The sequence below is a fragment of the Salarias fasciatus genome (genome assembly GCF_902148845.1).
Source record: "Salarias fasciatus chromosome 7 unlocalized genomic scaffold, fSalaFa1.1 super_scaffold_4, whole genome shotgun sequence".
NCBI classification, from domain to species: domain Eukaryota; kingdom Metazoa; phylum Chordata; class Actinopteri; order Blenniiformes; family Blenniidae; genus Salarias; species Salarias fasciatus.
Genome location: NW_021941229.1, coordinates 13043060 through 13101286, shown reverse-complemented (window position 1 = coordinate 13101286; position 58227 = coordinate 13043060). Strand labels below are relative to the sequence as shown.

General features: G+C 42.9%; 1 protein-coding gene across 2 annotated transcripts; it reads left to right on the top strand.

Moving 5' to 3' along the window:
• The first annotated feature begins 763 nt into the window (after positions 1–763).
• trabd2a (TraB domain containing 2A) lies at positions 764–54978 on the top strand. Of its 2 annotated transcripts, XM_030085661.1 has the most exons (8): positions 764–993; positions 1480–1898; positions 2941–3501; positions 30073–30219; positions 30600–30774; positions 48187–48277; positions 49806–50063; positions 53451–54978. In XM_030085661.1, exons 2-8 carry the CDS (start codon positions 1794–1796, stop codon positions 53653–53655), a joined length of 1542 nt encoding a protein of 513 aa, XP_029941521.1. In that variant the 5' UTR covers positions 764–993; positions 1480–1793; the 3' UTR covers positions 53656–54978. The 2 variants fall into 2 exon arrangements, with proteins under 2 accessions (XP_029941521.1, XP_029941520.1); XM_030085660.1 differs by lacking the exon at positions 764–993 and having other exon boundaries at positions 1187–1898.
• The last annotated feature ends 3249 nt before the right edge of the window (positions 54979–58227 follow it).

Below are 58227 nucleotides of genomic sequence, written 5' to 3'. Positions count from 1 at the left end.
CCGACAGAGAGAGTCATGGTTTTTTTTAAAGAGTTGTTTTATACAGTAAACTCGAGACAGGACATGTAATCAATAGATGGATAGAAGGCTTCTTTCTCAAGCCGTCCCGACTGAGGACTCACATCTGGTACAAATAGTTGTATCCACTAGGAGGAGCTTCACCAAACCTCTGCAAACTTTAGGACCATGCTCCACACAGAAAGACTGCAGAATGAATCTGGGAGCAAATGTAGCCTGTATGTGCAGTGATGTGCAATCATGCATTTAATTTTATATGCTTCTATCAATCTATCCTTTTTAACCAGAGAAAGTATGAATTCATCTGCTCGACTAAATAATGTCAAATCCAAGCTGTCAGTGGTTATTATTGTAGCAATCAGTCACTTTTCAGATGATCTTAGGACTGAAGCCACTTACAGAAGCAGACAGGACTGATTTTCTTTCATCATTTTTTCCTATTTGTCTGCAAACAGGCACAGTGACGAAAAAATAAGCCCCGAAGTGGCTGTTCTTGTCAACAGAGCGTTTTGTATTTACTCAGACGTCTGACAGCATCAACATGTGTCCGCTGCCCCCGTGTGAACCAGCACGTTTGACCGGGCGGCGCATAGAGCTGCATCACACAGATCCGGACGAACACGGACAGCAACACTTAGGAGCTTCAGTCTTGTCTGCACAATGCGCGTTTCTACACGCTTCTAAAACTTTTTCAAAGTTGCTTAAACTTCTTTTCGATGCATGATTAGCATCAGGAAGTATTTTTTTCCAGGGGGAAAGTGGAGTTCTGTGGTTTCTACGTCTGTGTTCAGACGTAACTCAGTGTAAAACTGTTATTGCAGGTTTTCTCATGTTAATGTCTCCAGTTTGTAAAGCATTAGGTAGGAAGGCGTGATAATCTACCCGCGGGATCTCCTCTGGCATCCCCTCATTACCTTTTGGTCTCCTGCAAGGACGACAAGAAGACACCTGGTGACTTCAAACTGAAACAAACAGGTAAGAACAGTGCTGATTCGGAATAAATACAGAATATTGTAGGATCTGATTTTTGGTCTCGAGGATGGAGTGGAGTGGGGGTGGCGTTTAATCAGATTACTGAAGAGTGCGGGAGAGAAAGAGGTGGATGATGGGGTGTTTGAGGGGGGTGGAGAGGCTGGAGATGCGCACACGCTCACACCGGAGGGGGACAGACGGACGGACAGACGGACGGGGGGCTGAGCGGCTCAGACGGAGCGGACTCTGCCGCGTGCACACAACTTTCCTTTGCATTTTGAAACTTCTTTCAACTCCACCGGTGCAGTTTGCTCTCTCTCCCTCTCTCTCTCTCTCTCTCTCCATCCCCGCATTTTACTTCTACTTTTTCTTCTTCTCTGTTTTCACCCTCCTCCAGGTGCGCACGCGACTTGGACCTGTTGGTGAAACAACTTTCGGATAAACTTCCTCGGATTTTTCTTTTTTTTTTTTTTTCTTTTTTTTTTGCAGAAAACGATGACGTGACCCCCCCTCAGACGACCACCTCGTTGTTAAAAAAAAACAAAGTCTCGCGCTCGCACGTGAAAGTGAGCGGACGGCGCTGCGCCCCGCGGGCTCCACTCCGGTCAACATGACTCTGTCCGGCGGGCCGTCGGATCCTTGTCAGCTCGCCCTGCGTGACCGCACGGAGCTGCGGGAGTAGGACTCGGCGCACGCATGCTGCTTTCTGCGGGACTGGAGTAGTTGCTGCAACACGTTGCGGTGAAGCGAAGACGGGCTGCGGTTTGGAGAGAGAGAGAGAGAGAGGGAGAGGGAGAGCGACGATGCGGGGCACTGTGGGCGCTTTCATCCAGTCCTGCCTCGTCCTGCTGGTCCGGGCAGACCAGTGGAGGCTGCAGGACTCCGCCAACTGCGAGTTGCACAGGAAAGTAAGTTATATATGGAATGACACGGGAATCAATGCCCCCGCTTAAAAGCCGCAAAATTGGCATTTAGTGGTGTATAAGCCCACAGTATGTTTTATCTGGAGTTTGGGGGCAGTGGAGGGGCTCATAGTGCCATTTGCCCTCTTTCATTTCTTGCACACCTTTTCTTAATCAGAGATCCAACAACTAAAGTAACTCTGACTTGACACTATCGTATCTGTAGGTTAAACACTGATTCCTTTGGGGTTTTGTCATCATTTTTGGATTCCTCTGTTAATGTGTGATAATGATCAATATAGGTCAAGTAAAGTTCATGAGCTCCTCATACAGGCAATTTAAAATACACTTTCTCATCAGACCCTTGATGCATTAAGATAAAAACATAAATATACATTTCCCTTCAAGTTAAAAATGAGGAATCTGAGAGATCTATTGCAAATTTCCAAAGTGAATAAAATACCAATAATATTTGTATTTTTTTGTTTTGTTTTGTTTATTGGCTAATTTCATTGCATCAGCTCTAATCTTGTGTATTGACAAGGTGTCATATGCATGTTTTACATAAGGTGCATGCCACATTTGTGTATTTGACAGAAAACACTGAAGATGCACTTTGTCTACCAAAGAATAAGAACAAGTTTGCAAATCTTAATCATCTTTCAGGTTCTTTTCCTTTAGTTTCATGTGAATTTGTCCCTCCTGATCCAGCTGCAGCCTCACACACTCTACCAGCCACCAACATGCGTATTGTTTGTTTGGCACGAGGGTTCTAAGTGGCCTGTTAATAAGTCATTATCAGTCTGTTAGCAGTCTATCTAATAAACAACCTCCTGCAGACAAAGAGGTGTTTGGTGTCAGACGGACACAGCTGGTTGTAATGTAAAGTTACAGCCATGAAACAACTGTAATGTCACCCTGTGGACTTTTTGCTTTCAGGCCTTCGACACCTCTCCGTCTTTGTATGATCAGTCAATACACTGTCTTGATTTCCAAAGATTTTTTTTTCTTTAGTCACAGCTTAACTTTGTTATTTCTTTCCCTACAGCAAACTGACCTGAACTCCTTCTTGTGGACCATCAAGCGTGACCCCCCTTCGTATTTCTATGGCACAATCCACGTTCCGTACACCCGCGTCTGGGACTTCATCCCTGAGAACTCCAAGCAGGCCTTCCAGGAGAGCAACATCGTCTACTTTGAGCTGGACCTGACGGACCCTTACACCATCTCCGCCCTGACCAGCTGTCAGCTGCTCCCTCAGGGCGAGAACCTCCAGGACGTCCTTCCCAGAGACATCTACAGAAGACTTAAGAGACACCTCGAGTATGTGAAACTCATGATGCCCTCCTGGATGACCCCGGATCAGAGGGGCAAGGGGCTCTACGCCGACTACCTCTTTAACGCCATCGCCGGTAACTGGGAGAGGAAGAGACCGGTGTGGGTGATGCTGATGGTGAACTCGCTGACGGAGGCAGATATTAAGACTCGAGGTGTTCCGGTGTTGGACCTGTACTTGGCCCAGGAGGCGGAGAGGATGAGGAAGAGAACGGGAGCTGTCGAGAAGGTGGAGGAACAATGCCATCCGCTCAACGGGCTCAACTTCTCACAGGTGAGTCTCACACATTTCCCACTGGAGCTTCGACTTCAGTTTTATGTCTTACTGGTTTTCTCTCACTGTTTCATGCATTGAATGAATTTATTCAGTTTGATGTTCTGCTGCGAGAGTGAAAAAGCTTAAAAATAATGACTCGAGAAAACAAAGACAATTCATATTCAACAGTGTTCAGAAGGTTTTCTTGAAAGCATGTTGGAAGATCCGCATTATTCAAAAAGTTGTTTTTGTCAGGATTGTAAAGGAAAGATTCAGTGTATAGTAGTGCAGTGGTCGAGTTTTAGTGTTATTTCCAATTTAGAACTTCTGGTAGTGTGTTCATTTTCCCTCTGTGGATGTGTTAATTGGTGATGCTAAATTAACCCAGTGCATGTGGAGATTGTCTGACTGTCTTAGCCCGCCCAGTGCATCCCCTTCTTTGTGCATTTTGTTTGTTGATTTGTTCGATGCTTCCTGCGACCCGGGGCTGGATAGGGTTTGTATCAAAGCTGGATGAATGAAGCATTTGTGGTTGCAGAGAAGACAGTGAGTAAATCACTGAGTCCAGTGTAATAATTAGAAGGCCTGTATCTGTCCCCACGCACCAGCAGCAGTCCCAGATCAGGGACTGGAGAATACCCAGCAGTCTGTTTGCTATTACAAGGTTAGCATCATTAAAATGTGATACTTTCTAAACTTTTAGCTTGAATCAAAAAAATCACACAGTCCTGAATGTCTTTAGAGATGAGAAAAAAAAAACAAAACATCTTAGACTGTGTTTAGTCTTGCGGCGCAGTTCCTTTTGCAAACCACATTTTTGGAAAAAAAAGAAAAACAGGCTGCACTTGGGGCTGCTGTGACATTTATCCTCCAACTTAACTTCCACAGCAATACTGTGCTGCACCAGGGACGATATTGTCTGTTGTCTGCATCGGTTATGACAAACTGCGAAGAGTTCTCGTACAACTGACCGCGTCTCAGCGGAGTACATCTGCAGGCGTGCTGAACCTTCAGACGTCCTCACTCGGCTTGTTGGGGTTCCCCAGTCGGTGAGTGGCAGGGTTCACACTTACACATATGGACCGCACTAACGCCGCAGGTTCAGCTGGGTCTGTTTCACTGGGACCGAACGCGACTGCGTGGAAATAACTGGTAATAAATCTTAATAGCTGCTACGTTCAAGGATAACATATTTGAAATTTGGGAAAGGTTACGTTTCTAGAGATAATCTCTCAATAGTGATTTTGATTGACATCATTTCTATACGTTGAAAACACCAAAACATGAATAAGATCAATTATGAAAAAAGAACAGCTGGTGTCAGAAATGAAGCTACAGAACTTTGTGACAAAAAACAATTGAAAAGATTAAAAACCTAAAATGATTTATCTTAACTTTTTCTTCTCATTAAATGACTTGATGCAATAGTTTCTAAACTGCTTTCTAACATTCGATCAGTCAGTGAACCAAGTGATTCTTCACCCGTCTTCTAAACTCACTGTTTTCACACGGGTGAAGTCATGACTGCAGTTCTGTTGGTACGAGAATCAGTAGCAGGAGAAAATATTTTGGATTTCCTATGATGAACAGCCTGAAGCCACACAAGCGGGCAGTGTACCCCGGCCGCCTCTGGAACGATGAGCTGCTGCAGTGACGCAACCCCTGGATTCACCTTTCACATATTTTAACTTCTCTTCCAGCAAACTGTCATTTCCTCTGCTGCAAACTATTCATTTATCCTAAAATACCTTACAATGTGCTTTTCAAACGCACAGGCCAGAGGTGTGTAGTCATATTTTACCTTCTTTTGCAACAGAGGCCTCTTTTCCTCTCTTTCCCACAACTTTAGTCAAGTGGAGAAAGGTGTGGCGTTAATAATCAGCTGTATAAACATTCAGCCGCTCGCTTCTCCACATCCTTTGTTATTAAAGAAAAATGGATCTAATGACTTGAGATTGCCAGAAAAAGGAACCTTGTTCCTCAGAGCGGCGCGCTTAAGTTTCCCCCCAGTCTGCCCGCCTGCCCGGCTGCCGGTGCCCCTCGGCGACCTTTCCAGCATCACAAACATGTCTGAAAGGCAGCAGTCACTATGAAATCATGTCGCATATTATTGAGGAATTTCTGCTCACGCTGGTTGGGAGTTAAAGGGATTACATTTGACCATTTAGCCTAACACCCAGAAGCTTAAAGTGTTGTTATTTTAAAGCCGGCCTATTTGGCCCTTCAAACTGTAAGACAGGACACGCCACCCGGCTGCACCTTTTTTAGCCTCCCTCACGGGATGAACGGCCGCACTGCACGTATAATCAGCCCGATGGAAAATTACTAAAGGTTTTTGTCATTTGTTTGCTTTGGTTGTTAACCTCATTTTTTTTTATTTCCAGTTCAAAAAAAAAAGGGACAAATCCACTTAGTAGCTGCAGCAACAACGCTGTTAGTTCTAAAGCAGCAGCGCTGGGGCTGAAGGACTCCTGCGTATAGTGGGGTAGTGGTTTGCTGCTTGCCTCACAGTAAGAAGATCCCTTGTTTGAGTTTCAGTGTGGAGTTTTCTAATATAGCCTAAATGTTCTTTCTACTCTCATATTATAGTTATTATTATTGTAATTATAATTATTGTGTCATTAAACACAATAAGATATGAAATTCTTGTCATATGGGACCACCTTTTCATCATTGAAAGGGTCAAAGGTCATCGCAGATATGTTCTTGGACAAGGAAGGGGTTAAGCAGCAGTTATTAGGTTATTTAATTTTATATGTAGAGTAACAGTATTTGTAAGTGATCTCAGGTTTTTGTCCCCTGTATGTTATGTTAGTGGTACGATAGTTGGAGTTGCGTTTACCTTTTCTCAGATAGTAGAATTTCTTAAAATCTGCACGAGGGTGTGTGACGACCCTTCAGCCAGCACGCAGTTGTCTTCTTGTGGTTGCTTGACTGATTCCCGAACAGAAGCAAAGACTGAGATCCAGTCTTGGTGTTCCTCTGTTAAGTTTCCAGAGCTTCCAGGATGTGGTTGACTGTAACCAAAGTTGTCAAAAGTCCTCACAATGTACTCCAGTAGAAATAAATATACCACTGAAAAGAAGACTGGTAAATGTGGGGGTAATGATTCGTTACATTCAGTCAAGTAAAAGTGTGAAAGTGCCAGTTCTCATCTGGATTTATCAAAACCATCTTCCTGTTTTCAACCTCGCCAAACTACAGATATTTGTTTTTATTTCTAGGGTATAAAAGTAAGGAGTCATCAGAAAAACAATTAATACATTTAAGTATGCTTTTTGTGTTTTATTTGAAAAAGCATTTTGTATTTATTTAGTGTCTTTTGCAGTTTGCGCGCCGTCCTCTCAAAGCCTCAAGGTGACATATCTCATTAATTGTTTATGCAACTGTTGCTTTGTTTCCCCCCCAGTGAATTTGATAAATTGCTTTTGTCATGCTGTTTAGACACGCAGAGCCGTTTTGTGGGTGGCTGATATTCAGTTTGTCAACAGATCTGTAATGAGAGCAAACCTCCCAACAGCTTTCATTGAATTGGGTCCACAAAGGCTCCAGGAGGCTCGACAATGAACCCGGAGTGTCCCTGAAACAACCCCGATCCTGACACTGCACCGGGCCTGCGCGCCGCTTGGCACTCCATAATTTCCACACTCAGTTTCAATCTAATCAACAGCAGCTCCTCGGACGCCTTGGGCCCGCCTGATATTTCAGTGAACCCTTATTTCACAGCTTTTGCCTTTTAGTCGAAAAGCGCGGCTCCATTTAAAGCCTTTTAACTCAACTGGAGTGTTAAGACCGTCCAGACAGCGCGATGAGTGAGAGCCGCGCTTGGCGAAACAATACGGCCGCCTCGGCCGCCATTTTTTCGACTGAGAGATGTTTAATTGGGCAACAAATAGAAGGTCTTCGCGATGGGGCTGTGATCGTCTCTGTAATGTTGTCACTGGCTCGAAACTCGTCGTAAAGTGAAATGGTTTCTGTAGGGAGCTGCTCGCCACTCCTGTGTTCGTCTGGGGGAAACCCAGAGCGACATCCAGCCCGCTTCCAGCTCCTTAGATGTTCGAACTGAGCCGGGATACAGATTGATTTTCGGGGGGGATTTCTAGCCAGACCGTCTCTTCTTCAGCGAAACATCAACACCGATGCTCTCTGCGGCTGACTGGATGAGCGCGCCCCGGGCTGGGTCCTGCTCTTTGTTGCTGATTTCCACACTGGAAAATCGCGGCGGCTTTTCTGGAAATGTATCGAAATCCGTTCCCACTGAAGTGGGAGACGAAAAGGCCTTGCAATCATGTTTCATTTTATTTCATCTCCGGCTCGCAGTTGATGAGAGTTTGGAGGCTTTGGAAAGGTGGTGAATCACACCATCATCTACCGTCCTTGGCAGTTTAGGTTTCATAATAACAACTCGTCCTCCAATCAACCGAGTCCTCTTTGAGAATTATTTCTCACAACAAACCAGTTAAAAAAAGAGTAAAATATGTGAATTTATCAGATTTGATGGACCCATATCAAACACTAACATTGGCAGGAAGTCGATGAAACATAATGCTCTTTTAAATATGGAAATAATGATCAACCTGTTTGGACAATCCTCAGCCTTTGAATTTTGACAGTCTATATGCAGTTTGGGTGTTGCATGCACTCATCAGTGTGGATGTTGAAAAAGTTGGTCGAATGACTGAACTTTATGCTGTCATGGTAATATATATGCAGAATAACAGAAATAAGTGAAGAAAATGTTCAATAATGTATTTCATAGAGCTAAAGAAATGGAATTTGTTCAAACTTGTAAAGTCTAAATCGGACCTCTCCTTTGTCTTCATGGTTTGATTGACAGTGTTCCCAAACAAGTCTCCGTTAAAGAGAAAATGCCCCAAACTATGGGCACTTGGCTTTGTGCGGCTGTATTAAATTGCCTTAAATCTGCAAAGCTCAATGCTTTCAAAAGATCAGCAGCTTTTTTTTTTTTTTTCCACACAAACAAAGTGTCCATTTTTGAGTGGGCCTGTCAATATGAATTAAGCCCATTTAGCTCATTATTTCAAACCACAATGAATTATACGTCCTTTTGTCAGATCTCTAATCTGGCTAAGCATGACTGCTCTTATTCTTGCGCGGTGCCCCTCGCCTTTTGAAGAGCAGGCTCAGCCTTGCCCATTACACTAAATGAGCTTGTTGAGGACAACAATAGCCGCATGAAGGCCGGGTTTTTCTCCCGTCACTGTTGTTGGAAAACCCACGGGGACATTCCACACCTCAGTGGAGCAGACCTGCTAATGAAAGTGTTGTTTCTTTTCCTCCCATCACTGGGAGTAATGGTGCATGGAGAGGTGATGAATGCAGGTCTCAGTGTACGTCTACGGGAGCAGAGAAGGAATGTTTGAAGCTTGTTTGGTTCATTCATGACCGAGAGAACAAGGGGAAGCTGAGATGCAGACTGATATTAGTGGAGGAGCCGTGAAGGAAGCAGGGCGTGACTCGCTCTCCGCTGAAGACATCATGGTGATACGTCTGACAGTCTTTTAACTGTAGGTTTGCTCTTATAAGCAAAAGGAGCATCCGCCATAAGAGTGAGCCAAAAAATTGACATAATGAAGTCATTTTACCCTTAATTATTTATTACATCTTTCCTATTTAGACTCCCATGGTTACGGTTTGCTGTAAACTGTCACCTCCCACAGTTTTCATCATCTGGATCTACAACCAAGAGAAAATTTCTCCGCACAAAGATCAGAGTCTGGTTTCAATTACGCCATGAAATTCAAAACTCCCGTGATGAGAGTTTCTTAAATCTTAACACTGAATAATCCTGAATACGGTTTGTTTTTGGATCAGTGGTTTTGTGGGAAGACGTCTGGGATTATCGTTCAGATCGGGGAGATTACGTACGAGCCAGATCAAAATCTGAATTTAGCGGACGGAGCTCCGTCATAACGAATCAGCATCTCAACACTCATACACCACAGTGATACCCTGATCTGAAGGAGCTCCAGAACTGGCTGCTACGGCTGTAGGAAGTGTAAATACACAATGCAGATCACGTCCTTGTTTCCTTCCAGAGCATGGGCATCGCTTTGGGCAAATTGCCGCTGATTTCCAGAGTTTTCCCACAGAGGAAAATCTACTAAACCTCTCTATAACAACATCAGATGGCAAAATTAAAAATATCTTACATATGTTTGTGTGAGTGCACATGCTCCAGTTTCCCCTCACAGTCCAAGTGAGTTTGACTGCCGACCCCAAACTGCCTGTAGGTGTGATTGTGAGTTTTCTGCCTGTGTGAGTTTGCTCTGACGACCAGCTTCACGCATAGTCAGCTGGGATTCCTCCAGCTGGATGCAGCACTACGGAGGATGGATGGAGTGATATGATTAGACAGACTTGTCTGAAACTTGCTTTTGCAGCCAAAAGGAGACGAATTTGGAAACGTTTTCCTTCCCTTACCAATAACATGTCTTACAATTCCAACAAACCTTTGGCAAGAAATCAAATGAATATCAAAGAAAACACACAGTTTTATTTCTGAATATGACTCCTTGTGTGTGTGTGTGTGAGTGGGGGGTGAGCACATATGCTGGCGTAATGACAGTATTACACAGCAACAAGCAGGCGGCGAATCTGATTAGATCTCATTTGTCCCGCCGGAAAGAAGTGTAGCTCTCCGCTCCATTGAATCAGTGAGCGTCGGAGCACAATGGCCTTTCTGCCTCATAGGGGTACGTAAACCAATATGATCCGCCCAGCAGCAATAAATCTCAACCTGCGCTGGAATCTATTAGGCTCATTAAGGTGTTTTTGAAGCGGGAGATTAATTCTCTGCCAGGTAATCAGGTCGGATCAAAGGCGATTCATTTGTTACTTGGATATAAAATGTTTTGCCCATATGCTGCTGAATGAGTCACACTAATAAAACGTAATCATAGGAGATGAATTTTACATTCTTGTTTTAGCGGAAAATCATGGAAAGGAAAAAAGGAACACATCTTCTAATGTTGATAACAGATGATGGCGTAATATAAGCTCCAGGGAAGTGGAACAGGTATGATCGCTGCAGAGCTGGATAAAATCACCTGCCTACCTGCCTTCCACTACTTTTTTGACTCTTTTCTTTTCGACTTGGCAGCTCTGATTTACTTGTATGTTAAAATACCATGGTATTTGATGTTTTTTTTTCCTCCAATCTGATGATTTAGATTTTATTGCCCAACCAATTGTTCCCACTAAACACAGACTCCAGTTGCTTATTTATTCTCGTACTGTAATAACTGGTTTGTACTCACGCTGACAGTATTCACTGGTGATTTTCGGTTCTAGATAGCTCATAGAATAATTTATTATCTTGCCACGCTCTGCTTTGATCACAGGGAGTAAACGCTCCGTGTTTAATTACAGTGTTGGGTGTATCTGGCCGCTGTGTATTTGCTCGTGTAATTGCTCTCGTCTGTTTATTTCTCTCCGCGTGTTTGACTGTTTCCGTGCACATGTGCACTCCTGCACTGCACTTGTTTGTGAGGGTTCATTTTAGGGTATAGCGGAGGATTTGCGCACAGATGCGTGCGTGCGTATGCAGTTCTACGGTCAGATTTCCCACACTTCCTCGCAGCCTCTTTTCGAGTGGCTGGTTTCATGTCGCAGTGAGGTGCTTGATTTCCTCCCCGCTGTTGACCAAACAGTCCCGTATACGACGTCTGGCGTTTCTTCAGACGTTATCTGTCCATCTGCCCGGATACATGACACCGGAGACAAAGACGAGGAGTTGGAGTCGCTCTCAAAAACACTTTTTTTTCATCCACAACAGATGCTACTGAGAAAAAAAAATGCATTGTGATACTCCTAAGTTGTTTTTTCGATAAATAAAAATGGGTTTATGTTGATTGCTCCAATTTTCCAAGCAATAAAGAAATAAAACAAAACCGATACGAGTGTAATGCAGAGATTTTGCCGTAATTGCAGCAGATGAGGAGGTGAATGTGAAACAGCTGCTTGGATCAGCGCTGTAATCTTCTGCACATGCAGACTGAAGATACTGAAATTCAAATGATTGAGGTGATGGAAGAGCCAGATTTCACGTGAATGGTGCAGATAACAAATACATCTCAATTAGAAAACCGATGCTTGCTAATAGGAGATACTTTGCATTCTTCCTTAAATATTTTTGTTAATTGAACCTATTTTAAAACACAGAAAAAAAAAAAAATATATATATATACAAAAGTAATGCATATGCTGGTATCTATATTATTCTATATGCTTTGAAAGGGTATTCCGAACCAACTCTTTGATGCAGAGTTTTTGCATGACCCTCGGAAAACTCTGCTCTGTGCTGCTGTCACATCATGGAAGAGCAATTTTACCGAATTAGATTTTCCATTTCTGCAAACCTCCATCCATTTGCATTGTTTAGTTTTTCTGATTGAAAGCGAATCGCATGCAGCCGGATGGTGCCAACGGTGTGCCAAGAAGAAAAAAAAGCTCAGATCCCTCAAAGTATCGCCATACAGTCCCGCCGAGCGGAGTTCGACTCGCCGAGCTTGCCGCAGGCTTTTCCTGGTTGTGTAACACAAGCTTCTGCAGCTCAAATGGGGATTTAATAGCTTGTCTTTCTGACTTAACACCAGGTCGGGGAAATTATGTGCTGGCTCAGGAGGCTCCAAGTATCAACATTGTGCTGCACTGGTACAGATGCTGGAAATAATACACGCTGTTGACTGCAGAAAGCTTTTCACAACACAAACTCCTAGGGAAATATACAAAAAATAAGCATAATGTGAACAAAAACACTGAAAGAGGCTTAAAAATGGCAATCAACCAACACAATTTTAAATATTTTCTAACTTGTATCAAATGAAGGGTGTCAAACATACAGTGTGTGGACCAAAGCCGGCCATCAATTAGAAATCATAAAGTTCAGGTTTACTGGAGCTCTGCGACTGAATTAACACAACAATGAGACATAAAACCTTGACGTTTGAGAAAGAGCATTTGAATTTGTGAAGATGTTCACTCTAAAGGCTGCAGAGATGTGGCCAAAGAAAGCTTTGGCAAAACTGGAGTGGAGCTCTGGTCGATCGAATTTCAGAATTTTTCCAAAGAGTTATTCTAGTTCATTAATGTAAACAGTTTGGAAATGCTCTCATAATTGTGTTTACTTCTACTTTAACCTTTAACTGTTACCTGCCCTTTGATTAATTACAGGAATCTTTTAAAATGGAAGCATCGCAGCTTTTCAATGGAATTCAATCATCAGATCTTGAGGTACTCGCTTCAAGCAATCTCTCACAGTTTCCACGTAATTATAATGTTTTTTCAAAATGGAGACAACAGCTCGGCGCAGATGTTGACGAAACATGTAACAGCCGGTCACAATGTTGAGCAATTACACTATTAGTGAATTGCATTTCGTGTTTTGATAGGATTCGGTGTTAAAGTGAAAACACAAAACACGCCTCGGAGCCGTGCTTAACTTGGCCGAAGGCTCCAAGGTAACACTCCACTTCTGCACGCTTCATTACCAATAATTAATCACTGACTCGATCTGCCGCGAGGATTAATGTGTAATAACTCAAATGAGACAAGTAAAAATAACTCTGAGCGTAATTGCAGATGAATCGGCAGATATCTCTGTCGCAGCTTATTTTCGCGGGCGGTTTTCCATCCAGCCTTCCAGCGTCGGATCCTGAAGCGAAGGAGCTGAGTGACGACGTACTGGCTCCCCGGCCGTCTCACAGCCTCGTTTCAATACGAACAGCTCAGCATCTACAAATGACTTTAACACCAACTAACAGTGGCCGTCCCGTAATTAAAGCTAATGTAGATTATAGGTAAGAGCCGCAGGAGTCATTATGATGCTAACGGCGGTTTGTTTGCAGCTCATCATTCCCTCCTTTGTCGTGCAGGTTTGGGGTTTTTTGTCGCAGGACGACTGCGGCCGAGCCCTCAGGGCCTTTGTTTTTACAAATCTATGGCCAATTAGCCCCCAATTAGCATGAGACTGAGTCCACCGCAGTAAATCTGATCCAGATACTCCTTAAGTTTTGTTTTCATAACCATTTAGTCATTTTGAAGTTTAGCTGACTTTGTTAAGAAATGCAAAAAAAAGTGACAAAAATCCTGAAGTAGTTTTTTTTTAAATATATCCAATACCTGACATTTAAATCAGTTGAAGTAATTACTTTTCCCCCTAAAGAACACATTGTTTTTCTGTTATCCTGATTTTGATGTTATTTTTTACTTGTGTTTGCAGGTTTAAATCAAAACACTCAGTTTTACAGCTTCGGTGAAATACACTTTATCTACATATATATAAAACTTCGTAATATAAAACAGTTAGAAGACATGTTAACAGCAGAAAATAGTAAATGAGTAAATTAGAAGTGGTAAAATATCAGCCAGCAGCGGCTCTCTCCTATGTGTGCAGCTGACATGTCTTCTGACACTCGTTCACTTTGCACATTAACCCACTTGCTGTAATTTTGCTGTCAAACTATCGCCACAGCATTTCCATCCAGCCGCATAATGTGAATTAAGTGTTACAGATATCCATGTCTCTGACACACTATGGCCTTCCGCTCGCTGTAACGCCTGATGTCAGTGTGTTATTTGTGCCTCTGGACTGGTTTCATGCTATTAAAACAGTGTTACGGTGGGTTCTGTGTGTGGTAGGAAACTCGGCAGCCGCATTCCGGCGCAGCCCCGACGTCCATCAGATAAAGACTGAATAATGAGTTTGTTTACATGCAGCTGCATATCTGCAGCGAACGGCTTTATGCTTCTGTTTTAAGAATTTACCATGAAATTAATCAGACTGTGATTTTATCATTGGTGACCTCTGGAGTAGGAACATAGTTTGAGGCGAAAGCCACAAAAAAAATGTGTTTTGCTTAAATGTGGTTGGCTTTTAATTCCAAAATGTATGAATCCCAACTTCTAACCTCTCCTGAAAACAGCTGAAGAGCACTTCATCTGATCTCTCACAGCAATACAGATTCCAAACTATCTCAAATAAGATGGAGAATTAGAGGGAATTTTTTTTTGTGTGTGCAAAGAAATTATGAAGTAAATCCACTCGTTTTTCAAAGCAGTCACCGCAAGATTTGAGCAGCTTTTCCAACACTGTAAGACATAATATAAATCAGGGCTGTGGGATTTTTCGTCATTGTGAATGCCACGAAAACTTTTTCCTTACTTCCAGAGGGGAAAAAATTTAAATTGGTTGAGTTTTTTTCTGTTTGTGAAAAAAAAAAGATTAGGGTATTAGTTAAAAATTGTGATGAAATGGGATTCATCAAATCAATGTCCAATCACTGTCGAACTAGTATAAAAGGAATGAAAAAAGACGTTTTGCACTGGAACAAACCATTTCTGATGGAATATGAGTCATACCAACAAAATAACATCTCAAAGCGATGTAAAAATCTAATATATTTTTTTTGTTTGGCTATAAGTTTGGTTTTAAATGACCGTTCACCTTTTGCTGTTTCACATAAATTGCACCTTGTACGCTGAGGTTTGTGAGCGCTGGTGAGGTCTGCGGCTGCTCTGGACTGATTCCAGGGTCTCCTCCGAGCCAACCCTGACTGGACCGCCGCCGGGCGACACGGGGCCAGAGCTGTCCGCAAGCTGCACACACACACACACACACACACACACACACACACACACACACCATTAATAGTCCATGTCATCGTGCTGTGTGTCACCTGGAGGCTGCTGAAAAGTTTGTGTTAATTCAGCAACTTGTTTTCGCTGCGTGTTTATTGCTTTTCATGTTTTTCTTGACTTTGCTTTAATCAGTCGGAGTCAGTTAGCAGCTATTTAACTTAAACCTTGATACACACTTTATCCAGATACTGATAGAATTGAACTTTTTTCCAAACTTGAGCTATGAAACCGCATCATTTACGCGCTAATGTGACCATAAATCCACTTGTGTCTCTCTGGCTCGGCTCCACATTTCTGTGGCTTGGGTGGAATTTGGCAGGTGAGCGCCACACAGGAGGGTTTTCTGGGACTTTACTGTTGACCGCAGAGGTTTCGACCCGACTTCAGACTCAGACAGGCCAACGTCTTCACACTGGTACATTTCTCCTGGTGTAACAGGAGCGTAATGAATAGTTGCCTTAAACATCAACAAGATTTTTTTTTTCTTCTCTCTCTCTCTCTCTTCTGGGTGAGGATTTTCAACCTGCACTGAAAATTTGCTCGCTGACATTTGAGGCCTGTAGCTTGTTTTTGCTGTTTACATGTAAGAGATCGGTTTCTACATCTCTATTGCTGCTAAATAAAATTCCCCGTCACTAATAACGATAGAATCTCCACAAGCAGAACAGACAAAACACAAAATACTTCAATCGTATTTTAAGTACATTTATTTCTGTACATTTAATGGTTGATCATTGCATTAACCTTTGATTTCAGTTTTAAAAATGTGATTTCTGAAACAATGGAACTTCCATGACCCCAGACACACTCGCCTGCAGTCAGGTACTTACCCCAAGGTTTGCTACACTGCTGACAGACTTACTGCGTGATATAAAATAACATATAATCAGTGACAAAAGCAAGATGTAGAGAGAAAACCTTGTTTACTCGAGATCGCAATTGTTTGTGGCGATGTGTGACAGGAGATACAGTACATATAGACCTCAAGACCCAAAATTGTCTTTACAGTGCAAAAATATTTTGAAAAAAAGGAAAAATGACCCCGTATTTCATATGACACGCAAAGCCACTACACCCTAAACTAAGGTTGCGAGGAGCTGGAGCTTTTCCCAGCCAATATCATGTGAGACGCAAGATACACACTCGGCTGACCCGAGCCGGGACTCGGCGGCCGCCGAGGTGGGCTATTATCATGTAACCTCAAAGAAATGAGCATGGGAAGCCGTCTCGCTCGGGAATACAACCGTCTCTCGTGTCTTTGGCCTCACCTCCGGCCCGGTTTTGCTTTTTCCTCAACACAAAGTGGAAGATCGTGATCGGAGTTGGCACCCAGCTGGCACTTTAAGCGCAAAATCATTAAATTTTCTTGACTGAAATTGCTCACAATCAGTCACACACCGCGTTGTACTTGATCAATACAATTAAGTAACGTCATTTACTGTTAATTCACAATTTTCTTTACAGATTTTCTGTCTCTGATGACAGAGGAAAACGTCCATCTGTAGTTGTAGCATGGAAAAAAAAAAAAAAAAAAAAAAGCGCTCTGGCCCTGCAGCACTTAATCTAATTGGAGATTTGAGCTACGCGGAGTCTACAGTTTCCCCGGCGTGTGTGAAAAATCAAGGTAGAAACAGTAGTGCTAAATCTAACAGCCTGCAGTTGCGGAGGACGATAAGATCTTTTCGGTTTGTGCGCTCCGTTTTGATTAATAGCCGTTGCGTCTTGGCCGGCTGACAGATATCGGGTCTGAACACAACTGGAAATGTGATGGTCTGCTGCTCCGGCTTGTTTTGAATCCATAAAGGAGAAGGAGGCAGAGATGTTGTATAAACCTGCGGTGTGTGGTTATGTTTGTGTGTGTGTGTGCGGTGGATTTCTGTTTGCATGTTTGACCATCTCCCGGGTAATGCTTGTGTGTTTAAATGACTCGTCACACACACACACACACAAAAGCAGCTAATATGTTTCTCACTCCTCAGAAAGACACCTCTGATTCTTTGATCGTCTTTTTTTTACATTTATCTAATCTGACTGCCTGTAAATAAGCAAATCTATGAGTCAGTTACAAAGAAATTGTGGTGTTTAGTGAAACGCCACTCTGACACTTCAGTCTGAGCAGTCAAAACACGAGACGCAAACACGCCTACGGAGACCAAAGAGGCGCGTACGGGAAGTATCGGATGCCCATGTGGTTCGCAGCGTTCGTGCAAGCAGCCGTCCACGTTGGACCAACGCAGGCAGTAAACACGTGGATCAGGTGTCTCCTCGCAGAGTCGGTTTCCGTCTGAGGACGAAGCCGTTCTGGCTCGTTTTTGTCTAAACAGAGCTACAGGTTTGAGGATTGTCTGTCTGTGGTACTTGAGGTCATGAAAGCCTCAAAAGCTTAATATCAAAGACGCCGGTTTAACCTCCCGCCTCGCTGTGGAGGGTCTGTTTGTCCGGATTATGAAGAGGAGGCTTTAGATGCAACATTGGAGTCACTCTGAAGGATTTGACATCAATATAAACTTGTTCGGAATCTGTGAGGAGTCGCAAGTGAAGGTTAGAAATCAAAACGTATTGAACACATTCATCAGAAAGAATTTCCATTTACTCAACAGAACAGAAAACTTTTGAAGGAATTCCATCGGGTGTGGCACGTGTTCACACAAAACTTGACACAATGTGCACGTGTGAAACTGATATGATACCAACGGAAAGCAGAGAGTATCACATCACACAGAAACACACACTCAATTTAGCACATCTGCTTCAATGAATATAGAATATTGGACGTGTGTTTAAGATTGTACTAAAACACTGGCAGGGATGTTTGCTAATGTATTCATGTGCAATGAACAATGCGTTTTAATAAGTCTGAAAAACGTTCGTCATGTTTATGATTATGTCTGTTTTGGCATCAAAGGCCAGAAAATCTACCCAGCTTTCATCATCTGTTGTTAAACTCAGAGGCTTTTCCTCCGATCGCTCCACATGACTCTCATTTGCAGATTTTATAACATATTAGCTTCAGTGTCGTGTTCTTTTGTGTTTTTATTCATTATATTTTAGCACTCCATCCAATCACTCCATGGTGAATTCAAGCAAAACAAAATGGAAAAGACGCGGTTTATGATTAAGTTGAAAAAGCGGATATATCCGTCATTGCCTGCTTCTCCTTTTTTTACATGTTATTTGCTGTTTGTCTGATTTCTGTTCTTATTTGGCTGTAAACTGAGAAAAACAAGTAATTTACAAATGTCTAATTAACTGTTCATTTCAGTTTTTACATCTAAATAACAGAACCCCCTCTCTTCATTTCCCTCCATCCCTCAGTCTTTCCACGTCTCGTCTCCCGCTGGTCTCTAGTGATTCACAGTCTATTTTGCTGTCCTTCATGTCGTTTTCCGCCGCTTTGACAGCAGTTATTTTGGTGGCTTGTGTTTCCCATCCGCCATGTTTTGTATGTTTGGATGCTTTTCATATTTTGTTGCCTGTTTATAAGTCTGTGGTCGTGCGGCTGTGGGTCACAGCAGACGTCTGCACAACAACAACAACAGCCGTTGCTGTTTTTCACATTTTCCATCTGTCCACCTTTATCACAGCCTCTGATTTCCCTTCACTCGCAGGCGTTATAGTCTCTTTCCTCTCAGTGTTTATCTCTTTAAATTGTTTTGGGCCTCTGTTTATCTCTTTCAGCTCTTTTTTCTCCAACTCTGATCAGTCCGTAGGCACTATAAACAGATATATTTCGAAGATGGTTTGGATGCTGAATACGATTTTTCCATTACATAGACCCACTCTGTGTGTGTGTGTGTGAGTGTGAGTGTGTGTGTGGCTGGAGTTAAAGGTCGAGGTGGAGCATGCTGGGCTCAGCATGTCTTGTTTAGAAGAACGGAATCGATGCGAGTTGACTGCATGTGTTTACGTGCATAATAATACAGAGGGCGTGTGCTGATGTGTGAGTGTGTTTGTGTGTGTGTGTGTGTGTGTGTGTGTGTGTCTTCACACTGGTTCGCCAGCCCTGCTCTGGTTCTGAGTCCGGGCCAGTGGTTTAGGGGAACTGCAGATCCGCGCAAATAGCGCCGTGTGGGTTTTTGATCCCCGCTGCATATCTGACTTCTGTCAAGTGAAAAGGAGGGGATTTTATTTCTGGCGCTGCTCTTTGCCGTTGTTGATGCTCGATGCTGAGAACATGTTGTCTGAACCAGACTTTACCCATCATCCGCTTCGCTGGCCGAGCGGGTGAAGATCTATACAGACTTTGAAACGTGAGAGAATTTAGCTCTGAAAGAAAGAAATTCATGCAGCGGATGCTGATGTTTCAGTGGATGCACTTTATCTATCAGTGATTCCTTCTTTACATTGTAGTTTTGCATAAATCATCAGATATTTTAACTTTTTTTTCCTCCATTTTGTTAGTTCTGGTTTGCTGTGATGTTGATTTGTACAGCCTCATCATTAGATGTTTGGAATATTTGACAGTCATATTCATGCTTGAGCATCATGTATTCTTCATGTGTAGAAGTGACAAGTTTGTTGCAGTAATTCTGTAACCTGTAGCTTTATCATTTGGTTTTGAAAAAAAAAAAGCAAAACATTGAAATATTATATTTATGGCAACAATAAATCCAAATAACTAGAAAAAAAACTGAACAGGCATGAAATTTATTAACTTTTTAGAACTCCAAATGAACATAAAACCAAGACGATGCGTCCAAACAGCCTAATCTTTACATGAGATTGAAATAGAACCATTTTCTTTGCATTTCTTTCTTTAATGTAACTTGTCTGATACTCAGAAACTTTAAACCGCTGAAATGTTTCTTTCCTTTAGTATCGGTCTCCATTTTGGACACTGCCTCTTTGTCCAAACAATTCCCTCAATAATGAGTTTATTGTACAGAGTCCATTAGTGACCTTTAGAGTCTTGAGTCGGCGGCTGAGGTCAAAGCCTGCGACTCCGCACTGCGACTTGTATTTATATACTGTGTGAGTGCTGTGAAACTGACCGCAGCTGTTATTGTGTGACATGAGCTGGATGTTTCTAATATGTTTTAAGTGTGTCGAAAAGAAAAAGAACAAAACAATAGATATGGGTGTGTCACTAAACGTGATAATTAGGATAACATCAATAGCACCAGTATTTATTATCTGCAGTGAAGACAAATGTTTTAAACAATAACTCACACAGTGATGAGAGCCAGTTTTCTGGTAGCCATGCTCCAGTCAGCGGTTTGAACATCGCAGATATTTTTCCCCTGCGTGAACGCAGCACGTCTTGATCTAATAGACTCTCTGTTTGCGTGATAACACGTGGACTCGTACTCACACAATGTGAATTCTCAGATGGTCATTGTGGGTCCGCAGTAAGTGCTCGCAGCTGTATTGGTTAAAGTCTCGGCATGAAACGGCCTGGCAGTGTTGTTTTTGACTCGTGCTGTCCTGAATTAACAGGACTGCGCCTCCAGTCAGCGGACGGTCGTCAAGATTGATGGCTGTTTTCCTTGTGGCTCGCTGCGTCCTCCAGATCCCGCCGTGTTGTTTCTTGGCCGGACTGACGGACGCGGAACGGCCGGGCGGCTCGCTGCTTATGAACATGTATGTGCGTGTGAAGGCAGAGGAAGAGGAGGCAGGAGGATTGAGAGAAAGTGCATGAACAGCGGGAGCCTGCGGTCAGAAACTCTTCACTGCTGCCTGCTGGTTTGTCAGAGTGACGCTTCGTGCCACCGTTCAGAAGGTTTCCCTTAGATAGTCTGAGTTTTATGACTGAACGAAATAAAGCACAGAAAGGAAAATCTGAATCAAGCTTGAAACATTTTGAGTTATTTCAGGGCTGTGCTCGGCCCAAATGGGTAAAAATTACTATCTTGTGTACCGAAAGCAAACAAAAAGTGAATACGTAACGGTAACTAGTGCCAGGTAAGCGCGAGCTGACATTAATTTAGCTCTGATTGCTTGTTGACGCTAACATTTTTGCAAAATAGATTGCACGTTTTCCTGTAATTTTACACAACAGCTACCAGGAAACAAATAAGGAACCATCATTTTGGACTGTTAAACCATGATGCCATGTCAATTTTTTTTTTTTTAGTTCTACGCTGTTTTTTTTAAATAAAAAAAATGAAGTCTTAGAAATTTCACAGTAAAAGCTGTTGAAGCGTCTATTGAGGCACCGCGATGATCGGCGTTTCCATTTTGCGCTTGTTGGGACTTGTGAACATCTTTGTTTGGGGCGTTACAGTGACGCAGGACAGTCGGCCTGACTTGGGGGTGGAGGGGGTCGCGTGGGGAGGTTCGAGAAGTTGACATTACAATCACCACAATTCCCAGCACACACACACACGCACACACACGCACGTGAACCTCCAGCCGCCGGGTTTGAAGCTGATTCTCTGTGACAGCCTAAATATTTGGCTGCGTCCGGGCACCAAGGTAAATGCACCCTGCAAGATTGTTTTTACAGCACGAGGCAGAGCGAGACAGCCCGAGAGAGAAGGAGAACTGTATTCACAGTTTCATATAAATGCATTTGTGTGTCGGCCAATAGTTTCGCTCAAGTCAGCGTGCCGTGCTTTGAAATAAGTGATCTATTCCACTGTAAGAGGACAGGAATGTGAAATGTTGAGCAATCTAAAGATACATTTTCAAAGGAAAGGTGCATTTTAAATCAAAAGTACCTGGTTGTGCCTCTCTTCAGGGAACTAAAAGTGCTCCCAGCATGACCTGAAAGCAGGAGGGTTGATAAATGGTTCAATGAGGCAACAAGAAGATGGGTAACAAGACGGGTTCAAAATGCTGGAATCCTCCATTTAATCAAAGCACAGTGGTGATAAATGAAGAAAAAACACACACCACTCAAACGCTGAGTTTCTTAGGTGACATCAAATAGTCATCCAATCAGAAGAGATCCCACCATTCAGCAGATTCAGCAGCCCTGAAGTTTCAGAAACCTTCGAAGTATTACACTCCAACCTGTGACTTTTTTAGAGGTAAGAATAAAGAAAGAAGTTAAAGTGAAGGAAAATAAAATATATTACTTGAGAAACGTTCCTTTGATTGAACCACAGTTAACCATTTCACATTTTCAGTCAGTCAGACTTTACTGGGAAACTTTTCTGTAGATTTTAAACCACACTGAAAACAGGTACTTGTTGCGGCGCCCTGTAAAAGAATCAGGCAGCAGGTCTCAGGTGATGAGCTCTGACATTCCTACATCATGCACAAATGCAGCAGATCTTGGTCTAATTTACTATTTTCTGTTGGCGTGACAACAACAGAGTGAACTTTAGACTGATAATAGACTATAAATGAAGCACAAATTGAGCTGGGCATTCACCAGACTTATGAATCGAACTGATCGCTCACCTCATATGACCTTCCATCCCGTACTTCAATATTCTCATCTCATGAGTCTGTTTGATTTTCATGTTCTTTTTTTTTAAACAATGAGAATTGATTATGCTGGGACTTCTGATTAACTACAGCAAACAACTGGAGTGTGTCACACTGGGATCTGAGGCATGCTGGGAGGCACTGTTTCCAAAATTCAGCAAATCAATTTTTCATGCGTAGATATTAAAAGAAAAATCAATGACAGTATCCCATACTTCAAGAATTACATCAGTCTGAGCGTAAGGCGAGTCCAGACTCTCGGGGTCCGGGGTCCCCGGGGGCAGCTGAGCAGGTCAGAGACTTGAGGAAATAAACCAGGCGATCGTGACGCCACATTGGGGATCGAACCTGAAATCCACCAGTCCTCATGATGAAACCCTGCAAGGCTGAACATAAATGGGTCCATATAAAATAAACAATGCTTGAATACTTTCTTCCCAAGAGAAAACAGGTCTGAAAGAAAAGAAGCTTTGTGCACACAGACTCTTAGAGAGCTGTTTATGTTAACATCCGTTGATTGAGCCGTCCGTCATCAGAAGGAGGAGGACATGTGAATTCATCAGAGGATGGATTTTCCTTTCAGACCATGTTCTGGTCGTGATTGCTCTCAGCTCTGAGCCTGGGAAGTTTCCCTCGGTGTGACTCGGCTTCTGTTTTCCTTCTCTCCTCTTTCTCTGCAGCGTAGGAAATCTTGGCCCCCATATTTCCTTTCTTTTGTATCGTATTGGAAAATTAATAAAGCTATCTTCAAAGGTCTGCCGTGAGCTCTGCACAATCTGCAGTAATCCAGGATGATGAAGCATTTAAACACACACACACACACACACACACACACACACACACACACACACACACACACACACACACACACACACTCAAACACACATGCTCTCTTATGAATAGACAGATGCATGCATGTACATACAAACACACAAAAGAAAAGACCTAATCTTGTACAGGTGTACACACACACACACACACACACACACACACACACACACACACACACACACACACACACGGAGCAAGGAGGTCATTAGTGACCTCAGGAATGCAGAGGTCAAATCTTAAAAGACCTGGCTGATAGAGGGGATGTATAGGATCAAAGGAGAGAGTCGAGAGAGGAGGGAGGGATGGATGGAAGGAGAGAGAGGGGGAGGCGCGGGATCAAAGGGGGAGAGGAAAGGAGGAATGAAATGATGGGAGGATGAATGTGCAAGTGAGAGTGGACTCGCGGGCGAGCGGGGAAGAAGTGAGAGAAGAGGGGGAGAGAGAGGGACGGGATGAGGGAGGAGAGAGAGGCAGAGGGACGAAGCGGAGAAACAACACTGATAACTCAATCTGACAGGTGTGTGTGTGTGTGTGTGTGTGTGTGTGTGTGTGTGTGTGTGTGTGTGTGTGTGTGTGTGTGTGTGTGTGTGTATCCGCGTTTAGATGGAAGGTTTTCAGGCAGAAAGTGAAAGCTGGTGTAGCCATGAATGATTTTTATGTGTGTGTGAGGCTATTTCTTTATAAATGTGGAGGAAAAAACAAAACAAAATGTACAACAGGTAGCATTTTTAATATGTTCCACCATAATGGTCGGAAACATGAAAACTCTCACACTAATCATCAAACTGATGTGAACTTTTTGCCTACTCTCAACACAAGTTGAAGCTGATCCATTAACTATCTGACAAATGTGCAATACAGCTCACATCAAGTCATTATGAATTTCTGAATGTGGAATGACGTTTGTTCGACATTGCTTAGGCGTTCATGCTATCCAACAAATAGCTTAATAGAAGGTTGAAATGGGCCTGAAGCTGAGAAGATGCTGCCATAGTGCATAGAAAGCAGCTTTTCTGTCCTAATGCAGACAAAACATGCGTTGAACGCTCCCGTTCGATGTCATGGTATGAAATGAGAATTCTGTAGTTCACAGACACTGACAACACTGTCAGAACATCCAATTTATTTTAGAGGAATCTTAGTAAATCTGACCTTCAGCATGTGTTTGTGTGTTTCTCATTATTTTAGAGCGCTAATTTTTTTTTTTTTTTTGTTCAGATTTCGGCTCGTCGGAACTGTTTTAATAAAACTATATTTAATGCTTCTCAAACTAGATTTGATGATAATCTACAAATTTAACCATCAACAGGAAGAAGAAAATAGAGTTAGAGAAGGACGGGATGGGCAGAAGAAGATTACAGTAAGAAAAAGGTGAAAGACAAGAAGGAGGAATAAAGAAATTAAACAGGAGAGAATTGAAAAGACAAGAGAAAGATGGAAGGAGGAGTTACAGGAGAAGCATAAAATTGGACAGACTGAGAAGAAGACAAAAAAGATGAGGACAAACAGCAAGAAGGAGAACAGGAGAAAAGAGTGAGTAACAGTAATCGTAATAGTGATGAAAAAAGTAGGACAAAAAAGAAAAAGGGAAAAAGGAAAAGATATGAAAAAAGAAGAAAAGCTGGGAGGGAGAAAAACTGCAAATAAATGAGGCAGAGAATAAAGAAATAAAAAAGCAGATTTATTGCTGAATGAAACTCTGATTTGTATTTAATTGCCCTGTGCGCTGATTGTACTGCTGGTTTCTGGTTAACTTAAATGTAACAAAAAATACATCTTCCAGATCAGACCTCAGCATCAGCGTCTCTAAAAGCTCCCGGTGAAGAGCAGCTCACACACCGGTCAGAGCAGCAGGTGTTGGTGTGTGAAGGTCTCTTCTCCTCACTTCACGGTCTCAGAGTTCGGCCTGTGAGATCCTGGCAGCGCCGCTGCGATCCTGACGGGTCTTGTTTTAGGGCTGACTGCTCCGACTAGCATTTCACTGATAGCATCACTCATAAGTAACCCAGAATCCCTCTCTGCCTATTCCTGTCTGCCCGGACCTCTGTCTGCGGTGTCCTCCTCTGAGGTTTCACAGATAACATCGGGCTTTTCCTCCATCTCTGCCTTTCTTTCTTCCTCTCTCGCTCTTTCGCTCTGACTCTCGTTGGATCAAATTTTTTTTCTGACTGATTTCTAGTAGGAGTCATATTCTGTCCTCTTATTCTTTCTTTCAGCCCCCACTCGTGTGTGTGTGTGTGTCTGGCAAAAAAAAAAAAGACGAAGAGTTGTGTTACTATGATAACATCTGAGTCAGGGAGGAAGCGGAGAAGCATTTGGAAGTCTTCATTTGTTCTTGGGAGATAGCCAAGACTCATTGAACGAGCTACAACTGCAGTATTGGTGTGTGTGTGTGTGTGTGTGTGTGCGTGTGTGTGTAAGCAATGAGAATGGTCTATGTTTCAAACACTTCCTATAAAATAAATGCCCTGCCTGCTTGCAGAGACACATGTTTGGTAGGAAAACAAGCGCACACACACACACACACACACACACACACACATACACAGAGTTCAGTGCAGGCACACATGCTCCTCTTTAATGTACCATTAAAACCGAATTGAGTACGAAATGACTGCAACACTCTTGAATCTCCTCGCACAGTCGCCATACGTTGCATTCGCCACAGGCTTCGCCATACAAGGAGCAGACCTCGCTGTTTACATATTGTTCACATTACAGTCGGCTCATATTGTGACGGGACATCAGGAACAGTTTACACGCCGCATGCGTTCATAAACAGACTCAGCGTGTTGCTGAGATTACCTCACATTAGCTTATCTCTGCTCGCTATGATTATTGAGAATTTGAGTGATTTTTAGCGAAGTCGAACTAGAAAAGGTTTCGGGGAAAAATTAAAGCCAGTGTTTAAAAATAGAATAAGCTCAAAAGAGAAAATGGTAAAATGATAAAAGAGAAGCTGAAATGAAAAAAAAAAGATGCCTGCACCAAACATGAAGGTAAGAATAAAAGGTAAACAGTTGAAGGAGGTTTTATATACGTATGTTCTTTTTTTAGACTACTTTTTTTTTTTAAACATGAAAATGTGTTAATTTCCAAGGATCTTTCATTTAAACTTTTCATTTTAAACCTGATCTCTTCCCATTTGCTGGTGACCCATTTCTCTTTATAGGGTCTTTTTTTCCCCTTGACTTCGAAGCACTTCTTATCCTGAGAGTCTGTCTGGGAGGGAAATTACACTGATACAGTCTAAACAGAAATGACTCAAGCCATTAGATGTTTCTATGCTCTGACCTTCAAATCTGGCATGTTTTAATTCTTCACATTTGGAGAGTGACTCCAGAAAACAAAGCATTTCTTAGTCAAGTATATTTTTCATCATTTCATAGATCAGATCGCCTCCAAAACCCAATGCTGCTGTTGAGTTTGGATTATGATACGATTTGCAGTAGAGTTCTCCTCTGCTTCTACCTATGAAATAACTGGGAGATATCCATCCGTTCAGATTTTTTAAGTGGTTTTTCCCACACATTTTGAGAATTCATTACCATTAATCACATATTTATGTCACATTTAACCCCTTGTTTTGAGTTTGCAGAGCATGAATGCACAGTGCACGGAAACCAGTAGTGAGTAAAGATAAATTTGCAATCCCTTGTGCAGCCCGACTCCTGACTTCGCTTCTGAGATGCATTAATGGTGGACTTAAAGTGGCTCCCACTTATGAATGGTGCTTCTACGTGAGAGAAAAAGCTCTGATTCCAACTATTTGCTCAATACTGTGTTTTCATGATCTTGCCTGACAGAGATTGCAACACACAGAAAATCTGGAGCAGATTAAACCAGAAGAGCTTGATCAAACCTGTGGTATTGTATGTATGTAGGCGTTACGGTAAAAAGATAACCTGATGATCACGCAGGTAATTATTAGTGCAGCGTCTTTGTCCAGATGTACAGATGCTTCACTTTGCAAACTCTAACCTAAGTATGTGCACTCCAGAGTGAGAGTACCGAGTGTTTTTTTCTTCTTCTTTTTCTCCAAACGAGCTGCCACACACTCCAAATCTCCACATGTGGGAATCTGACTGTGATGATGTTTGCTCTAGATGCGCACACCCACCCCACTCCATCTCAACAAGAGGGGGCATTTCCATCACAAAGGGCAATTATTGACTTTCATTGGCTCTGCTTGCTTTGATATCAGCAAGGGGTGTGTCTGTGTGTGTGGGTGTGTGTGTGGGTGGAGGGGGGGGGGGGGGGGGGGGGGGGGGGGGGGGCAGTGGGTTGGGGGACAGCACAGTGGAGGAGAAGAAGAAACAGGGGGGACCTGATGAAAGGAGCCGAGTGGGAAAATGCACCCACTGACCCACGGTGCACCGAGGGAAGAGGAGGATCACAGAGGAAAGAAAGCGTCGGTCTGTCGAGGTTTTCTTTCTTTCAGATTTTCTCTTTTCTGCATCCTTCCTCCCTTTCCTCGCTAGTGTTGTCTTCCCATCCATCTCCCCGCTTTTCTCTTTCTTTTTACTCTCTCTTTCTGTCTGCCTATGTATGACTGATCCTCCCCCATACTCCCACCTACTCACCCCCTCCTCCTCCTCCTCCTCCTCCTCCTCCTCCTCCTCCCTTCACTGCCATAATTTAAGGGGCTGAAAGGCATGGCGAGTGGAGAAAGAGGAGAAGAGAGCGCTGAGAAAAAAGGGGAGACCCTGCAGATGAGGGCCTTCCTTCACGGACGTGGCACAGATGTGAGGGTGTTTTTTGTGAAATGAGTCGGGGAGGGGCGGCGATAGGCTAATTTGCGTGGCATAAAGACGGGGCCCTTTTCATATGCAGAGCGCCACTTTGATGCGCGGCCGATGAAAGCTGGAGGGAGCGCGGAGCAGAGCGGAGGAGAGGGTGACGGAGGGGTCCTTTGTCCCCTGACAAGAAGGCATCTGCTCCTCGCTGCCCTCCTCTCCTCCTCTCCGCGGCTGCACGGCGGCGCCACAATGGGACGGCCGGGAGGAGAGAGTGTCATCAGAGCACCTTAGAAAAGGCGACGCGAAAAAATAAAGAGACGCCGCCGCCGCATGGCGTACGGGTATGCATATCAATACTGAAATTTATTCAAGATCTGCAGCCACACACACACACACACACACATGAATGCTGAGCTGTCCCAACATGCAAACGCGCTATAGAGACATTGACATAGTTTCACAGCTGACAAAACACATCTTAACTCGGGCTGATGTTTCCCTTCGACAAACAACACACACAAACTCTCCTCTTTCATGGGAATCAAGATCAATGGCCGCCGGGGTGAGAGGTGTGTACGGGCGTGAATGGCGAGAGATCAGAGGGAGACCGTGCTTTCTGTACATGTCTCTGTGTCGTTGACTGTGTGTGTGTGTGTTTGCGTGTGCATGTATGCGTGTGTGTGTCCCGGCGGTGCCGATCACAGGCGTTGGGCTCGCCAGAGCTCCCTCACCAAACACAGGCCGATTTCACGGTCGCACAAAAGCTTGATCTCTGCAGAGAGAGGCTGATCTGGCAAGGAAAACTCAAACCCTTTCCTGTAATCCAGTGAATTTAACACACAGACTCATCTAACAGCTTATTTAGGTTCAACATGCATGTGGCAATCAATCAGTATGCAGCTGAAATGATGAATATCTCTTCACATGGACACTTGTAGTTTAGTCTTTATCTGGTGAAGCAGGCGGCGGCAGCAGGCGGCGGCAGCAGGCGGCGGCAGCAGGCGTCGCCTGCGCTGGGCCAACATGTTGATTCGATTGAGAGCGGGCCTGCAGCAGATGTGTTTGAGGAAGCTGGAGTGTGGCTGGAGGTGGAGAACAGGCCAGGAATTTGTTGTTGTTTTGTTCAACAGTAACCGTTTGTTTACTTTAGTAAAGAGACGGTTTAGAAGCCAGTTCCTTGTCCCTCCTGGCTCATCCTGGCACACAGTCATCCACCAACAAGCAACAAGCCCCACTGTAGAAAGTGGCTCAGAACAGTGAAATGTTTGTATGAAATGTTGATATATGATTGAAATACTGCTAATAGCAATCAATCAAGTACAAAGTCTCAGTTTTAATTTTTCGATCAAATTAGAAAAATGATCAACAAAGTGTGAATTCACAACATACATAAAAGTAGAATTAAAACAAGAGCATGATGATTTACATGATGTTTTTTTTTTATGTTCTTTAAAATTACTTTAAAATCCATCACAGCTCGATGGAGGGATGATGCTCTGCTTTGATGGAGCCAAATATGAAAAACCTTTTTTTTGCCAAACTTTGAAGATGTGAAAGGACAGTGAAGAAGAGAAAAGGTCTGACTCTACTGTCTGGGTGACATGAAAGAGGAAAGGAATAATAGACGCAGTCCAAAGATGGAGGAGATGAAGGTGTGCCGGTGTGAAAGTACACAAATGGGTGATGATGGCACATTAAACAGAGTCCAGAGCTAATGGTCCAGGAGAGACAGCATCCAGAGAAAGAATGTTACAGGCAGAGGAAACATCACCTTAGTCCATCAACTTACAAGTTTTTCAGTATTTGTTTCACACCAGGATGTAAGATTTTAACATCGGCTCTCAAATGCAATGGCACATTATGAATTTGTCATGTTTTACTGTTGTCTTCATTTTTCCTGGGTACTTTTTAAATTAAATTTGCTAAAACAGACATCAGAGTGAAAAGAAATGAATTAACAGATGGTCGCTGTCGTCTCCGTCAGGTGATCTTTGCCCTGAACCAGACGTTGCTGCAGCAGGAGTCTTTGAGGGCGGGGAGCCTGCAGGTCCCCTACACCACAGAAGACCTCATCAGGCACTACAACTGCGGGGATCTCAACTCCATCATCTTCAATCACGACACCTCGCAGGTCAAACACCTTCCCGGCCCCGTCCTGTCTGTCCCTGCACGTCTCGTCTTGTTTTATCTGATTTCGTCTTCTCTCATATCATCTACGGAGCTACATAACTACTTTTCTCCCTACTTAATAAGCTAGGAGTCATTTTGACCCCTTGACCCTATGTTTGTCACATTGACACGACCCTTGACCCCTTACCCTCACCTCTAACCTCCTAGCCCCCTCGCTCCCATCACCCTCTTCTCCGAGTGTCTCTGCCATGAGGCAAACTTAAATTGACAGATTTTGGTTTAGAGTTTCTACTTTCAAACCGTCTGAGTCAAAGTCTTGAAAATTTTGATCAGAAATATGCTTCTCCACCTTTTTTTTCACCTCCGCCTCCTGCACTCCAGGTCCCGAACTTCAATAATGTGACGCTGCCGCCCAGCGAGCAGGTGACCGCCCAGGAAATAGACAGCTACTTCAGACAGGAGCTCATCTACAAGAGGAATGAGCGAATGGGCAAGAGGGTGAAAGTCCTGCTGGAGGAGCATCCTGACAAGAGCTTCTTCTTCGCCTTCGGAGCAGGTGAGCGTTCATCCCCCGAAAACACGAAACTAAGTAAAGAAAAGGAAGATAGGAATGAGAAGCTCTGTTTCAGAGAGGTAGATAATAGTTTTCTTTGGAGATCATAACATTTGTACTGAATAATAAACCCTCCTCATGAGAGCTTTAACTGGACGAGCGGAGATCTTCAGCCAGCTTTGGCATCAGATCAGCGATCTGCTGGAGATGCACCCGAGGAAACATGGTTTATCAAAGCAGCGCTGAGCAGAAACAGACTCGCGGCCTGTTTGAGCCATTCAGACATGTTCATGTAATCCTTTGAATATTTCTGTTCGCTGGACGGTGAGCTCAGAACTGTGTCCTGACTGATAAGAGACTTGAGTCAAAGCAGAGAGAGAGAGAAGAGGATTCCTACGACTAGTTGCATGTCTTCACTCTGTGATTTGTCTTCAAGCTTCAAGGAAACCCATAAAGCCAAGTTAGACAAGAGTTATTTGATCCATTTGTTTATTAGATATACTAACTAATAAATGATGCAGACCCCCCCCCCCCCCCCCCCCCCCCACCACCACCACCACCACCCTCCAATCTCTGATTCACTGAATCATTACAGTGAAGTCAAATGGTGACAGACACACCAACTCTCACCAAAATAGTCTTTTTCACCAAAGCTTGACTCATTGCAGGCTAAGCAATGACGGATGCTGTATGTATGGAATAATCTGGCACTCATCTTTTCTGATAACATATAATTTATCTCAGATTTCATAATTTCACGATAAAGTAACCTTGTCAGAAACATCAAGGGGCTTCATTCAGCGGCCGCTCCGAAGGAGAAAAAGCAGTAGGAGAAAAAGAGGGAGACCTTCACAGTCTTTTGGTCTCTGAGCTGGCAGGAAACAGCTGAGGAAAAGCAGACGCACGTGCACGCGGACACGTGCATGCGCGCACACACACTTAAACCCTAACAAGGAGTACATTTCACGGGGCGTCCCTACGGAGGTGCCTTTACAAGAGCTCGGTCTCTAAAGGTGTGCGTGTGTCTGTGTGCATGTGTGCATGTGTGTGTGTGTGTGTGTGTGTGTGTGTGTGTGTGTGTGTGCTCCTGAGTGAAAGTGATCCATCCAATCAGCCAAGAAGCACTGGGCTTTGACATACGGAGAGCAGGTTAGGTCAACGTGTACAGGGAATGAGATGGATCACATTAGGCAAAACACACACACACACACACACACACACACACACACACACACACACACACACACACACACACACACACACGCTTCCCAGCCAGAACTCATACGCAAAACCGACCTGGGTAAAATGTGTCCTTAATTATCCCCGGAGGGGGTCAGAGGTCTCTTACAGGCACACACACACACACACACACACACACACACACACACACACACACACACACACACACACAATGAAGCCCATTATGCTAACGCAGTCCACTTCACTACCATCAGCTGTGCTCCTGCTGTTATCAGCGACCATCTGATGTCCTTCTTGTCACGATGGTCAATTTTTTTGTGTCTCTGTGTGGAAATGCCTCCAATCTAATAACCGACACAGCAAATCTGTGTGACTTTTAGCAAAAACCACAATCCGGTAAAGAAATGGGTTCTTATCCCCTCGATTTGCAGTGCTGCAAGTTTCAGATGATCTATGAAAATCGTCCAGTTTTGTCTTCAGACTAAATTGGATTCAGCCGAATTAGACTTTTGAAAGAGCAGTGACATATTTGGCATATTTCTCTGCCCAAGTAATGATCCCATTAGCCTGTAAGGGTTGGCTTGGAGATTCCTGAACCACACTCTGTGGAAAATGGTTGAGGGTTTTCATTTTTGACTTCAGTGAGCTTTATTGCCACAACAAGTTAACAAAACAGTTTATAGATGATAATTTACTTCCTGTCAAATCGCCTGGTTAGACACTGATGGAGCTCTGCCAAAGGAAACTGCAGTTATATCTGAAGTTAAGCATAATGTTTGGGTATTTGGGTGTTTATGGAAGCCACATTTATGGCTTCGGATTGACGATCATCAATAATTCAGAATTATAAACCACCAAGATATAAACATGAAGACAATCCTGTATATAAACTCATTATTGTTAACAAAGTAAAGCTCATTAACCAATGACTGAGCGTGAAGCAAGACAGGAACAATAAAGAACACTAAGAATATTTAGTAACTGAAGCTGAAGTGAAGAAAACTGAATAAATGTTCTGTCATCGGCGTCAACGGGGAAAAATATTTAGTCACATTTTTGAGGGGTTTAAGGTTGTTTATGCAGAAAACATTAAGGGTCAAACAGGAGCAGCCAGCCAAACCAGAGCAAACTCTTACTAACCATAGACACACTCACACACGCACACACACACACACACACACGGACACATTTTACCACGTGTTATTTGTTGAGGTGAATTTATGCTTTGAGGACAGAACAATTCACAAACTGGTTGACAACTAATTGATATTAAAAGAAGGAGCTTGTTTCTGGGCATGGAAGTGGGTTAAAAATATATTTTACAAACATAAATCAAGTGGTTGCTCATTGGACTTTTAATCTGAAAGTTTAAAATTGGAGCTTTGTCATAACACCCCCACCAAAAAACTTGGTAATGTATTACCAGACAGTCATGGGAGAAAAACAGGACGGATGAAAAATATGAGCATTAAGTGAAAAGGAATTTTATTTGGCCTTTTTTTTTTTTTTTTTTTTTTTTTTTTCCAAGCAATAAACATATTTTATTTGAACAACAGCACTGTCTGCGGTCAGGGCTTTGCAAAAATCGATCATATCAGCTGTAAATGGTCGGTTTGGAAAAACGGCTCATAAGACAAAATGCTGTTAAATACATCAAAGGAAAGCAGAGTTTTAGGACTGGTCTTCAAGCAAACACATCTGTCAAAGTTCAACACAAGATAAGCAACAAGTTAAGGGAAAAATTCCTATTTAATGCTCGTCTTTGTTGTAGGAAGGCGGAAGTTTAACAGTAAAATCATCTCATTTTAATTTTTGGTGGAACATTTCCATTTAAATAAGGTGTTTAACCCGTCAATGAGAAACAGTGATTGCTTGTATCATGAGAATAGGGCTGTAGCACTCTCTCTCTCTCACACACACACATACACACACACAAACTGATGTGTAATGCGGTTTGGAGTCCCGGCCCCGTGTTGTTTCCCGTAAGACTAAGAACTCTCAAATAAGTCAAAAGTTGTCTGTTCTGTTTTTATAACACTTTTAATTGACATTTAAACTTTGGATGGGTACTTCTTATTTCAAGAATAATGGCTCGTATGTTGCATGACTTGGGCCCGGCGGTCAAGCGGTCAGAACGCCGGGCTGAGGACCAACAGGTGGAAGGCTTTTCATGTTCAGACTGCACTCGGACGCCCTTCCAGAAGACGCTGTGCCAGATTTGCTCCTTGGCTTTTCGTCTTGTGCGCGTTGTCTTTTTATTGACATTGCAGCAGAATAGAAAATAGGAACCAGAAGTCGTGGCATTCGGCCTGCAGTCGATGCAACTTTGATCACTTGCACACTCACGGACTTATGCAGGCTTTAGGAAATTATTACTTGTTAGAGTAACCGTGGTAGTAGAACTGTATTTACTATATTGAACTGTTAGCACTATTCTGCGTTAAAGTAATGACACTAGGAGTCAGTATTTCCTTTATCTTATGGGTAACAATGAGTCTTACCTTTAAATTAAGCAAAAATAGAGTTTGGTTTAAAAAAAAAAAAAAAAAAAGTGTTTCAGTCTTGACTGACATCTGCATCCAGAATCCTGTCAGTAAAAATGTTCTGTCTGTAGCTGCGGAATTTGGGAAGCTTTCCATGATCTGCTTTCAGAGCAACATAACTCCAAAGCGGGCTCGCTGGCTGACGTCGTGCTTTTGACAGATAGAATTTGCCAGTTCTTACACTCTTGTCTGGAAGCATTTGGCCTGAACTGATTGTGGAGGAGTAACTTGGATGCGAGTTAATACACACACACAAAAAAAAATAAAAACCTGTGAGGTGAGGTTGTTAAACCACCGCCTTGCTTTAAGTATCAGGGTGTTGTTCCGCCTCACTTTACTTTGCTGTTTTGTAAGTAAATGCCTCCTGAAATGTGTCTGCACCCCCATCTGTTTGTCTGAAATGCCCCACCCATCACTCACCATAAATGATGATGTTGAAAAAGCGCCGTGTGTTCCAGAGACATCTGGAAGTGGTTATTTCTCTGCTCCATAGGTACAGTAACCTAATCCATGTATACAATCTGAACCCTTGTTCCTTTCATAATCTCTGCCATACCCTGGCACTCTTGACTTTAATAAAACGACGTGTTTACATATCGCTAAAGGCCGAGCGCTCCTTTTCTGACGGCTCTTAAATTCTTTTTTTTTTTTTTTCTTTTTCTTTTTGCAGGCTGAACTTGAACACGTCCATGTTTTCAGCCCGAGCCCGAAGCCTCTTAGCACACCATGATTCACTTGAAACCCGGCTCCGAGACCACAAATTTAAATATTTGCGGCGGTGTAATTGCCAGTGTGGTTGACAGGCTCTAACGGTTACTGTACTTTGAAATGTTTGACTCTTTTCACAGACAATTAAGGTCTGCCCTTGGATCTTTCGCTATTTAGCTTGGTAGGGATTCTCCAAAGTGAATACCCCTTGTGTAGCGAGCTGTTTAGCGTGGCGGATGGGCTGTAATAAATGGATGTCTTGGCCTGCGAGCTGCGGCTCATGACAGAGGTTGACGTGAACTCGTAACTCACACAGAGCACCTTGAAGCGTCAGTGTGTGGGTCGGGAAAACACTCGCTTAATGCAGCCAAATGAATTCTGCAAAGCTCCAAAATCCAGCCGTGTGCAGACATTACTGCCTCTGTAATGGTGAAAAAAAAAAAGGTTTCAGAAACAACTTGAACTATGAACTTATGCTACCTTAATCAGTGCATCTCTGCAAAGTACCGCCGTTTAAAGAGTGTGCCATTAGGCGTTTCAGACATAGGTATTATATGGCCTGCAGGATACATCCTCCCCTTTGGTTTTCCTTATCTGGCCCACATGAGGTCAAAGGGAAATTATGAATCAAATGGAACGAGGTTAACTTGATGCGACCTTTTTCCTCTTTAGCAGCTAATTAACATTTTCCCTGCACCAGCAATCCTTACCTGCCATAAATAGCAGATCACAGTAAAAAAAATAGAAAGATGTCTGCATATCGTAGAGCTTTTACATCCAGACTTTTATTTACTGAAGTCAAAAATACAGATAAATAGGTTTTATTTATGTTGTTTATGCATTTAGACATGATTGCCCAGCTCTGAGCTGTGCGGTTCAAGTGAGTTTTTTTGCACCACCTTAGACTAAGTTATATATACGCATTGAAAGTGAAATCATGGTGGTAGGTGGCGTGCTGCACAAGTTTTCAACTAACATTGCAAAACAAACTGATCAAGTTTATCTTATGCAGAGCAGAGACACATGCTGTACTTGCTTAGCCAGCAATTATTAGTTTTTCGCTATTTTAAGTCATGATTTCTTTTTAATTAAACCAAAGATTCATCTCATTGACCCTCATCTTCATCCTGTTTCTGACTCTCTGACTGAATCAACCTTAGAAAACCACAGATCTTGAATGCGAGCGGTCTTGGCTCCAGTGTTCCCCTTTTGTATAAACATCACAGAGTTGTAACGAGGAGTTGGAGCGAACGGATCCAGAATCTACAGCGTTGTCACACCGGGTAATGTTAACCACATTTAGCAGGCAGTTAAGAGAACTCATGCATCCCATACATTTGTATTTACACTGAGCCCTAAATACCCCTGAATATCCCCATGTGCTTAAAATGTAAGGCGCAGCTATCGCCGATTGGCTGGACGCTCATATTCGTCTTCACCCTCAAATCTCCGGGCTTAGCCGCGCTCATACCTGGCCCCGATCCCTCACACCGAGCGTTACCTCGCCGCGGCCACCGCCGCCCTCCTTTCACAACCACTCTTTTTTTTTTTTTTTGGCTTCCCCAGATGGTGTGAAAGTCAAAAATGCGGTGCTTTTTCACAGCACCTCACCCTCATAAACAGCCAGTTTACAACTGTTTGGGGTAGTCGCCGACACGAGTACACACATGTCATCCAGCACCATTAAAACCCGGAGCAGACCCACCACACACTGGGCAGGGAGGCGGGCAGACAGGCCGCCCCGCTGCCAAACCTGGATTTAGTCGTGGATTTAACTCTGAATGACACCTTTATGCTGCAACTTTTTCTTTTTCTTTTTACAAAGCAGGGGTTTTTTTTTTTCTTTTTCGTTTTTTTAATGGTGCAACGCGTCAATATTTTCCCTCCTTTTGGAGCCGAAATTTTCTCCTGGAATAGAAACATTTCACTTTTTCTGCCATGTTATTTTCTGTCCGTGTGTTTTTACTATTAACGCAGCTTCCCAACGTGATAGCAAATAAAACCCAGACTGTTGCTACGATATGAAATACACACAATTATGGTTCAGTGTGTTTTTGAGACTGGACTTTAAACAAAACTCATGAAGTATTAAATATGATGATTATTGATGTAAACTCCGCCAGTGGGAGGTATAATACAGAAATAACGGTGGTTTACGGCGCGGCCCAACAATCACGAGCGCCTTCTATCCCTGCTTACATGTTTACGGTTGTAAAAGCGAGCCAGAGAGAAGCGATAAACCCTTCACCGGCGGGACGTCACGGACATCTGTGATGTATTCTCCGCACATCCCTGTGTCTTTTTAAAAACGGATAAAAAGAAGATAAACCTGTCAGACACTCGGAATAACTAATGGCCCGCTAAGCTGCTGAGTGAAACGCGCCTAAATATATAGATTTTGTTGCACTCGTCTGGTCAAAGGCCTCGGTCTGCGCACTTGAAAGACATACAGTATTTCACGCGGCCCACGCTTCTCCCTCGGTCGTAGCAGCAAACGCTTGTCACAACAGCGCGCCGTGATTTATTGAAAGAGTTGAACTCCTCACCCCTGACCCCATTCAAACCCAGCAGTATTTCCTGATCCACCTGGAACGTTCCTGCCCAGCGGCTCAACTTTCGTTTGGAGCAGAAATACCTTCGCTCCTATATGAAAGGGGAAAGGGAAGAGAAAATTATATCTTTAGCCGAGTGCTGCAGCAGCGCATCTATTGATGATTCGGAGTGGGGATTGTTATAGAGGAGCCGTCCCTTTTCATTTTGAGGCGAAAACATAGAGGCGAACGGCGCTTCGGGGGATGGCGATACGAAGAGACAGAGGAAAACATGACTTGCATGATTTGTGGCTTCTACTCTCTCTCTCGCTCTCTCACTGTGGAGTTATTGAATACCTTTTTGTGTCCTGACACACAAGCAGAGCAGGATTCAAGCATGTCGTAGAGTTTGTACAACCAGACCTTTATTCAGCGCTGTCAGTTCAGGAGCTGTTAAATGTAGAGGGCATGGAGGAAGAGTATGTATATTTGGAAGATTTAACCTCCTTTCTCAGATTAAAAAAAAAGCATCTTTTGAGGCAGAGAAGCATTTTCTGTAGCTTCGAGGGCCATTGTGTCAGAAGAATGGTAATCATACACTGCATGTGTGTCTGAAATAACCAGATGATCTCGAATTTTGTTGCCATTGTTGCATTGTTGATGTTGTTTGTGAGCGGATTCTATACATTCAGAAGCATTGAGTTCACACCAGCAAACACTTCAGAGTCGATCTTGGGACTATTTGACATTTTCAAGGAAAAAAAAAAGCTTTTAAATGGATCTCTGTCAAACAAGTCAATAAGAACATTAAAAATAATGTGTAACACAATGCTTTTTTTTGTACTTGCTCTAATTTTTCCCATAATAAAGGAATTAGGTAAAAAGAAAGCTTTGTAAAGTTGCAGCAAAAAAAAAAAAAAAGATCTTCTGGTGAATTTTCAGGTCAGTTTTCTTGTTTTTCTGAACTTTAGAGCTTCTGTCCGTAAACCTGATCAAGAAACACGGTTTCCCATTTTTTATTATTTTATTTGCTGCAGATGTGAAATTTAGTTGTATTTTGACTTGACATTTGTTGGGAGACATGAGGCAAAAAAAACCAAAAAAAAACCTGTGTGTTCAGGAACAGGATTGATTATGGGACAACAGATGAGTGACTGAAGGAAAGCAACAAAACCTGGGAGAAAAGTGGGCTGCTGGAGATGGAATGACGGCCAAAACCAAAGCCTGTGAGAATTTACAAGATTCTGTCCTGCGGATCTGCTTTTAGTTACATCTCCGAGCCAAATCGGAGTTGATATGCAGGCCTCATCCGACAACTACAAGATCTCTCGCAGATTACTCAAACTAAAGAGGCCCAGAGTTGCACTCTGAACCACATGTTTTAGACGGAAGCTCTGTGAGAAAAACTATAGTGTGGAAGGTTTTCTTCTTTTTTTTTTTTAAAGTCAGCGGGCATCCAGCTCCCCTTGGTATCCATTTTCTGGACGGAGGCAGTTGAAAGGCTGAGCAGCGGGGCCTTGCAGAGGTTCACATGTTTTTTCAGCTTTTTTTTTTTTTTAAGGGGGCTACAGTATGTAAACGTGGGTGAAAAAGTATCGCGCTGCCACAGATTCAGGAGTGAACCAAAGTGAAGAATGAACATGATCGAGCCTTCAGTGATTTACTGTTGAACCAAAGAACAACATCTCCAACTTTTGGCGGACAGTTCCCGTGTCTCTCTCCAGCCCGCTGTGGATAGAAGTTTTGACTTTAAAGTCTTCTTTCTTTGAAATAGTTGTATTTCAACTCTTCGGTATGTGTGCATGGTTTTGAACTGTCAGAGCGATCTAACACATTGGTTTTTCGAGCTTGTAACCCCTCAAAATAAATCAGCGTCTTCGCGCAGACAGATTACATTTTGTTTTTGAATGGTGGCGACCAAATATTCACAATATTTTATTTGGGCTGGAAGATGTAAAACGGTCCAGCCGACATTAGCCAAAATAAGAAAGCAAGCAGATTTGGCTGAGGAGATTTTTTTTTTTTTTTTTATCCCATTTTGGTTTGATTCATTTTCATGAATGAGGATTCATTCAATCCTCCAAATTTATCAGCTTCTGGGTTGATACACAGTCTATTCCATGGAATGTTGTGTAGGTTTCCCGCTTTGCTCTGAGAGGAACAGAACCCTCCACACATCTGAAGTGTTTGTAGCAGATCTTTTCAGTCCTAAACGTTGTGAGGCGGAGCCTCCACTGGAACCACATGTATCGACGAGTCTTCGTCACCTGTATGAACTCCATGATCTTTTTCATTGATTGAAAAGTTGAAGTTTCGTAGGCTAGGCACACGCTGGGACAGACTGGGAACGCCCCGCAAAATCTGCAGTTTATTTTCACCCAGTCGTCTAGACATAATTGGACTGTTATAAAACCCAGTCAAATATTTACTCTCACAGATTGTTGTGCTGTTCACATATCAACTCTGAGGACAACATAGACACTTGCTGAAGAGACATAGTTTTTTTTTTTTTTTCAAACTCATTTCAATATATGGAAGACTTTCTGATTTTTTCTATTTTTTTTCATCAGAATTGTCTACAACTCTTTTTTTGTAGAAATCACAAAGGAACTAACTTCCCAGACAGACTATCTGTTTATGCATGATTGAAAATAGATATTTGTACTTGTTGTAAAGACTGAAAGCATGACTCATGGTCCCTGAAACACTGAATTGCATTCATGCCTGGACTCAACCTTTTTTAATCCTATTGTGTCGCTGCTGCTACTTTTGCACCTTTATTTTGTTTATTTTATTGGCGACGGCTGTCAAATCACAGATTTTTCTAACAATTCCAGGCCTGGTAGTAGATCATTCCCACTTCGTGCTACGTTTCTAAATGACCAAATGCCAGCATGTAGGTGAGCGTGAACCGATCCATCCACACTTAAAACTGCTTATAAAATTCCCCCTCGCTCTCTGTTTTTTGGTACAAATAATTATAAGTAAGACGACGCTCGGCGGCCGGGACATTCGATGCTGGCGGCGTTCCGATTTATTTTGTCAGAGGTGCTCGCTTCTCGCATGATTTGATTTTTTTTTTTTTCTTCTAACTTTGATCACTTTTTCATACGACCACACTGGACGAGCTGGTGTGTGTGTGTGTATGTGTGTATTCAAACGCCATAATTTCCTTGGCAGGAGGAGCCGGGGCGAGGAGAGGGTGTAGCGGCTGCTGCAGCCTGACAGATGTAATCCCTAACACTGCTCCAGAGTGCTGTGTGCCACCACAAATTCTGAGTGAGGGTTTATTTAAAAAACAAGCCCACACCACAGACCTCTCACACGTCCTGGTTTTCATTTATTCTCAACATAAATTCCGAGGCCGGCGAGTCGCTCAGCGTGATCTTCGGGACTTCTCCTCGCAGACACGAGAGCGGTCTTCACGCTGATGATAAACACTTCCAAATGTTATCTGTGACGAAAGAATTTCCAGAGCAAGACCGAGTAATTAAAATGCAAACATGTTCTGTGATCCGTCTTTTTCATTTTCTCTCCACTGTACGTGCACTTTTAATCGTTAGGTCTGCTGTGTGAGCAGAACTAAACACCTACTAATTTATTCCTCTGACTGTCCCCATGATGAATTTCACTTAGAGCCTCTTTAAGAGAGCATTAGCCCGGAACATCTGTCTCGGGCAGCGACTTTAATGGTCGAAAGCTTATGAGCTCGCGACAATGTTAAAATTATGGATGAGGTGAAAGTGATGAAATCCAGTACTTAGGGCTGCTTTACGCGCGGGGTTTTCAGATTTTTAGAGATGGCTACTTCACGACTCGCTTTCATGTCTCCGAAGGTTATAGTTCCAGTGGTTCAGTTACAAATAAAAACATTCAGGATTTAAAAAAAAAAAAAAAAAAAGTTGGAAACAGCGAAGACTTGACCTCAGGCAGCTTGGTCGTCACTCCTGTTTTTTGCGGTGTGAACTTTGCGTCAGGAGAGCCTCGCCGCCGTGTTTTTGTTCAAAAACCTAAAGGCCTGGCAGGATGCTCTTATCCTCCACTATCAGGGTCTGGCATCTGACGACTTAACATTCCTGCCTTGTTTTGTGAGCCTTTTGTTTTTTATGCCTCCGTTCCTGTTTTTCTCTGAGTTGAGTTCAGCGTTTGACACCAGCATCGTTTCTTCTATATCTCCTCTTCAACTGTCTGTTTATAGAATGGAAATATGTTCCAATTCCACATAAAGGACTGACCTCAGGAATACAGTCTGTTTCTGATCTTTGTGTCTCTCTTTGGCTCAAAGGAACAGAACAAGTATGTTTTTTATGTTGGCTAAGATGTTAGCATTCACTGGCTTTACTGTAGTGATATATGTATACGTACGTCCAACTCAGTTTTTCTTTTTGGTGATTTCTCCCAAGACTCTTCTCAGAGTCTTATCACAGCTGCCTCTGATCTAACTCTGGCGTCTTACTTTCAGATCATTGTTTTGACTGAATCTGAATTGAAAAACGGCCTTATATGAGAGAATAAGTGCTCAGGTGGATCTAAAACAGCGTGTAGAGGTTTACTTCAGTTCACTCACTGTTTCCAGTGCTGAGTTTGCGGCCTTGTATGTACGTTCATCTAAACACACACGTTTTGGTTTTGGCTGCTACCGACTCTCTCTCCCCCCTATGCTGCGATATGAAGAGTATCCTTATCATACGGCGGGGTTTGGATGAAAATGACAACATGCATTTACAAGTAACATCATACTAAATTGATTCCAGGCAAAAAGCATTCCCTTTCGAAGCAAATTTTTCCATGGCTCATCAGCGGTAAAGACTCCCGGTGCCTGCGAGGATATATATTATATTAACATTAAGACGCCGCAAGTTGGTTACGTTACATGAATTACGAAACTTTTACTTAAAACTACATTAACTTGCTGCCTCGCTGTGATTGAATTGCGGTCGGGATGTTCTTTATATTCAACATTCATCTGTTTTGCCGGATTCCAGTGTTGTCGCCTTCGCTTGCCCAGCTGGTGGCGAGACCTCTGGGGACGCCGCTGTCAGTCAGCGGACCCGCTCGATCCGGGCTGGAATACCTCCACAGCGACTTGTGTGGGCACTCATGCTCCTCACACACTGAATCCTAATCACATTAGGGAAGCTGTCTTGAAGAGGCAGGCTCAAACGTTTTGATATAAGTATTTCCACATGGATATAATAGATTGCTTCAGAGCTGACCAGACATGCTGCTAAAGTCTCACAAAAGAGCTCTGATGCCGACGGGGAAAACAGACTGGTTTTCTATCTGCTTGCAAATGATAACCTGTCTGCTGTGCCTTCAGCTCGATGTTAGCTGGGAGGCTGGTATGATGATGGATGAATGATTTAATGCAGGTTTACCGTCGATTCAAACCTATAATCTTGTCAAATTTATTTGTCTAGTTATTAAGAAAACACATAATTATCTGTGTAGTCCCATTTTACTAAAATCTGTGGCCTCATCTCTTTAATGGGCGTTCTGGAATCATGGATGCAACGTGGAAAATTAGACACAATATTTAATTTTTTTTAATTTAAAAACAAATATTTCTGTTAGTAGATTTTTTTCCATTTATTAATGAAAAAATCCATGACATTTTTTTTTTCATTCTAATAGGTCGAAATATTTAAGCAAGTCTATGTATCATCTTCTGAGTGATCATGCTAAAAGCAACAAGATTGAATTTTTTTTTTCTAAAAATTAGTCATATAAGGTTGATCAGATTTGACATTCATCAGTGCATCAACACACCTATTCAAAGCTGCAACTATTTCCATAATAGACTATCACAGTGATGCCAGATCACATCTGTAAAAAGAAAACAGTGGCTCTGCTGTCATTCAGGGAAATGACCTTGACCTCCTGGGGTTCCTAACAGGGTTTGGAAGATTCAAAGCATAAGCTGTGCCAAAGAACCGCCACTCGGTTTTAAAAAAAGTGTTTCTGGTTCTACGACTATGACGTACAATGGATTGGCACAATTTTCACATATTTGAAAATATTTGCGACAGTTCTAGACACGCGAGCGCTGCAGCTTTGGAGGCAAAAAGATTTATTTCACTTATCGTTTTGATTTTAACAAATTTGACAACTAAAGTGTATTTAGCAGTATTTATTTATTTATTTTTGCAGTATGACTCAGCGCAGCCTGTGTTAATATGCTAACATGCTTGAATCACGCTGCCCCTGTTTTGAGACTCTTTCTACCATTCTCCTGCTCTTTTCAAACAAATTACACCCGACTGATAATAGACAGGGATTAAATTCAATCCTGGGCGGAATTGTCTGTCCATCAAGGACATATAGCTCTATGATTTAAGAAGGGGTCGGAAAAAAGAGCAGTGTAAGCAGAGCCTGTATTTCCAGACACTTGAGCCGTGTGCTAATATAGAGTTGGCGTTGTTTAAAAAACACCAGGACGGCTGTGTGAGTCTCATGCCAGTGGATAACCAGTCATTTTCCTCTTATTCGTCTCTGACGTGACTGTCACTCTGCGTCTCCGTGATAGCTGAAGACACCGAGCTCTGACGTGTTGGTTCGCGGCCCTGCGAGCCACAAATGGGACTTTTCCAGCAAAAAAAAAAATCTGTGGCCGGTTCGTTCCTTCCGATGTCCCAGAAATGTCGGAAGACAAAATTTAGCCAATTTTTCAGTCCTGACAATACTTTGAGGAACTTAACCCTCTCTTTATGGGGCGCTTTTTTATGTTTCGGTGTCATGTAATTTATTGGAAAAGTAAGATTGGGAAAACCACCAAAGTGTCAAATATCTATAAATATACAGATAAAGTTAAAATCAAAAGACTAGAGTTTTATGTCGTGTTTCTTATTCACCATAATGGAGAAACGCGGAAAGACCTCACAGCAGCACAGAGGAAGATTAATGAAGTTTCCTTTAATGATGCATCGTCGGGGATTTACCTCGAGGAAGAGGGCTGCTGCACCTGTGGAGCCGGCGGGGGTCAAAGGTCACGTTGAAGGAGCCAAACCTCTTCTGGCCTCTAGGCCACCACTGCTTCAGTAGCAGCTACCTCATGTGAATGTCCAGTTGTGTTGATAAACTACAAACATTTCACCACATTTCATCGACACAGTTTATTCAAAATCAACTTTTCTTTGAATGAGTTTAATTTCATTCAAATCACTGGACACAAATTCTGTTTGTGGGCCTGATGGTTCTGCACGACTAACTTTTCTAAAACAGATAAAGTGAGACCAACTTCCCTTTTTCGGTGCGTTGAAATTACTTCATATTGAACCCGGCTTCAGTTGTACTGTACTATGACTGTTACACCCAAGAACTCACACCCTTGTCTCCTCCCTGCTTGATCAACAAGCCATTGTAAGGTTTTTTTTTTCTTTTTTTTCTTAACACACTATTTATTTCACTGTTATAAAAGGTGACATTTCAGAGAGAGAGTGGGGTAAACACACTGGGAATGTGTTTTTATAAGCATGACATGAGCGAATCTGTGACCCCCGGAGTCAGTGCGCCATTCATGTTCGAGTGTTAGCGGTGAATGAGAGCTTTCAGGTCCGTCCCAGGTCTTTATCTTTAACATCTCCCCTCTCTCTCAGTGCTACTAAAAAAAGACATACAGTGAACATATTGTGCATTGGCGTACGTATTTTTTGGCCCGTTTCGTAGATTTCAAATGTATGAAATTGGCCTAAATAAATAATCGGTGGAAATTTATGTCAGATGTTACGCACGTTCCAGCAGACGCGCGCTGCTAAAAATCTTTGGGTTTTAGCTGTAACATGGGACTGCAGCTCCGTTCTGGTGGAAGACCATAAAGAAATATGAGGGTTCGAGCTCAACCAGGTGATTTAAAACATCCATTAAAACGTTGGGTCAGAAAGTGGAAAAGTGTGTTACCGTCAGGATCACAGTAACGAGAATTCATTACGCAGAGCGGTAACTTCAAGGAACGGCTAAAAATATCTCATGGCGGCTAAACTGAGTGGAGATGAACTGATTTTGCGAGTCAACATCTTGATTAAAGCGTGGAATGAGAACATCTGTGGAAGTAGTGCAGTTAAATCTGAGTTTATAGGGGAGAGAAGACCACATCTTCATCACTCTCACTATTTACAGTACTTTTACGTGTAATTTGCAGTAACAAGTGGAAAACAAAAAAAACAAAAAAAACCATGAAGATCTGGGTTCAGTTCAGTGAGGACTCTCCTGTGTGGAGTTTGCATATTCTTTTTATGTGTGCTTGGGATTTTCTCTGGGGCATGGATTTCCTCCCACTGTCCCAAAACGTACTTTTCCAGGTAGATCTCTGTTTCTAGATGATGCTCATGACGCTTATCTTTAAAAATTGGGTTAATGCCTTCATTACAGTCTCTGTCGGTTGTGTCAGAGGAGGTGCTGGCTGCAGATCATATATACAGGAAAGAGCCTCACTGTTCAAGCCAGTTGCCAAAAACTACATCATATATAGAACCTAATTTCAGGGAAATGCAGACTTTTCTAAAACATAATTTTCTGCCCCAACCTTTCTGCCTCATTCCAGAGCATCAATCATCTTTAATCAAAGATGTCTGCGTTTTGTTTTTGTTTGTAATTCCATGACTTTGGCGCACAGACGGGGCGGCAGGATCTCCTTTATTCTCTATGAAACGTGCTCTTGTTCTTCCGCTTCATGGGAAACGCTCTCAGCGCTGTTCCTGTTTCAGGGTCCGAATTGAATTTGAAAGTGTTTCCAGAAATGGTTCCTCTTACAAAAACGTGTGAAATTGCACGGTTATTTTACACGGTGAGGCGAGAAAAGTTTCTTTCATAAGAATTTCTATACAGTAGTTTAAGGATCTCTTGAAGGGGAAGTTATATTACAGAACTTTAGAGTAGAACCTCACTCATCCAATTGTTAACTTATATTTGTATACATAAAAAATGTGTGTTTTTTTGTGTTAAAGTTTTTTTTTTTGCTTTTGAATGCAGTCTTATTTCCCTTTAAAATGCTCCAGAATGACAAAATTGATGGCTTACCTCCTCAGCGGTTGCATGTGCATACAGATTTGTGTGTGTGTGTGTGTGTGTGTGTGTGTGTGTGTGTGTGTGTGTGTGTCCCTTTGAAGTTTGGAGGTCCGCCCACCCCTCTACGGCTGTACATTGTACTGAACAGCTCCATTTGTCCCACCTTAATCCCCTGACGTAAACTCGCATAAATCATGCTGAGTTGTTTCTAAATGTGAAAAAAAAAAGAGTCTGTCCCTGGAGTTTGTTCTGGTTCCCAACTGTCGCGGCGGATTTCAAAGCTCCTGAATATTTATCTCACTGCTTGTGCCGAAAACAAAACAAAATGTTTGAAAACCCCTAAAAGAAGGACTCATAAAATGAAATATTTCACATTTTCCAAAAATCTGGAGTTGGGTATATTTCAGTCAAAAAGTTATTTACAAGATTTATGAGGCTTTATTCTTTGTATCTTTCACAATCTCATTCGTCTTTCTTTTAACTTTTGTCTGTAGCTTCAGTGAATCGTAGGCGACGTTTGGTCCAAGTCATCGGAGCAGCATCGTGGCACCCAGAGTGCATCTGGCCTAACCTCGTCTCTATCGATGGCTCTGGGCCAGATTAAAGTGCCGGGGCTCATTGTTTACACTGCTCTGTGGTGCCACGGCTGAGCAGGCCCAAACAATGAGCCCCTGCTCCCCTTTGTCGGAGTGAGAGGAAGAATGGAGACCTCTTGACATGGCAACCTGAAGCCTCAATGCCCCCACTTCACCTAGATGAGATGGTCACAGCACGGAAGAGGGGGAGGACGGCGAGAAGAGGGGAAGCTGGAGATAAGGGAGGGGAGGAACGGAGAGAAGGGAAAGGATGGGGGAGAGAGAGAGAGAGGAGGTATGGAACGAATGGGGAGGGGATGAAGAATCAGCAAGGATGAAGGAAGAAAGATAAAGAGATGCAGAGAGAAACAGAGGAGTAGAGCCGCACGGACACTTTTTTAGGGAGCAGCAGAAGTGTAAATGTTTATGAATGAAAGAGATCGGGGAATTACTGCTCTGCAAGATTTCAGAAAAGACCATCTGAAACGGCTCAGCTCTTACATTCCTGTCATGTTGCCTCCGACAAGGTTTAGCATGCATAACTCTCATAGCCATAACCCTTGGACAAGTAGAAAAACAGCTAAAAACCAGATAAATACACTTTCTCTGATCAGAAATCCAACCATCCAGTCACAGAGATGCTGTAGATGAGAGAAACTTGTGTTTCTAAAAGAAAAGTAGTGAAGAAAGGAATGGCTCTGTCTCTTATAGTAAAAAAAAAAAAGAGGATTTTTTGTGTATTTACAGAGATACTATGGTCTTCTTTACTACTGCTTGCAATAGTTCACTGTTTATTTTATTTTTTAAAAAAAGCAAAAGATGGATTCATGACTCTGCTCTTGTTCTCGGTTGCAGGTCACTTTCTCGGTAACAATACCGTCATTGACGTGCTTCGCCGTCAGGGATACGAGGTGGTGCACACCCCTGCCGGTCAGCCCATAAACAGGTAATTTACTGCCATAAACACACACTCACAGCATCCAGCTAAATATTTAACTGTCTAGATTTCAGGACAAACGTGTATTTCACAGAAAAAAAAAAAAAAAAAGTTGCTGAATTCTCGCGCGTCTTCTGCCGTCCCGAGATTTCACTGGAGATAAATCAGACAAATTCCACCCCGGCGGCCACCAATGAAGGGGTGTTGAAAAGGCCAACCTGAGCGGGGCTCACGCCTCCCGCTGCGGAGCTTGTAGAGCAGTCTAGCGTGTCGCGCTGCGGGTGGCTATCTCACTCCAAATCTGTGTTCTTGTTCCTGCGCGCAAGTGAATGAACGAGTGAATCTGCTTTCACATGCAAGCCCCGTGATTGATGCGGGACGATGAGTCCCAGAAGAGCCTTGGTACACATCCGTATGTCCAGAGCTTGTTGTGCAGGTAGATTTTGCCCTCTGTGACCCATCAGGGTTTATTCCAGGACGCTGCGTTGACGGAGGAGGTTTGGCAGTGTGTGTGTGTGTGTGTGTGTATATGAGTATGAATATGCACGCATGGTGATTGTTAAGGATAGTTAGTCACTGACCACACGGGAGACAGCCAGCAGCTCATCAGGAGGAAGAATGTTTTTAATCAGAGGGACGAACTTTGGTTTTCCTCTCATACCTCCCGTTCCAGGCCGTTAATTTCTTTTCCAGAAAATCTGGAGTGTGTTCTGTCTTTTGACTGCTTGTTGGTTGCTGGATCGTCGGCGACCACCCGTGTGTACGTTGCACGAATTCCTTTCTTCTCCTCCTCGTTAAGATGGATTTTCCACCTTTTCGGCGGTGTTTGCGTTTGTTGCATTTACATAAAATAAAAAACTGTTGCGATTCCAGCGTCACACAATTACCAAAACCACTCTCAAGAAACTGGGATGTGAAAATTTAATGGCCAGCTGATTTAAAAAAACAGTGTTAACCTTGAGGGATGATTTGATTCTTAATTACAACAATGTTGCAGCAGTTTTCTTAAAACTGCGGGAATTACCCAAAAAACTGAATATGGCTCACGACCAGCCAAAGCAAGCAGAGTGCTCCGAGTGTCGTATGTAACGTGGATTTCGCTCGTGTTGGTGGAAACATGGTGAAAGACGTCTCATTTTCTGAGACCTTTCAGGCTTCTAGTAGGCCGAAGTTAAAAAATGTGGTTGTAATTCCCCCCCCCCCCCCCCCCCCCCCCCCCCCCCCCCCGACACAAGAACAGAGAGAAACTTGACTGAAGAACTGTACTTGTTGTACACAAAGATTTAATGACTTCCAGAACACAAATATTGATTATAAGAGCGATTGCTAAACCTCACTGTGACAGATCTGGACCGAAAAAACATGATGAAATTGACTTCAGTTGTTTTATAAAGCTTCAAGATGATTTACATGATCTGTCAGATTCACCCACACAGCACTGATGGCCTCTGATATGCAAGGTGCTTGCCTCCGTTGGGGTTTATTATCTTGCAATACGTAAACGTCTTTGTTTCAATCTCCTCATCTGGTCCTCCAGAGCCGGCTCACCGGAATCGGAGCGCCACAACGACGAGTCCCCCCCGCTGGAGCCGTTCCTCCACGAGCTCCCGGGCAAAGCGGAGGACCAGGGGCCTCCCCTGGAGGAGGACCTGCTGCCCCACATGCTTCTGCCGCCGGACAGCCTGGAGCTGCTGGAGAAAGCCGAGAGGAAGATGCTGAAGAAGAAGCGGAGGAACAAGCAGAAGAAGCAGCGGCACCGGCATTTCAACGACCTCTGGGTCCGCATCGAGGAGAGGTGAGGAGACGACGGCTCGGGGTTCCGCCTCCTCTCCCGTCACGAATCACTCGAAGTGAAAGGCCAGAGATGAGGAGGTGGGGGGGGGGTGAATAAAGGAAATTAAAGAATGTAATAGTAAAAGGTTAGTGGGGAAAAAAACACAAAGAGGATGTGAGAGATGAGAGGGGAAATTGGTAATGTGTAATGCAGACTCGTCTATAGAACAAAACTGACACTTCCTGGTGCGCTGCCGCAGGCTCCAGCAGGCTCCGTATCACGTCTCCGTTTCATTCATGCAGTCTGCACACACTTCAACACACACACACACACACACACACACACACACACACACACACACACACATGCAATGTGGAATTTGTCCAGACTGGCTCCGAGCTGGTATAAGTGTCTTAGATGTGAAAATAGCAACCTGGGAATTCCTCCTAAGTATCCGGCTTTGGTCTCGCAGTAGCTCCAGGCAGGGACTCACCGGACAACAGAACAAGATCACCTTTCAGCTCAGAGTCGAGCTCCCCGCACACGGTGTGGTTTACTGTTTTGAAAGTTTACTAAGCTCATTATAACGGCAACATTTCCTTTTGATGGACAGGATTTTGCGCTCGGGCGGGGAAGCTAAACTCATTTTCTTCAGCCACTTCTCCTGTGCTGAGCTGGAGGTCAGAGTTCAGCCACGTTCATTCACACCTATGAACCATAGAGTTCTGACTCTCATGGGGTTTGCGCTCAAAGTTGATGACAATCTGAGCAAGTAAATAAGACGGCCTGCAAACTCAACGATTGCCTGATGGATCTGATGGATCTTGTTTGGAGGGGGACGCAAAGATTTTCATCTTTCTCTACAATCTACATAAAATTAGAATTCCCCTCTGTTGAAATAATAAATCAAATTAATTATATTGAAAGTTGCTATTTTCCTAAATGGTTCATTATTACGCATGTTTGTTGACATCAGCTTTATTAGACTCTTAATTCAGTTTCCAGGTATTTTCAGGAAAAGCCAAGTTTTCATTTAAAACCTTCTGGTTTCTGTGATGTTGAAAACATGGACTGACATGCAAACACATTGTGATGACCTTTAACCTTAATCATTTATTATTTTTGTCCAGCTAGTACACAATACTCTTGCAGAAGACATTGCTAGACGGTTTTCAACAGCAAGAATCTGGAGTAAACATGTTGTCAAGTAACCAAGTCTCATATTATCGCATTATGTAGGCGTACGTCCCAAAAAAAAAAAAAAGTCTGAGTGGGACATTGTATACACTTGTGTCTGTACTTGACTTTATTCATGTAAAAATCTGAAACAGATGGGCATAAAATGAAATTATGAATAATAAATAATTCACATATAGCTCCACTCAGTTATTAAGATTAAGATTTGAATTGCCCTAAATTGACTGGTGCAAAACGGAAACAGTAAGTTATAAAAAACATATAGCATACTGCTTTCTTTTAAGAAATACAGTCCATTACTTTCTGCAAGAATTGAGTTCAGCTTCTGGTTCGTCCATCCACACAAGTCTTGTGTTTTTTTGCTCCTGTAGATTAATTGCCCAGCCCGGGTCTGGACTGTGATCGTGCTCCCAGACTTCTGAGTTTTCACCGGACAGCACAGTGTCTGTTGAAGCACTTCAGCCTTAATAAATCCTTTTACACCCTTCGTGCATAAAACAATCATTGATCTGTGCTGGAATGTTATTGGGCCCCTGACAGACTCCTGTCTGAGTGGCCCACGGATCGAATATCCAGGTGAAACTGGAAGAAGATTTAAAAGCCTAATGGCCTTTTTCATGTTTAATTTGTACAAAAACACATTCGTAAATCACCTCAAAATTGTTCACCGTGAAGGCTTAAATGATTACAGATAATCGCTTGAGGGTGAGTGTTTCTGAAAGTGAACCTGTGCGGCAGTTCGCACGTGAACACGCGGGGATCTCATGAAAGGAACATGTATTTTTCCGTGTACAGTACGAGCTATTCCACATTAGCGATGGAAAAAAAAAAAAAAGCCTCCAACCACGCCGTGCGCGTTCTTCACGGGAACAGAGGAGGTTTGTGTGCGTTTGTGTACATTATGTCTGCCGAAATGTTTTTCTCCCTTTCTGCTAAAGCCTGCATTTTGAACGGAAAGGAAACAGACTGTTTGTGTACGCATGCTACTAAAGTGCAGCCGGTGCGCGTCTTTGTATATTTTAATGTCTGAAAAGGTGGCGGAGGGAAGAGAAGAGAAGGCGAGGCAGTCTGAGAGAGAGAGTGAGAGAGAGAGAGAGAGAGAGAGAGAGAGAGGGAAAGACTGGAACAACTGCAAGAGCTGCAGCTCTGCGTTGTGTTTGAAGATGTGTGAGGAAACCGGGTGTGACACACCGCTGTGTGGCCGCGCATCAAACTCCAGAGACTAAATAAACCAGCATCAAAGGTTTGGGTTAAAGAACCAAAATCCTGATTTAAAACTGTTACTGAAACTCAATAATTAGATTCAAGGCTACTCTGTGTGTTTTTTGAAATAATATTTCCTTTTAAAGAGCAGCACATTAGATTTCAACATTTTAAGGTACTTAATTTCTTGGTGTCTTCTACGTTGGAGTTTGTAGTGAAGCACTCAGGCAGAAACACTTTCTAACATTTGTCTGCGGATTTGACACGATTTTGGATGAAAACTACAAGTGGAAATTTCGGTCGGAGTTGCTCACGCTTCAAATCAAACATCTTCCAATCAAATGGAAATACCGACTTTGATGCTGCCACATTCTGACCAGCTAAAATCTCTGCAGCCAATGGAAGAAAAGTTATTTAATTGCCAGCTGTCATTAGAAAAAAAAAAAGGGAAGAGAAATGGGGAAAAAGGGGTTGGAGTGAGGATGGATCAGCGGTTGGTTCATAGCCACGAGTTGATCAATGAGTTGCAGGCTCAGAAATTATACAAAAGAATTTTTCCTTTGTAGTTTACATCATCATTAATATTTCCATTGTTTACTTCCTCCAGTCGGCATATTTCTGTGGTTTGTCGAGAGAGAGAGAGAGAGAGAGAGAGAGAGAGAGAGAGAGAGAGAGAGAGAGAGAGAGAGAGAGAGTCGTGTACTGCTGATTATTCCATGATTTCCTCTTCAGTCCCAAAGAAAGTCACAGTGCAGAGATGAAACTGAACGCTTATTCTTTTAATAAAGGTTAAGGGGAACGTCTGGATATAATAAAGCCTTCGTCAGTCTGCGGTAAAGCCAGAGCCCGAGACTGTTAAGTTCATTTCAGAACCCAATGATGTAAAGCTTGCTTGGACTTTGCACCTTTAAGGATTAAAAAAGCATAAACAAACTGTAAACCCAGCACTTGCTGTGACGTTGCAGTCACTCAGGCTCACTTGTCTTTTCTCTCGTCGTCTTGCCGTAGTTCTGTGGTCCAGTCGCCTCCTCCCCCGCTGGTCCGGATCATCAACGGATACATCACGGTGCAGCCGCCTCACAGAGCCCACGGCCACTACAACCACCATCACACACCCTCAGCGTCCTCCACCTCCTCTTCCTCGCCCCTTTTACTCCTCGTCCTCTGCTCGCTGCTGACAGCCATCTCACAGATACAGACTGCGCCGCTCTAGTGGAGCCTTCAGACAGAACTATAACCTGAAGAGGATATGATGGCCTGGTCACGCGTTGTGACGTGCATAAAGGTCTGGCAAAGGGAATGAAATCGGGTCAAGCTGCCAGCTTGTGGATGTTTGGCAAAATAAAGTTGAAGTCAACACATTCAGAGTGATGAGTCCTGTCCGAAAACCATGTCTGTTACAAACTGAAGCCATAAATGTAAACTACACAGGTGGTTCTGGCCGTATAAAGTGTTGGTGTTAGTCAAAAAATAGTACAAAATTACCAGCAGTCATCTCAGAGACGTTACACTCACACACACACACACACACACAGTGTATCAGCTCGCTGAGCAACGACACCGCCACAGTAAACACTCATTACTGCTGAAGAGGATTGAAGCTCTCAGCGGATGAATGTGAAATCATTGTTGGATATGATATACATTAAAGAAGTGCAACTGGAACCATATGTCCTGAGTGTGTGTGTGAGAGAGAGAGAGAGAGAGAGAGAGAGTCGATCAGCTATTAAACCCTTTGGACTTGCAAACACAGACATTCTTCTTCAGACGTTAATTTATTCTTCCATTTTCGAAGAATTTGCTGCATTCAGACCTGCTGTTGGGGGAAAATTGTACATATTGTTTCTAAATATTATAGATGTATTTTAGAATTATAAAAAAAAAAAGGAAATTATCAAAATCATTGTTGTTTATAAAAATGTATAAATAGATATGCAGTATATTTTTTGGAAAAGAAAATCAGGAACTAACCATCATAGACTGCCTTGTGTCCCATGGAAACTGAATTCTGGAACGGGACAGAGAATTGTATTGTTCTTTATGTATCAGTGTTATCACCTGCCTTGCTGTGTGTGTTTGCAGAAATAATTCATGTCAGTGTTTTGTTTTGTTTTGTTTTTTACACAAAGGTCTTTGGATTATTTATTTTTTGTTGAAGGTCAGTGGTTTTCAAAGTGTGGGGAAAGAAAGCTACGCCCAGTATATGCATTGTATTTCCTAAAACCATCATATATATGTTGTGAAAATTAATTCAGGATCAGAATCCGACCTCATCCTCACTCATCCTCCCCACACTTTGAAAACCTAAACTTCCCTAACGTCACTTTTTTAAAATGTCACCATGATGTCCAGTTGTGTACATGTTCATTTTCAAACATTCTAAATATGATTTCAAGGGCACATTATTAAGATAACAGCAAACTAAATGTTAACGAATAAAGTTGACCACATACAGCTTAGTGAAGTAGGTGTTTCACATTTCATTTATGGCATGAAATTATTGTAATAGTCCTACCGTGGAAGCAATAAAATATTTATCTAGATCAAAGTTTGATTGTTTCCTGATAATTTGTTCATTCTGAAAGTCTCATGGAAACTCCTAATCCAGTATCTGACAATACAACTTTTAAAACAAGTTTAAATGAAATGAAGTTGTGATAAAAATTATTTAAGTTCACAATAACTGAAGAAAAACAGCACGGCATTTTATATCAAAGGCAAGTTTGAGCTTGTTATCTCAGCATCATGATCTGGCTGATCTGAACAGCGGCGTCTGGGGTATACACACACGTATGCATGCTGCCCTCCTGCCCTTATCCGAGGTTCAGGGCATGTTTATGTGATGTTAATGTGTTCCGATAAGGCCGCTATTAGAGGCCGTTTGAAGTGTGCATGTGGTCTGTCACAAACAGGAAAGCCGCGCTGCTGGCCAATGTTGTTTCTGCAGGAAACAAACAGGAAAACGGAGCCGACGCGACCTTTAGATGTACAGGAAATGAGAGTTAATTGATTTGCTACATCAACAGAAAGAGAACAGCAGTTGACTTGCATGCACGGGCTTTGATTTAGGAGGGGAGGAGCGCTGGATGTGCATGAGCAACATTAAAGGAGAATTTGCTGCACATTTCATCCTCCATTAAAGTGGATGTTGGAGCTGAAATGTGAAAACCACAGTTTAAAGATGTTTTTCGCTCACAACACACAGCCAACTGTACCAGGTCACCTAATACTAATTCCTCTATTAAGCTTTTTTTTTTTTTGTTTAAGTTTACTTCATACTGAAAATGCTCTATTGACTTTTTCTGTTTTCTTCACTGCCAGGAAGTCATCTCTTGTGAAATAGGGGGGTGCAAAACATCTAGATTACTTCACTTGTCTATAAATTCATATCCGAAATGCTGCAACCCTCTCAAAAATGATCATATTTAACACTTGTAGCACTTTCACTTTTCCTTAAAAGTTATTTAACCCTCCTCCCGACACAGTAGCATGTTCCTGTGCCGCACGCCGCTGCTGTTGACCTCCTGCTTCAGCTGAAGGTCAGACTTTTCCATCATATATAAATCTTAAAGGAAACGCTGCCGTCTTTAACTTAAACCCATGAATTCAGCCCCATCCAAAACATGAACCTTCGCGTCGTGTTAAAAACGGCGCGCGACTCGAAACGGCGTCTTTCCCTCCGCGCCGTGTAACACAAGACTCTTAAAAACAACAGAGCATGTAAGTCACTCAGTCATTCCATAAAAGAACAAACAAACAAAGGTGCAGGTCACTCCGCTAATTGCCTCCTGTTGAGTGCTTTTGCTGACAGATGTTACAGCTCATTTGCTATTAGAAACATGGGATAAAAAGGATGGTGTGAATTCCATGAGTCAAACCCAATGAGTGCAGCCGAGAAAGAAAGAAAGAAAGAAAGAAAAAAATTTGTTCTTAGAAATTGAAAACATTCGAGAGCCCATTGGCATCAGCGGCAGAGAAACTGGGCCCAGCTTTACTTTCATTTGGTCTTTTTTTTTGCTTTCTTACTACAACCAATTTCCACGTGTAATTTAAGCTTGTAAAGACTATCCAGTAACAAATAAGCCTAATTTCAGTGCAGTGCCTGCAAGCAACCCACGGCGAGGGTTTCACCAAAGTCACAATGTCGTTTCTTTGCGTGTAACAATTATATCCACATATATAAAGAGTCAGAATTCTTTATTTCTGAACCAGCTTGGGGGAATTTGCTTTCATTATGCCCTCATTCATCACAATATGAAAAAAATGCCCTCTTGACAGACGTCTACTCTTTAAAACACAATCAAATAAAAGAACGGGGCTTAGGAAAACACATCGCGCAGGACTCGGGGCAGGGTTGCCAGATTGGACGAAGCAAACCTGCAGGAATTGAAAGCAGATGTCGGTGCAGACGTCTGTTTCCTGTAAAGCGGAAAACTCGGGGTACAAATAAAGACGCGGCATCAAAAATCTCGGGTAATTTATGTTGACTTAAGAATTCAAGAAAAAAAGAGAGGAGAGAAAAAAGAGAAGCGGTTGACGGGTTTTCATTGGCAGCTGCCAGCATTACTAAAGCCCTCGTAATGAATTTCAGATCCGTGTAGAAATGAGTATCACACCTGTGCTGAGTGACCTACTTTCATCATGTTTTTTATTGATGAATGAATCAAACTGATCAATGAACCGTCAGCTTAAAGAGCCGTCAGGGTCTCAGCGCGATGTGGGATAGGAGGTCAAATCACTTTCCCATCGTTAAAACAAGCACGGCGTGTTATTGTTTATGCGACGCAGCGCTGGTCGGGTCCCTCGCAGACTTGCACAAATAAGCCGACGCGTCGAGCGAGTCTCTGCCGTGGCGATTATCGCTGCATCAGTCTGCGAGTGTTAACTGAAACCCGCGCTAATAAGTGCTCTGTTGACTGAGTCCTCGGTATATTTACACAGTAAATCTCCTCTGGGTTGTGTACTATATATGTTATCAGCGTGGTCTCCAGGTTTGACCAGAGGATACCTGCAATGCGCCCATCAGGATATGCTGCTCCTGAAATCCATCTCTACTTCTTATCATACTTATATACGTTCAGCCTTTCACCAACATATAAAAGAAAGAACCTTCAAAATAAAGGAAATGTGCAGCTTGTCTCATTGCTTTTCTTTAACATGAGAAACAGTGACGTCTGTGTTGTTATGAAATCGTACCTCGCTTCTCGTTCTCTTTTAATTGAGTTATGGAGAAGAATTTTGTTTCTTAGGGGCCAGATGGAAGTCAATCTGAAACTTTTGGCCTTAAACATGTCATAATTGGGCCTCGGAGTGGTGCAGCGGACGCGGTGAAGGCCCGTCTGTTTGCGTGCGCAGGTCTTCTCAGGTACTCAGGTTTCCTCCCACACTCCAACGTTCTTGCATCTGAAGCTAATAGCTGAGTAATATTGGTGGCGTCAGCGCGACTGCGTGTGTCTGTCTGACTTTAGCGGACCGAGCTCTTGTCCGGGGTTCGACCGGACCACCCGCTTGTCGGCTGGAGTCAGCTCCAGCTGATCCGCCGCCCTGAGTTACATGAAGCAGAGGAGATGGATCGGCGCGCCAAGTGTCTCGGTATTCCTCCCAACGCATGGCGCCCCGCTAGTGGATGAAATTCAGCCCCAAGATCTCAATGTCACAGCGGTGCAAGTATCTCGGCGACGCTAAACAATATCTCTTCTCTATCACGCCTCAGTATGAATGGAAAACAGCTGCCTCGTCTGAAATAACATCACATCAATACGATCGGCTCACGTGACAAAGTCTG

Coding starts and splice junctions, on each gene's coding strand:
- trabd2a (XM_030085661.1), top strand. CDS start 1,794: ATGCGGGGCACTGTGGGCGCTTTCATCCAGTCCTGCCTCGTCCTGCTG. Junction 1,899..2,940: donor ACTGCGAGTTGCACAGGAAA/GTAAGTTATATA, acceptor CTTTCCCTACAG/CAAACTGACCTGAACTCCTT. Junction 48,278..49,805: donor GCCGGTCAGCCCATAAACAG/GTAATTTACTGC, acceptor CTGGTCCTCCAG/AGCCGGCTCACCGGAATCGG.